The sequence below is a fragment of the Benincasa hispida genome, chromosome 5, assembly GCF_009727055.1.
Source record: "Benincasa hispida cultivar B227 chromosome 5, ASM972705v1, whole genome shotgun sequence".
In the NCBI taxonomy this organism is placed as follows: Eukaryota; Viridiplantae; Streptophyta; class Magnoliopsida; order Cucurbitales; family Cucurbitaceae; genus Benincasa; species Benincasa hispida.
This window is the reverse complement of record NC_052353.1, coordinates 61,434,228-61,494,730: the sequence shown is the minus strand read 5'-3', so window position 1 is coordinate 61,494,730 and position 60,503 is coordinate 61,434,228. Positions and strand designations below refer to the sequence as shown.

Here is a 60,503-nt window from a genome sequence, read left to right as displayed (position 1 = left end):
AGTTATCATTTATATTTATAATAATATTAATTATTGGATAATTATCTCTTTTTCTTTAATAACCAATTGAGTGGGAGGTTATAGGTGGTTTCATGGTAACCTTGAGATAAAAAGGAAAAATGTTTTTCGAATTTTGGTAATCAAGAAATTTGTGGTTTTGAGATTTCCAATCTCGGAAAATACTCACAAGAAGTTATCAAATAAATAAGATTTACTAAGTGACAGATTTGAGTTAACCAAATCATCGTGGAGTGTTCTTAAGCGATAGACACTCAACGAAGCGATGAGCTAAACGATCGCATAGTTTTTGCTAGACGATCACATAGCTTTTCCTAAACGATTGGGCATCGACCTATACGATAGTATCACACCCTGCCTCGAGCCCGCACTCCGAAGCCCGAGGTGAGGCATGAAGTTAACTGATGCTACTTTGGTTAACCTAGTAGTTTCCTTTTAATAACCTTTCTTATAACAATAGCGGAAAAATATTACATGCTTTAATTAGAAACTAGTTTACAAACTCAAGTTACATTTACATGAAAGACCTTATCCCGACAACTAGTCTCATTTAATACTATTTCTAGACTTGTGGCAGACCTTAACCAACCGTAACCTGGACTTGTTAGCTATCTGCAAAAGAAACACAGAGACAAACCATGAGTTTTAGAAAGCTCAATGAGTGGTAAAACAAATACAAGTCTTTTACAAGCATTATCACTAGGTTCCCACGCAAACCTCCACCATACCATGAAGCTTTCACAAACCCACCTATACACACGGTAGATGGTTAACATTTCATAATTAAAATATCAATCTATGTGCACATAGTTCTCCCTTTCATGGGCTTAGAAGCTAGGCCTGTCGGTCCTCTGACCATCCCATTTCAAGGTTTTTCCATCCCACAGGCTCAGGCACTAAACTCCTCGGTCCCCTGACCATCCTGTAAGGATTTATTTTGAGTTCAGGTTCTAGGTCCTTAGACCATCTGACCATCCCAACGTCATACACATCTCATAGCATAAACTACAGCATATTAATTCACAATATGCTTAAAAGAGCAAAGGAAGAAACCACTCACAGTGATTTATTGATAACTTTCTTCGCAGTTCACCCGGTTTCCCTCGTTCCTCTGCTGGACCCTTAAAGTTTCGCCTTGAAATTCCTTGGCGAAAGTTCTGAGTCTCAAGTTTATTTCTCCTGGCCTGACTGTCTCCTCACTGGTGAGCACCTCTCGGTTTTCCTTGAATTTGATAGTCATAGAGTTAGAATTGCATTAAGGCAGCCCTCACACTAAAAATACACTTAATTAAAAAAAAATTGGTCCAAAAATCACCTGATTTGCACGAGTAGTTTGGAAAAGCTTCTTGTTTGAAGTTAGCCTATGCGTCTGTCCGTACAACCCTGCTCCTTTTGACACCTTTGCTTGCACTTCCGACCGAGCACTGCTTTCCCTTCTTTGAGTATTTCTTATTCTTTCCTTTCTTTGTGGTTTTTAAGTAAATAACTGATGTGTGGGTTGAAGTGAGACATTCTCCCTCTTTTATAGGCGTTCAAACCCTCTTCTTTGCCCGAAACCTCTTCCCTTGGTCACATCCAAGTGTTTTCCTTAGCTTCTACCAACTCCCAGCCTCTTCCACCTCCTGCTTTATGTGTCTTCACCTCGCACTATCAACACAACCCTTACATCAACGCGATCTTAGGTGTCCTCCTCCTCCATGGCCAACACTTGAGGCTTAACTTTGCATGTCTGCTCGTGTATCCACCTCATTTTCTTAAGGCCTAAGACTCCTTCCTAGCAAGCCACATGTCTGGATGACGTCCTTAGATGCGTCCATCCTTCATATGTGTCCATCCTTCATATGCGTTCAACTATGATGATGACCAACATCCTTTCAACGCATACTACTAGCCTTGTCCTATGCATCCACATGCCCTCGGATATCCAACGCATAGCACATCACCAACGCATAGCAACCTTTGGGGTCAACTTGGTTCTCAACTCAACACCTCAAGGCATAGCTCACCATCACCTAGGTTCTTGTTAACGACGCAACTAACCTCATAAACCTCATTATCGTAAGCCTTAGCAACGCAAGGATAAATCACCATGCGTCCAACTTAGCTCGTTCCATCGCCTAGCTCATACTTTAGCAAGGCCGCCGCATCCATCGCATCCATCGCATCCATCACCGTATGCCATCGCATACTACCAACGCATTCCTTCGGCCGCACACACGCATACCATCGGCCGCATCACCACATGCCCTCGGCCGCACACTCTCGTGTAGCAAGGCTGCCGCATGCCACCAATGCATAACGCCGCCGCATGATATTAACACATAGCACCGCCGCATGTCATCAATGCATAGCACCGTCACATGTCATCAACGTATAGCACTACCGCATGACATCAACACATAGCATTGTCGCATGTCATCAACGCATAGCACCGCCGCATAATGCCAATGTATAGTGCTGTTGTATACCATCGACGCATACCTTCATCGCTTGCATGCCATCCCTCGCCGCATGCTATCAACGCAATTCTTCGGCCACAACCCATTGGCCGCATACTCTCGCATAGCAACACCGCATGTCCTCGGCCGCATCCACCACCGCAACCATTACCTCCATCGCAGCCATCTCACTGCATGCGTTGTTCTAACCTCTCAAGACAGTGGCTGCCACATGCGTTGTTCTTGGCCATATTTCAGCCTCTCTCCATACCCAAATAACCTCTCAATACTTCATGGCCAACACATGGCACCACATCAATGCATAGTCCAACATTTAGTCATTTCCTCCTTAGCTTGCACCGCATGGTTATACTTAGCCAAATCTTTACTAGTTATGGCTTATTTTCAAAGTTATTAACAAATCCTTTTTATCACTTAGAAATTTTCCTACTCTTTGTCTTAGGATCTAACTCATTCTTAGTTAATATCTTTTATTTCCTGCTATGAAAGGGAAAATGGAATTCCGGGTTTCACAGATAGGTTCTTCCATCTCCCAATTACTCAATCGTTTACATGATTGTGGTTTCTCCAGTTTTCTGCCTTGTCCACACAGAGCCCACCCTCTGGATTCTTACATTGAGAATACCAAGGTAACCTTCTTGGTGGTGTCATACTCAACTCGACACTATCGAGGTTTTATGGAGGCCGTTCGTGGTGTTCGGGGTGTTTATGACCTTGGCGATTGCTAAGTTCGAGTGTGCGATGTTCTCGTAGTGTAGCAGTCGTGTTGGACGAACGTTCATGTGTTGCCGTGTTGTTGTAATCGAGCGTTCGTGATCAAGGAATTAAAAGTTGAGTCTACAAAAGTGTGTTGCTCTTGTCCTTGATCCTTTGTATAACATGCTGTAATTTATGTATTTCGTATAACCGTATGTTTCCGTTTGTGATTGTAATTGTAAAGTTCATATACGACTGTAATTTGAAATCATTTTTCCACTGCTCATGGAAATCCTTGTGTTTGATTTCCTTCAAAAGAAATATATGTATATATTTAACTGAAATCCCCGCCCTCCGCTGGTCGTTTTTTTCGTTCTTCTCGGGTAACCCTAGCGCTGCCATTAACCACCTTCTGCATCACCACTGCCGTCTCTCTTTCGCATCGATGCCCGGAGCCTTGCCGTCTTCCCTCTTCATCAAGATGCACCATCGTCCGTCTCAGACTCACAACCATCGCCCATATTTTTCGAGACTCGCCACCATACCCGTGTTCAGATGTTGCGGCTCATGTTCTGGCCATCACGACCGCACCATCACACGCCTCCAACATTTTCGTAGCTGGCAGCACTAATTTTTTCTAAAATCTTGAAGATTAGCTAAGGATTAGTTTGTCTTAGATACGACAATGAGTATTTATGTGAGATTTCTTGAAGATCTTTGTTACCCAATAATTTTGGCCTTAGTTTGTTGTTACCCATCACGATTTGGGGTTAGATTGAAGGTTAGAAGCATGGTTGGTTGCTGTCCAGCGTATTTGGAAGTAGTTCGAAAAGATTTTTTATAAGTATCAAAGTTTGGAATCCTTTTGGATTAGTTTTTTATGTTGTAATTTTGAGTTTTTAATTCTAAATTTTGGTGATTGATCTAGAATCATAATATTGGAAAGATTGGAAGCGGTTTGGATTAAACCACACTTTAGATAAAGTTATTTGGAATTGTTTGGACGTACTTTGTTTAATTCTATGATTGGATTTAGTGTTGGCGTTGATGCACTAAATCTTGTGGGTCTTGTAGTTTGTAATTGTTTTGTACAAACACTTTATTTATCTAATAAAATAAGAGATATTTTATTTGACATTTGATTGCATTAACCCACAAACCAATAAACTAAGATCCAGAGTTATCTTCTGAAACTTAAATATGCATGTATAGACATAAAAATGTATCATGTTTAATGATAACTTAAACGGTCTGTAGTAGATGGATAAGGCTAGGTACCTTATCCTGGTGACACTATGAATAGGATCCGTTTTTTAGTTGTTTCAGTTATTGTAAAGTACTACAAATGATTTGATCCTGATCATTCATGTGAAGTCATGTGAGCAAGGGTATTCTACACAAAGAATTTGTATAAGATCGGGCCATGAAATGAATAGTCTCTATATAACACCGTTATTTGAAGAGACTTATATTTCACCAGGATGATCATAGGTGACTTGACCTGAATCCCGAGTGAGTTGTGGACTGCCTATGAACGATCATTTGATTTGCATCCGTGAGAGTGGCCGATTTCGCCGACTCAATATACTTATACCATTTTAGGCATTTGTCTGATTGGGGAGCTGGGAACACAACTACACAAGAAGGGATTCACTTATTCTCTGTAGTTAGAGAAATTAAAGAAATTGCTCCCTTAAGGGCGAGTTCCGAGGTTTGAACAATGTAATGCCACACCCTCTCTTGGCCCGAGAAAGGTTAGATTATAGTTGGACTATAACTTGTTCATTAGAGGGGCCAGTGATACTTACAGAGTTAGATGTAACTACAGGTGCAAAATGGTAATTTTGGCTTAGCTGTACTTACGAGCAATATGTAAAGGGTCGATGCACTCTTGATTGGTTATATCCAATGGACACAGAATATATCTGTAGTGCGAAAAGTACAGTTGTCGAATTTTAGTGGAGTGACCGGCAGTTAATGGAAGTTGATTAATTTAATCAAAGAGTTTGATTAACTAATCGAGTACCATTGGAGGTTCAAACTATAGGTTCATAAGGTCCCCTCGTTAGTTCATTTGGGATAAATGAGAATCAAATTAATTTGGATTAATTTGAGTTGTTCAAATTAATAAAAGGAATTGATTATATAAGATATAATTATGAGATATAATATAATGTATATGATACATTATAATATAACGATTTATTCGAGAGAAAACAATTATTTGAATATAATTTTGATCCATATTAAATATTGTTGATTAAATGAGAGAATGTGTTTTGTTTATATATATATTATTTAATTATTTAATTTTTGTGTATATATATATACTAATTAATTAAAGAAAAAATAGTTTTTTGGTTAATTAAATGTTTTTTTTAATTAGAGAATTGATTTTAAATAACATTTTCTCTTTATATTCTTTCATTATTTGGCACATGGAAGATGAATGAATTTGTTACTTTATGTATATTTATTAATTAAAGAATAATTAGTTTTTTTGTTCAATTAAATGTTTTTTTTAATTAGAGAATTGATTTTAAATAACATTTTCTCTTCCTATTCTCTCATGAATTGGCATATAAAAGATGAATGAATTTGTTCTTTCATCTTCCTCTTGCCCACTTATAAATACACCTGAAGAGTGTAAATTTTGAGTGCTTGTGATATTGTCTTGTTCTCTCAAATTATTTCCTTCAAATCCTTTCTCCAAAATTAACTTGAAGCCCACAACTTTCATCAATTCTCCACCCCGAGAATAAAGAGGTTTTCTGTTGGTGATGTTCGATTGATTGTTGCGTTTTTATAATCAAAGTGTTCGTTGTGTTCGAGTTCTGCAGAGGAATTAAGAATATATTAGTCTTCAAGAGTATGTGACTTTTGAATCTCTTTTTCCTATTTAATTTCTACAAAAATATATGCTTAATAGATCTTATATATCTTGTTTCCGTCTTTTATATTTTTTGTATGTTTTGTAAATTAAAATTAGGACGCGATCGCTTCCTCAACAGGTATTCGCGTATCATTTCATTTAGGCCCTAGAGATTTAATCTAAGTTTGGATTCTGTCCTAGGTTTTAATTCAAGATTTTGGGAAATTGTTGCCATGATATTATTTTTTGGCTCAATTTGAGATAAATAATTTTACTAATGGAATCGCTTTTGAGCCTGGCGACTTAGATATTATGATTTAGTAGATTTGACTAGATGAATTGAGAAGCAAGATATGATTAGAACTATTTTGTGAGCATGTTGATTAAAGTATGTTATTGATGTAGCTATGATTAAAGTATGTGACTGATGTGATTATGATTCTAGTATGTTATTGATTTGATTATGTTTGGGACCATAAAACATATACTATGATTTATGTTGTGAAATTTACTAAAAGCATGATACGTCTATAGATAAGAGTGACGATTTACTCCCCTAATACTTCTATGTTATTGGAAACCGATGGGCTTCCTACTATGTTACTGGAAGCCTACGGATTTCGTACTATGCTACCAGAAGCCTACAGGTTTCCTACTATGCTATCAGAAGTCGGTAGGTTTCCTATTATGTTACTGGGTGTCGACGGGTGCTCTACTATGTTTGTGCCTTTGGGCTACCAGATGCATATTAGGTTGAGTTAAATTGCTCACTAGATGGCCATCCAATATTTAATTAATTATATGTATGTCCCACAAGTATGTTGCATTTGACTGGATATAAGTGCATAACCTGACCCCGGTAGTGGGGTTACTTACCGAGTATTTTTAATACTCGTTCTTTATTATATTATGTTTTTCAGGTAAGGATATTATGTTTTTCACCAATTTTTGCATTTGGTTTCTTTTAGAAATGTTGGTATTTTTGGTGTAACACCACATATGTTTATGATGGCTACTTCTTAAATTTGTTCTATTTGTAACTCTGTGGTAATGAGGCTTCAATTATGGATAGTACCAAAATATAGATATTGAGATTGAGATTGTTTATTATATTTGCTCTCTCTTCTTGCTACTTTGACTAATAAAGAGGTGAGGATTGAGAAATTGGAGGAACCGACGTTAGGATATGGGAATGCAACACACTCTAGAAAGGGGAATATCGGTTTCTCATGTAAACTGATGTTCCTAGGCACCTTTCATACACGTTCTCTTTCTCTATATTTATTGTAAGTTCTCTCTTCCTTGTTTCTTATTTTTGGCTGAAAATAATTTTTTTATATATAATTATTCTCTTCCAATCACAGTGATAAAGTGAGAAACAAGATGAAGGGAAAAATTGAGAAAATATGACAGAGAGATATGAACAAAGATAATTAAGGGAAGATGGAAATATGGAGTGAGGAGTTTGAAAGTATGTAAGGACAAATTAATTTAGTATTCTTGTTTTTCTAAGTCTTGTTGTATATCCATTACTATATTCATATAAATTTTCTTTTATTTATTGTTGACAGAATAAGTCTTAGGGTGTACGGTCAAAGGGTATGTTAATAGACCATTTTTCTGTTTTCTTAAATTAATAAAATAGAATAATTTTGTAATTTTATTCCCTTTTAATGTTCATTTGAGATTTATTTTATTTCATTCTGTGCCGGTGTTCCTTTGATATTTATGATTAGTCTTAAAAATTTATTATTGACTTTTTCACTCAAATACAATCCAAAGATTTTGTGCATGTATTGTGAAAAAGTCTTAACAACTTATTAAACAAACTATTTTTTAAAATAATAAGAATGGACATCCACTTTAAAAACTAATATATTTTTTTCATTATTAACTATAAAAGATATTCCAGACCCAAAATAAAATAGAAAAAATAGGGAAGATAATTAGGGAAAAGTTGAGATATAGAGAGAAGTTGGAAGTTATTTAGGGAGATTATTAATATTAATTTAATATCCTGGTTTCTTTTTTTTTTCTTCATAGTCTCATTCTAAATATAAAATTTCTCTTATTTGTTGTTGACAGAATAAATTTATGGTCTTAACTAATACAACATATGTTACCACTATTCCCTAATGTAAGGTATATTTTCTCTTTTTTTTTTTTTTAAAAAAAGAAATTATTTCATCTCTCTTTTTAAACGAATTTGTGAATTAGAGATTAGAGGATAAAATGTAACTTTTATAAAAGTAAATAAATAAATAATCAACAATTTTTTCTCCTTTTAAACAAGAATGTTCATTTTAAAAAATTATATAAAAAGTTGGTTTTTCTTTACTTTTTTTCCCCTCCTAAAATCACTACATTTGAAAAAAGATAAAAAGAATGACGTCACTATATGTTATTATGTCATTTTTATATTAATTTTATTTCACAAATTTTATTGGCATTAGATTTTAATTTTATTCATCCATATATATTATTTATATATTTTTCTCTTTTTATAGTTCTAAATTTCATTTCAATTATTTAAATTTTAAATTCAATTATAAGTATTCATTCAAAAAAATCATTTCCTTTTAAAAATTGTGTCTAACACATTTTTAACCACGGTAAAAAGATTTCATATCAATTGTAAATTAACTTGACACATGAAATATATAGTTTTTGACAATATTTTTTAAATTACTTCATTTCATGTCAAATATTATTAATTAAATTCAATGAAAGTTGAATAAGAATTTTATGTTAAATAACAATTAAATCACAATTTAAAATTTAATATACAAATTTATGTCAACAAAAATTTAAGTTGCATGCATCGCACGTGTCTCTCAACTAGTTTATTTAAATTTCCAAAAACACAATTTGTCAAATTGAGCTCAACTCAACAAAAATCAATATGATCTTCTTCTTTAGAGGTTGGTGGTTCAATCTCCATCATCTTTATTTGAATGAATAATGCTTAGTTACACGTAAGGCTATATATACTTTTAGTTTATTTTAAGTATAATTGGAATATGGAGATTCAAATAATAGAATTAGCACACTCATGTCAATCTATGAAATACAGATACTTCATGTGAGTCAAAAATCTGTATCGAACACGTATCAAATTTTGATACTCCCACATACTTCCCAAATATATATCTGACACTTGATTCGGTGTATCTGCTCTTACGCAGACCTTTTGTTAAAGAAAAAAAATATGAGTGCAAAAACTAAAAGAAACGTCAAAAAATATAACGAACTAAACTAAAAGAAAAAAAAAAAAAGACTAAACCCAAAACTAAGTAGCCTATTGAAAAAGTTTACTGCCCCAGTTCAAAACTAAAAGAAAAAAATAATAATAAAAGACCAAACACTAGGATCATCTATCTTCATGTTCGAGTCCTCACAAAGTCCAACTAAATATAACGAACTCGAATATCTTCAACAATTCAATGAAAAAGTTTTTCATTTACTTCATATTTCTCCCTTTAATCTCCTTTTTCTTCTCTAAGAAATATGAGCCCCTTTTTATTGCATTTTATTGACTATTGTACTTTAGCTTCTTAAATATTGCTTTATATCTTGTATTGTATTTAGTGTTATTGTCATTACTTGTATGCTAAATTTACCTATATCCTAGATTCTTTCTTAAGGAAAAAAAAAAAAACGTATATTCAACGTATTAGTATCATAATTTTTTAAAAATTGATGAATCGTCGTTTCCTAACATATCCGTATCTTGTACCTTTATATTTGTGTCTGTACTTCATAGATGCTAATTAAGCTATGTTCGGTTGGACATATCTATTTATAGTTATTTCACTTAATTATTCAATCATAATTTGTGATATGATCAATTTTTATTATTTATTTGTTAACTTTTTTTAATGTTTTATTTCATAATTAGACTGAAATGTAGCATACGATTGATCCAGACGGATAATTATAAGATGTGCAATATGTGCAATTTGATCGTTTCTAAAAATCGAACCGAAAACCAGTGAAACCAAAAAATGCGATTTGATCCGATTTGAAAAAATTTTAAAATCGAATTAATCCGATTTGGTTCAGTTTCAACTTTGAAAACCAAATTTGAAATCGAACCGAACTGTTTTGAACTAATATATATATATAGAGTAAAACCAAATTTAAAGCCGAAAATTTTCTAATTTAAAGAACAAAATTGAATTTAAAACCAAATCGAATTGAACCGTTTTTTAAATTAAAAAAATATAACGTAATTTTTTTAAAAATACCAAAATCGAATTTAAAATCGAGTCAAATCGTATATATGCAATTTGGATTCAATTTGATTCGATTCGATTTCGCATTAGAAAATTCGATTCGATTTGACAAAATCGAAGTGAATCAAACCGTTTCGACTCTAAAAATTCAAACTTTTAAGAGAGGAAAAAAAGGAAAAAGAGGCAGATGTCATGAAGCGAAAAATGTTATTTGATGGGGCCCGTAGAGAAGTCCAAATCGTGGAAGCGAGGCCCAAAAACGGCCCACATGTTGCCCACGTGGACTTCCTCATGCTTTACGTCAGACCCGGTCCACTTCACACTCCACATGTCGCATCATGGCTAGCCAACAAATCAGGGCCGTTCAGTTTGTGGGACCTAGGTTTCGAAATCTGGAGATTGAGAACGTTACCGTGGGACAGGCGCAGAGGATCCCTTAATATATATATTAATCTAGAAAAGGAAAATGAAGGGCATTTTGAAAGTGTTGTAGGACAAGTTAGAAAGGTGGAACTGGGAAGTGAGCGAGTTTTTCATTTTTTTCGCATAGAGAGGATTCCATAAGAAGTTCCGCTCAATTGGCCATTTCCTTCATTCTTATTCTTCTTTGCTTTTTCCGACTCCCAAAAGACAGTCACAGATCCTTTTTATTTTTCCTCCTTTTTTATTCTGCGTTTGGCCGTTCTACGCCTTTTCTCCTATTTCCCTTCCATCAGCTCAATGGCCGCATCTTCGCTCTTCAGATCTGCACCCGCCGCTTCTTTTGTTCAACCATCGCGTTCCTTCTCTTCTGCCGATCAGTCTACGGTCCTCTTCTCAACATTTACAATCATCACCATTATCATCGTTTCACTAATATATCATGTTCCAAAATGCTCTTTACTTGTTTCTCTAACTCATTCTCTTAATATGTTTATAATCCACTGCAAATGGCTTTCGATCATGAATAAGTTTGAGGCATAAGCTTTTCATAACTTACTTAGCGCGTTCCATACACCACAGTTCACAGCTTGTATTGATTACCTGATGATACAGTTGTTTCCTTGCTTACCGTGAACTTCATCTTATGTATGTAGGCTTCGTGCGTTAATTTGAATTCTACCAAGTTTCAATCGAGCATTTTTGGTGCCCATGTTTCAAGCGGATCATCTTCCTTGCAGCTTCGCAGAACCCAGAATATTCAGCCTATTCAAGCTACAGCCACTGAACTGCCTCCCACAGTTCAAAGTTCAGTATCAAATTTTTACATTTCATTTCTCATTTCTCAGTCTTTTTTTTCCTCCTTAAAAAGTATCATCAATAATAAAATAGACAAGAAACTCTTGATGCTAATAATTTTGATTTGTTGGCTTCTCAAGAATCAAGGAGCAGCGGAAAGACGAAGGTCGGAATCAATGGTAAGAGTTGTTACTACTCTTCTTATAATTAATATTTTTATCTATTTGTTTTCTTGTTATCAATTGCATATCGTTTCCTTTTATCTCCATGTGGTAGATTTCTGTTTGGGCCATGAGTGTTTCTGCGACAGTTACTTTTCACGCTGGAACACTGAATTGCACCAAATTTTCTTGGTCGATATGATGGAAGAAGAAATTTCAAAATAGGAAAAAGAAGTTGAGAAATTGAAAATTGATTTACTAAAAGACAAAACTGTTTGTATAACTTAATTAAAAAGCGTTGCTTCAGTTTTTGGTCTATTTCAATTGGTCAAGAGACTTAAATTTCAAATAAGAGCTGTTTTTTCCCAATTCAACTATGGATCCGCCATATTCTAAAGATGCACTTTCAAGTCCGTTATTCATTGGTCACAGGTCATGTTCATGCTACCCTACACTTGTTTCTCTAGATAAAAACTGGCCTTTGTTAGTACCCAAACCTCTGTATGGATTATTGAATTATACTCCGACAGGAAGTTGTGCTCAGTGATAGAAAGTCATGACTTATGAAATACTTCATTCATTATTCTTTTTCTGTTTTATTTTTCATTACTGAAGAAATCAGATTATGTATTTTAGTTTGCTTGCCTGAATGACGCCACTTTTTTATCAGTGATAAGCTGGATATTTAATTTAGATCGGATTACTTGAGACCTCATGCCATGATGTACTTTTAACTTGATGTAGATTTTGAAACAAAATGGTTCGATTACAAATTTGGTTACTATAGTTTGGAGAAAGTTGGAATTTAGTCCCTATACTTTTAAACTTAGAATTGAGTTGTTATGGTTTGACAAAACCTTATAAGTAGTCTTTAGGGTTTGATAAAATCTCTATAAATAGTCCCTATCATAGGGACTATTTATAGAGATTTTATCAAACCATAGGACTAAATTCTAATTATAAATCATAGGGATTAAATTCTAACCTTCTCTTAACCATAGGGACCAAATTTGCAATTTAACCAAAAATCTTGTTTGTGAAACAAGATCATTTTTGGTTGTCCTTATTTCTTGCATGTAGGCCGTTTCTTTTTATTTTATAAAGAAATGTCCTCACGAATCAAAACGTGAACCCACGTTTACTAATGCAGGTTTTGGACGTATTGGAAGGTTGGTATTGCGGATTGCAAGCTCGAGGGATGATATTGATGTAGTTGCAGTTAATGACCCTTTTGTTGATGCAAAGTACATGGTAGTGGCAATCCGGCCTCCTTTCAAATTACAAGTTTTTCAAATAAGTCCTTTTTTCCAACAATTGATGTTCTTTTACTAGTGGATAGAATTTTAATTTTTATCCTTCCCTAAAGATTTTGATTAACCAGGATCTTTTATATCACCATACTGCCTTCATTAATAATATTAGTATTAGTAGTTCCCGAGTTATATATTTATACATGGTGGCGGAGCTATTGATGCTGAGAACTTTTCTGCTCCAGTTATTAATCCTGTTACTTGAAAAAAGTTCACTATGATTATAGCCGTGAGAGGGTAGTTGAGTGGTAATTCTTTCAGTTTCAACTTTCTAGAATTGCTTAGTTGATCAAGATTTTGGATGTGAAGAAATGCTTTTAATATACTCTTCATTTTATGCAGGCATACATGTTCAAGTTTGATTCTACACACGGTAATTTTAAGGGCACGATTAACATTGTGGATGATTCAACATTGGAAATCAATGGGAAACAAATAAAGGTTTTGAGTAAAAGGTACTCCTGTGGAGGCCAGAAATGACATCTGGAAAAGTTTTGCGTGTCTTCTAATCACCTCCTGTATATTTTTGGTTGTTTCTACAGGGATCCAGCAGAAATTCCTTGGGGCGAGTTTGGGGCCGAGTTTGTTGTTGAATCATCTGGGGTCTTCACAACGACAAATAAGGCATCGGCACACTTGAAGGTCTATAGACATGTTGATTGAGCTTAGTTCTCACTCTATATACATATATACGCCCCATCATTGTACCCATCTAATATCGAGACTGAAGGCCCCAATTTCTTGACACCTCGTTGTAGGGTGGAGCCAAGAAAGTAGTCATATCAGCCCCATCAGCTGATGCACCCATGTTCGTTGTTGGAGTTAATGAGAAGACATATAAGCCAAGCATGGATATTGTTTCAAATGCAAGTTGTACCACAAATTGTCTTGCTCCTCTTGCGAAGGTGTGTAAATCCCAAATGCTTAGGCATTCTATGAAATAGAATTAATTAACATCTAAAGAAATTGAGTAATGTGGAAATATGACAAGCAGGTGGTTCATGAGGTTTTTGGTATTGCTGAAGGTTTGATGACAACCGTGCATGCGACTACAGGTCTCTCTCCCCCTCTTGTTCTCCCCAAAAAAATAAAAGGCAAAGAAAAAAAATAATCATGGAGGGTAATTTCCTATTCTTTCTCAGCTACTCAAAAAACTGTTGATGGGCCCTCAATGAAGGATTGGCGTGGGGGTCGTGGTGCTGCACAAAATATCATCCCAAGTTCTACCGGTGCTGCAAAGGTTGGTGGTCGAAATAAGAGACTTTTGATAACTACATGGAATTGGAAACTCAATAGCTATTAGAAGATTCTTATTACTTTCCAACTGCAGGCTGTGGGAAAAGTTCTTCCTGAGCTCAATGGAAAACTTACAGGGATGGCATTTCGTGTTCCAACACCTAATGTATCTGTTGTGGACTTGACTTGTAGACTAGAGAAGAGCGCTTCTTATGAAGATGTCAAAGCTGCAATCAAGTAAATGAACTATCATTGTGTTCTTACCCACATTATCTTGAGTTTAATCTTGAATTGATCCACACATTAGTCATTTTTGTTTATCACTAATCGTTGGTTGATTTGGCTACCAACTGAAAGATATGCCTCAGAAGGCCCACTCATGGGTATCCTCGGTTACACGGATGAGGATGTTGTCTCCAATGATTTTGTTGGTGACTCAAGGTACTGTTTTAACGTGAGAGAGATTGCATGTGAAATATTATCTATTTCCTATCTAGATGATTTTTCATATTCTAAACCACTTGAAATATACTTTTAATCACGCAAAATCAACTTTGATAGTTAAGAATTGCATTCGAAATGAAAACTCAAACATGTATTTAGGAGGCTATGGATCATGAATATTTAATTGGATTTTATCTCACTCCAGGTCAAGTATATTCGATGCGAAGGCCGGAATAGGTCTCAGCGACTCCTTCATGAAGCTTGTCTCCTGGTATGACAACGAGTGGGGATACAGGTACACACTAATGTGAAATTATTGGAAATAAGTGCTTGAAATATGCTTATTCTTCAGTTTTTGGTAAATATGACAATTATAATACTCGTTTAAACAGCAACCGAGTACTGGACCTTATAGAGCACATTGCATTGGTGGCAGCCAACAAGTGAAGACTATTACGAGAGATTTAGACTTCTGCCATGTTTAACAAGAATTTTGTGGAAGATCACAAATTGTCGAGTCTTTTGGTCCCTCTCTTTTCTACACCATCTTCAACAACGTAAACGTTGCATTCAAGTTTGAAAATAATGATGAAAAACATATTTCAGATTAACGTAATAAAACAAATCACCTTGCATTTTCCTTTCCAATTCCTTAGATTTTTAAATACACAATATGAAAAACATATTCAAGTTTTGTTTCTCAACTTGGGATCATGGAACATTGCATTTTCCTTAACTAAGTTGCTCTGCTCTCACAATTGTCTAGTAACTGTTCTTTTAAATTCTTCCACACTAAACCCCATCCCCTTGCCATCGTGCAGATTTTTCTTTGCATTAGTCAAACGATCTTGTTCTTCTGCTTGAACATTGAGGACTCTTGATACAGCGCCTTCAGTTTTACTTTATGTAAATTTAATCTGATGAACGGGGTGCTACGAAGCAGGGTGAAAAATAAAGACGCTTAATATTCTTAAAACGCAATTAAAAAATCTTGAAATTCTAAATAAAAAGGTAGGAAAATTAATACAAATGTTTTAGAAAATTCAAGTGTAAGCATTTAATATAGAGTCGTAAATATAAAGATTTTTTTTTTTTTTTTTAAAATGGAGCCCACAGATTTGAGTGCTTTTATTACCCCCCGAATGACGTAGGCCTGGAACAGAAACATAACTATTTAGTCATGATAGCCAAAGCATGGCTGTCCTTTCCTAACAAAACAGAGAGAACAACGTCAGATTTGGAAGGAAATATTAAAAGGGTGGCTTTTCCCAACTGTATAAAATCGGGCATCAAGGCTATGTATATTCGTCGGGGTTGAAGTGAAGTGAGGGCTAAGCCGCTAAGGTAAGGAAGAAACAACGCATGGTGGGAGACCAATTAAGAAAGCTCACAGTCCTGCTCCTCATCTTTCTTGCCCTTCTTTCTGGTACTTGATCCTGCTCGTTCATTGTTTCCTGTTTAAAGATTTTTGAGAAGGGAAAAAAAAGTTAAAATTACACGTTTGGTTCTATCAACTTTGAAATTTGTATCTATTTAGTCCCAAACTTTCAAAAGTGTTTATGAAGTATTAAGTGTCTTTAAAAGTTTGAAAGAGATGAAAAACCTCATGTTCAACTAAAATTTTAATTTACCAACCCAAAAAATGTATATAGAGAGAGCAATTGGTCCTAAGGATTTAGGGTTTTGTTTGAATAGAATTTGTGTTCGAACAAGAGGGATGGCGGTGCAGACGTAAGGAGCAACATGGTAGCAACAGAGAGAGAGGGCAACGTTTAGGGGACTGTGTATTTCGGCTGACGCATGTACTAGAGCTCGCTATTTTGAGTTGCGGCACCACTGATTTTGTTCGGATGATTCATGCATTTGTACCCAGCCTTGTCCACACTCTGTATGGCTGGATTTGGAATTGACCACACTCCATTCCAATGAATAACTTGATGTAGTTTTATTTCAATTAACAGCTTCACAATATTACACCACAGATGAAGAGGTGTATAGCATGTTTAGAAAGACTTTTACCCACTTCAAAAAGTGTTTTTTTTTTTTTTAAGTGAAAAAAAATACATACTTTTAAGCACTTAAAAAGTTACTCCAAACAGTCTTCATTTGATTACCAGTTGAACAATGCTTAGCTTGACTTCTCTTTTTTACTCACTTTAGTATAATAAACGGATGGTGTGACTTTGGAGTCTGACAATCGAGGCAGTGAAAGTAGCAGCAAAATAGCAAATATCCAAATCATGAGTACAATCAAAGTTTTTTGGGTGGAAGAAAAAAACAAGAACAAAAATTAACATAACGAAAGGGAAAATAGATATGCTTTGTTTTGCACATTGAGTTCCATTCTACTAACCGTAAAAAAAAGAAATAGCTGGTCGCACACTAAGATATTCCAAGTTACAGAAATCTGGCTCGAAGAACACTCAGATTGTTTGGATGCTACAACCTGTTCTGTAATCGTTTTTCGCTGTTTTGTTTTATATACTGATGCTGAAGAAAAATAGATACGTTTTTTTCCTTACACTGGCAAACTTTAATAGTTGAGACCATATGTCCCCAGACTCTAAATACATGTATCATTTATTAATGAGTCCAAATTTTGCCTGCCAAAATATATATCAACGTAATTCAATTGTCCTGTCTAAAAATGTATCCAAAACTTCATTTTCATACCTTTTATGCAGATTATGAAAAATAATTAACAGGGAATTTATAACACTTGTATTTAGATAGAAACAGTTACTCTTACAATAATCAATTAAATACTTTTTTACCTTCGTTGAGCTTGTTGATTTCCCTTATGGTTAGAAATGATCTTCTAACCTCCATGCAATGGTGCAACAAGAGAAGCTGAGGTTTTTTTTTTTTTTTTTTTTTTTTTTTTTTTTTTTTTTTTCACCTTTGTTCTTAGTTGTTTAATTGCTGTCTCTTATACACATCTAGATGTGTATAAGAGACAGGGGGAACCGACATCCAAGTATTCAAGTGTAGTGAAAGTGAAGAGATAAAGGAATGGCGGGAGAAGGATTGAGAAAGCTCACAGCTGTGGTGTTCATCTTCCTAGCCCTTGCTTCTGGTAATTCCATCCTCCTGCTTGTCCATGGTTTATGCCTTAGGACACTGGAGAGCTAATTTAGATTGATAAGTATTACTAATCAAAGAATCGAACTGTATTGTTTTTTGTTTATTTTATAGATCATTCAGCAAAACTTTTTTTTGCTTTGATCTTTTTTTCTGTCAGGAAAAAGAAAAAAGGATTCGGATTATAAGTTTTTAAGTAGATACATGATACTCAAATGGGAATTTTCAACAACTACGTATGAATTATAAAACTTATGGAGAATCTGATTGGAGTATGCACATGAACTTGTATTTATTAATTCCCTCTCCCTCTATAGTGACATTGGTATCATACTGTTGCAGGCTGGATGGTGGTGCAGACGGAGGGGCTGACTTGTTATAAACCGAGCACGGCGTTTCAGGGAACGTGCAATTCAGCTGAGGAATGCGGTAGGGTTTGTTTTTATGAAGAGGGGTGGGATGATGGGTTTTGCGCGGGTGATAAATGCATTTGTACACAGAAATGCTGTTGCTAAGTTCATGTATCAATAGGTTTGGAATTTACCACAGTTCTTACTCCCTCATGGATAAAATAAGCTCCTCCTATTCTAATGAAACGCACAAGTTTACTCGTGGTTCCATTTTCCATCTTCTAGTTTCATCTCATACGTTGAGTTAAAAATTGGCACTGTCAAAATTTTCTTGGTTGTGTAAAGGGAAGTAATGCCAATCTTTAACCGCTGGATTGGATGGGCAAGACTAGACTTAATAGAAACTAAACAGAGGCGAACTAAACACCATCGTCAATTGTCAACTAAATTTATTCCAACCCGATTGGTTTCAAATAAATGCAGCATATCCTCCAAAGATGGCCCATTTTGTACGGATGGTCTATTTTGGGGCCCAATTGAAAAATGATCCACATTGGAGAAATTATTGAAATTTGGTTTTTTGCTTACATCATTCGCTCGTGAAATTACCCATTGCCCCCGAAGATGCATTTGATTGGCCCCAGCGTCCTAGCCTCAATTCTCGATCTCGTTCTCCGTTCTCTTTTATCGATCCCCAATCCCAATCAGCAGTCCAACTCCACGCTTCCCATTCCTCAATCTTGATCCACGTCAAACTACACACTTCCTGATCTCGTTCCAATTCCTTGTTCCCGATTCCCGTTCTTGATACTCCTTTTCGTCCTCGATTCTCGCCAGCAAACCTAATCGTTTTAAATGAATTTGAAAAGTGAAGGTATATATACCGAAAGTCGTGTCTCTGAAGCTTCTCACTCTTGTTCTATCACACCCCCTCCTAAGCCTTGTCTCCTAGACCCGAAAGAAGATGTGAAGACAGCTGATACCACCCTTGTGATACCAACTGCCCAACTTATACCAATTCACAAATGGCTAATATGTACGAAACTTAATTAATTTTTATGAACAGTTACAAAGATTTATACTATTATACAATATTAGCTTAGTAATCCTAATGATTTTCAAAGATAACCCAATTCGAGTCCCATACTGTGAGAGAGCAGCAGTTCCAGATCTTGCATTATCATCACACAATAATAATGCAATCCTTCCAGCCTGGTAACTGGATATCTCTGGCATGATCAGCTTGAAATCTCGCTTGAACTCGATTCAAAATCTTTCTTGAACTTGAAATCTCGCCCGAAATTCCATCAGAATCTCGCTCGAAATGAAATCTCGCTTGAAACTTGGTCAAATCTCACTGCTCGATCACCAAATCTTGCTGGAATTATGAGTAGGGTTGCAATGCTCAAGGGCAGCGTTGCAACGATACCTGGGCAGAAGCTCACGATCTGAAATCTACAGCTCAAACTTCTTCACTTCTTTCTTCAATTATAACTTAATTTCAACGCTATTGACTCCAAATAAATTACAGACTCTTGAGCACACATATAAGCTCATCATACAAGAGCCAATTACAAATTTAATAAGGAATCAAAGAGAACTTAAATGCCAAATCTCAGAAAACCATATCAGTGCACCATTTTCATATATATCATGAAAAAACACCCACCATACCAAAATTAAACCAAATTGAATGCTTAGATCATGTTCTGATACCAATTGTAGGAGTATATCAGCATGCAACGGAAGCAACAAAGATCAATAATCATTCTAATTCATTTATTTTGGCTAAAAATAAAGCATGCTCATACAATAATAAGAGAGTTTCAAAACATACCTTTGTAGAACCTCTTGAAACTCGAATTCAGCTGCAAATCTTCTCCAAATCTTCTTGTGAACCGTCTCAAGGTCTTCCCTACTATTCTCTTGGAGCCTTTGAGTTGTGGGACTCAAAATAAACTTGAATGAAGGGAATTTGGAGAAGAAGCTCACTGATGCAACTCGAAGAACACTTCCTCAACCTTACAAGTTTTCAACAAAACTTCAGCAAGTTCATCAACTTTTGCATACCCGATTTTCACTTCCATCTTCTCTATTTATTGCAGGACAATCATGCATAGAAGAAGGCTGCATGAGGTGCAACTCATGCTTAGAAGATTGAAGCAAAATCAAGTGGATTTTGAGTGAGCTACTTGATGAAGGTGAGTGGAGAAATTCAACTTTTCCATTTTGCGTTTTCCAAACTTTTCCAATTTCAAATTGATTTCCAAAATCAATTTTAATTTCAAAATTAAAAACTTTATTAATTTTAGAAAATTAATTTTAATAAAATTAATAATAAATAATTAATTAAATAATTTAATTAATTCTAATTAATTTAATATCAAATATTAAATAATTTTACACAAATTCCGCCTTCATGAATCCTTATTCATGAATTTAATATCTAAATCATATTTAAATATTGATTCTTCAATTCCATTTAATTGCAAAATTAAACGCGTAATTATATTTCATATAATTACTAATTCCCTTATTTCTAATTTGAACGTTTCAAATTAACTTATCACGCTACTCTAATGCTAATCCATTTACGAGCTAGTAGGGGGACCTTGTGGACCTATAGATCATGGGCTTCAATGATCTGAGATTAATTGGCTAAACTCTATACACCGAATTAACCTCGTTAACAAATGGGTCACTCCACTAAAGCCCATAATTGCACTCCCCTTACTGTAGATATATTATGTCCACTTGATATAATCATGATTAGTAAGTTAACCCTTCACAAGTTGTTCGTAATAATGACTGGGTCAAATGTCTGTTTTACCCCCAAGATTGCCTCTTGTTTCTTAAGTCCACTGATCCTCTAATGAACAATTGGTTTGTGATCCGATCAGCAATCCGAGTCCCTCTCGGGCCAATGAGAGGGTGAGGCCTCTTGTTCAAGACCCAGAGTTAGCACTTAAGGGAACAACCTCTCTACTATCCTTGAAAGGGGGTAAGAATGAATTCCATCTTGCACCCTATGTCCCCAGTTATCTACCCAGTCTTACCCCTGAAATGGAGGTTTATTGAGTCGGCGCTGTTGAGCCAACCCTCACCTATGAAAATCTAAGGATAATCCCGAATAAACAGGAGTTCATAGTTAGCTTAGGAATAAGGTCAAGTTACCTAGGTCATCGCTTTGAAATAGTCAGTCTTAAACAGTAAACAACGTTATAAAGTAAGAGTGACTGATTTCGTGGTTCGATCTTGTACAAACCCATTGCACATGACGCCTTCATTCTTCATGTCATAACATATACGAATTAGGATCACATCGTTTGTAGCACTTTACAACTACAGAGTGGGATGCATCCAATAGTGTTACCAAAATAAGGCACCTAACCTCATTCATATATATAGATCATTTTGACTATTTACTCGAACCTGATCCATTTTTATATCTTTACATAAAGTTCAAGTACTCATTTAATAGTCATGGATCTTTTTAGTTTATTGGATTTATTTTTAAAACGAAATAAGAAATTCATATATTCAATAACAATTTATTGAATTTTCAGAATAAGTTTTATTGTTTACAAACCACGAGTTTAGGACATAAAACCCAACAATATTTTACTGAAAAGAAGGCTAAAAAGGCAAACCAAGATAAATTTGATTTACTTGTAATTGAAATATGTTTAGTGGAAAGTTCTCATTTGGCCTGGATACTATATTCAGGCGCCGCTAACCATATTTGAACTTTCATTCAGGAAACTAGTTTCTAGAGGCAATGACGGAGAACGAGATGACTTCCAAGTTGGGAATATGTGAAGTTATTTCGGCTCGTGCAGTGGGAGATCTAAAATTATTTTTTGTAGATTCTTACATTTTGTTGGAAAATATATATTATGTATGATAACTAGTAGAAATACAAGTTATTAAAGCTCAAATTATTAAAACAATGGAAGAAAGCGATGGTAAAATAGGCAATATTACAATTGAATGCGACAAACTAAAAGAAAATTGCGATAGTTGATGCTCATCGCATAAAAACAGTTAAATTGCGTTATTATGTGCAATGTGATAGCGCACTTGAGTTTGCGATCCAAGGGCACAATGCGATGGCGCGTTTGAGTTTGCGATCCAAGGGTACCTCAAAGATGATCGGGTAAAGATCTCAAATAAAGGCGATAACATAATGAAACATGATGGGACATAAAACTGATAACGGTCAATTTGAAAATACAGTTGATGACCGTTGAAAGACCATACCGTTGCAAATACATTAAACTTCTGGTGATTATCAGACGACACAATAGGGTATGGAAATTAATGCTGCCCATCCACGCAATCATTAGTGAGAAGAACTGCTTTGCCTAAGAAGTCTATAAATACCCAATGCTACAAAACCAAAAGAAGAGCGCGCGAGGAGGCAATGCGAAGCCGAGGGAAGGGAATTCTTGAGAAGAAATTAATTTTCGGAAAGGTCGAGAGGATGCCGGAACTAGCACGAAGGAGAGGCACCCAACCCTTGCGAGAGCAAGATTCTACCATTTGGGAAAGAGTTGAAGTGATAAGAGTAGTGTAAAAGCCAGAGAAAGCAAGACATTGCTTACCTGGCTCGATACTTCTTACACCATTTATTGTTTTGTACTCAACACTCTATTTGCAAAAATGCAAACTTCATTTCAATTTATGATCAGTCCCTCTCCACCATGCATGAATAACTACATTTGTGAATGGGTTGAGAAGTACTTAGCTGGCATGACTTAAGCTAACTTTATGTGATCATCTTGTCTTATGTATGCTTCAATCATCATTTGGAGTACTTGAGAGAGTAGTCTGAAGACAGAATCTAGGCTTGAGAGAGTCGGATTAGATCGCATAAGCAAGAGTAGACTTAGAAATAAGTTTTATCTGCTACATTCCATACACATTGCATGCATCCTAGAAATAGGAAATGTGGCATTATGCATTGAGAAATGTAGTGCTTAATATTTGTGTATAGCATGATCGCATGACTTATACAAAATCTTAAGAAATGCTAGCTAAATATCTTCTCAACCCCTTTATTGCATACTTGTTACAACACCACCCTTTCATCGCTCCGCATCTAATTCTATTGCATTAGAAAATCTAAGTTAAATCACCATCTACTTCTTTATCACCATCGCAATAGGATAAGAGAGCCCATCGCATATCTATTTTGTAATCCCTGTGTTCGACCCTAGACTTACCAGGACCCTAAGAAGCTTATACTTGGGCTTTGTTAGGAAAACTTGCATGATCATTGCATCCACACATCCTTACATCACATGATAAATCAAGCATCAAGTTTTTGGCGTTGTTGTCGGGGATTACGGTATAGATTGTGCTAACATCAAACCTCTTTGATCTTTGTAGCTTTTGACCTTTGTTGTATTGCCATTCCACCTATGAAGGAAGAAGCAAACGTTGTATGAGCGAAGGAAATACTCCTAAACTCAAGTATGACCTAGAGATCGAAAGAACTTTTCGCAAAAGGCAGAGAAACAGATGTAAACGACAAAGAAAAGTTCACAGAATAGCTGAACAACCTGAGGAACGAGTAGCAAATGAAAACAACATGATGGCAAATTCTATCCTATTGGCAAATGATCGCAATAGACCCATCCGGGACTATGCGTCACCAAACTTGTATGATTTCTTCCTAGGAATCATGAGACCAGCATTTGATGGATCAAGGTTTGAGATGAAGCTAGTAATGTTACAAATGATACAAACAGCATGATAATTTAGAGGACGGCGTGGTGAAGATCCGCACGCCCATCTACGAAGCTTCTTTTTAAATTTGCAACATTTTTGTGTTCCCTAATATTTCCCAAGAGAGGTTCGATTCACATTATTTCCATTTTCACTATGCGATAAAGCAAGAAAATGGGCTTACTCTTTCAAACTAGGAGAGATAACGTCATGGGAGCTAGTTGTGGAGAAGTTTATGAAGAAGTATTTCCCTCCCACAGAAAATGCCAGAAGGAGGAAATTGATCACCAATTTTGAACAAAAAGAAGATGAATCACTCAGTGACGCATGGGCGAGATTCAAGAAACTAGTACGCGACTGTCCATACAATGGATTACTGGATTGCCTCCAAATGGAGATTTTTTTATCATGGACTCAATTGTGCATCGCAGACAGTTGCCAATGCGGCAGCTGCAGAAGGTCTGCTGGACAAAACATATGATGTAGCAAAGAATATTCTTGATTGCATCTCGAAAAACCACGAAGATTAGCAAGAAAGCGATCAAAGAACGAAACCCAGAGAAGGTAATGCGAGTAATGGTGCCATCACATCATTACATAATCAGATGAATGTGATGATAAACTTGTTGCAAGGCATCAATAAACAATTCAGGAACTCAAAATGGGCAAGTCAATGCGATAGAGCAAACAAGTGATAACGGGCAGAAATGCACGTTATTACAACACAAAGATATAAAACAATGTGGGAATGCGACAGTAAAAAAAATTCAAAATCGTGTCCAAAAACATTAAGTTGAGAACATTGTGATCGCATGCACCCATCACATTATAGCAGCTAAATTACGTATTTTGTGCAGGAAAATGCGTTGGCGTAAAGCAAATTGTGATCCAAGGAATTTGGCGCCCGAGCGCATTAGAAGATTGCGATCGCAAAGCTATGCAATCGTATGCGCTCGCAAAGATCTGCTCAAGAAGGTGGCCGCATAATGACGGCGCATCAAGGTGAAAGCTTAATAAATCATGATGGGACAGAAAGCTGATGACGGTCGAATCCGAATTTAGTTGACAAGCCGTTAATGACATACTGTAGCAAGTACATTCAACTTTTTGGTGACCATTAATCGGCGCATCAGATAAAGATTTAATGACCTCCCATCATTGCAATCATTTGAGAGAAAATCTCTTCACCCTGAAGCTCTATAAATACCAAAGGCCACCTTCGTTAAAGGAGTTCGGGAGTTCAAAATTTTGGAGTTTGTAATATATATAGTTCGCCATATACATAGAGATAGATCATAGATAGCCGTTAGTCTATAATTCTTATACTTAGAAGGCGGAGGCGAGTGAAGAGAGAAGACACCGAAAGATCATTCCTAGTTAGCTCGAGAGATTGCCAGAAAGTGCTGAGAACGGAGAGAGGGCTGACTCTTGCGAAAGCAAGAACATTCTTTTGGGCAGAGTAGAGTAAAACACAGTGTAAAAGCCTCGGGAAGCAAGACATTGCTACCTGGCTCCCTATCCCTACTTTCCATTGTTGTTCTGTATTCTGATTTTATTTATAAAATGGAATTTGCACCTCTACATCTGTTCAATCTCTTCACAATACACATGAGTAACTAAAATTTCGAATGGGTTGAGAAGCACTTAGCTAGCATGACCTAAGATCTTCATTTTATGCGATCATCTTGTCTTATGTATGCGTCTATCATCCTTTAGAGATACTTGAGAGAGTAGTCTAAAGAAAGAATCTAGACTTGAGAGAGTTAAGTTAGAATCTAGGCTTGAGAAAGTCAGATTAGAACCGCATAAGCAAGAGATAGAAGCTTAGAGATAAGTTCTGTTTGCTATCATGCATCACATGCACCCTAGAAATAGGATATGATAGTATGCGGTTGCCTTGTATATGTGTGTATCATTCATCATCGCATAGACAAGAATAGAGGCTTAGACATAAGTCCTATAGACATTAGTGTATACATCGCATACGTCCTAAAATTAGGAACTACGACATTTGCATTGAGAGATGACATGCTGTTGTGTGCGTGTAGCATGAACGCATGACTTGAATGCAATCTTAGGAAATGTTAGCTAAATCTCTTCTCAACCCGTTCCCCACATACTCATTGTAACTTTCGCTGTTATTAACTCTTTACTCAGTTTCGCCGCATAGGATTTATATTTTAAACAACATACCAACCAACTTATTGTTTTTGTCACCGTAAAGGAATAAAAAATTCACCAACGTATAATATCTCAGTAGTCCTTGTGTTCGACCATGGACTTGCCAGGAAACCTAGTAGGATTTATACTTGGATTTTACTAGGAAAACTTACATGTGCAACGCATACACCACCAGTGCAATATACACCATTATTTCATCATATTCACAATGCATCAATTTTTTGGCGCTGTTGCCGGGGACTACGACAGTACATATTGTGCTAACGGTTACTTTTTGATTTTCTTTGCAGCTTTCTATCTCTGTGAACTGCCTCTCCTTTGGTAAGGGAAGAAATGGGCGTCGTATGAGCGAAGGACAAGTTCTTGAGCCCAACTACGACCCAGAGATTGAGAGAACTTTTTGAAGAAGAAGAAGAAACAGCCGCCGACAACAGCAAGAAAGAAATCCCAACATGGTGGAGCAACCGGAAGATAGAGCAACAAATGCAAATAATATCATGTTGAACCCCATTCCCTTGGCAAACGATCGCAATAGGCCCATTCGGGACTTGCGTCGCCCAACCTCTATGATTTCTCCCCAGGAATCATGAGACTAACCTTGGACGGATCGAGGTTCGTGATGAAACCGATTATGCTGCAGATGATTTAAACTACCAGACAGTTTGACGGTAAGTGTGGCGAGGATCCGTACGCCCATCTCTGGAGTTTTATTGAAATCTGCAATACTTTTGTTTCCCAAACATCTCAGCTGAGGAGGTTCGACTAACGCTGTTCCATTTTCGCTGTGTGACCAAGCAAGAAAATGGGCCTATTCTCTCGAACCAGGGGAGATTACGTCTTGGGAACAAGTAGTTGAAAAGTTAATGAAGAAGTACTTCCCCCTGACAGAGAACGCAAGAAGGAGGAAACCAATTACTAATTTTGAACAAGATATTTACGAATCGCTTAGTGACGTATGGGCGAGGTTTAAAAGACTGGTGCGAGATTGTCTGCATAATGGCTTACCTGATTGTCTCTAAATGGAAATCTTTTATCATGGTTTGAACCCTGCATCGCAGACGGCTTCCAATGCGGTAGCAGCTGGAGGTCTACTCGACAAGATATTTGAGAGGCTAAAAACATTCTTGATCGCATTTTGAAGAATCATGAAGACTAGAGGGAAAACGATCAAAGACTGAGAATTAAAGATAGTGACGCAAGTAATGGGGCCATCGCATTCTGACAAAACCAAATGAATGCGATGATGAATCTAATAGTAGGAATCACAATAAACAACCCAGGAACGCATAGGGGCCAGGTCAACGCAATCGATCAAACAAACGCAAGTTGTGCCATTTTCGGAGAAGCCTATCTAATTGAAGAGTGTCCAAGGAATCCACAATCTGTTTACCTGTCTCTTATACACATCTAGATGTGTATAAGAGACAGCAACCCAGGGAGTACGGGAAAGGAGCAATGTCAAGTTGTGACTTTGCAAAGCGGAAAGATAGTTGCAGAAGAAAAGAAGGAGCCAAGCCGGACTATCCTAGGGTTGATGGAATCCCAGACCCCGTTGACTCAAGAGGAACCAAAAGAACAGAAGCTGTCTCTTATACACATCTAGATGTGTATAAGAGACAGCTATGGAACAGGGAACCGTGAAAATACAGCTGACACCATTTCCTCAGAGACTTAAAAAGAAGAAAAATGATGAAATGCAGTATCATCGCTTCATGGACATGCTGAAATAGTTACATATCAACATCCCTTTCACTGAAGCGATTGAACAAATGCCAAAATATGCGAAGTTTCTGAAGGATATGGTGACGAAGAAAAGAAGCACAAGTAAGTTCACTACGGTGGCGTCAACGCAAAGGGAAAAAACCATTATTCCATCGAAAATGCACGACCTCAGAAGTTTCACAATACCGTGCTCAATTGGAGGGTTATATATTGGTCAAGTGCTTTGCGATCTCAGAGCCAATATTAACTTAATGCCCCTTTCAATTTTTAAACAGTTGAATGTAGGACAGCTGGCGACCACGACGGTGACTCTCCAGCTAGCTGATAGGTCCCTTGTTCATCCAGAAGGGAAGGTGAAGGATGTTCTGGTCTCGATTGACAAATTTATCTTACCGGCAGACTTCATCATCCTCGATTATGAAGCGGACAAGGATGTACCCATCATTTTGGGATGGCCATTTTTATCCACTGGTCATGCTCAGATTGATGTGTACAAGGGAGAGATCACATTGAGTGTGAATGGAAGGAAGCTTAGGTTTGACATTATTAGAGCCATGAAGTATTCGGAAGAAGAAGACCTAACAGATTCCGACAATGAACCCAACTGTTATGAAGAAGAAAAGTCTGAAGATGAGGAAGAAAGAGAGGATGCGATCGCATTCGTAGTAACCTACAACTTCTCGTGTACGGGCAAACATATGAAGTCTGTCTAAACAATTGTGAGAAGATACTGAGAAGATGTGAAGAGACGAACCTTGTGCTGAATTGGGAGAAGTGCCACTTAATGATGAAGGAAGGTATTGTGCTCAGGCACAAAGTCTCCAAGGACGAGCTTGAGGTGGATAAGGTGAAGATTGAGGCCATTGAAAAGCTTCCACCTCCAGCAAATGTAAAGGTTGTCAGGAGCTTCCTAGGGCATGCAAGATTTTATTGACGTTTTGTGAAGAACTTTTCGAAGATTGCGCGACCATTGAGTGGCAATTGCTGGAGGCCAAGAGAACATTTGACTTTGATGAACAATGCCTCAACACATTCAAGATACTGAAGAACGCATTAATAACCGCACCTGTGTTGATCGCACCGGACTAAACACAACCCTTTGAACTGATGTGCGATGCTAGCAGTTATGCGATGGGGGCGGTGCTAGTGCAAAAAAAGAAAACAATGCTACACCCCATCGCATATGCGAGTAGAACCTTGAACCCTGCCCAAACAAATTATACTACCACTGAAAAAGAACTTCTTATAGTGATCTTTGTGCTGGAAAAATTCAGAACTTACTTGCTGGGATCTAAAGTGATCGTTCATACCGACCACTCGACAATCAAATATTTAATGATAAAGAAAGATATAAAGCCAAGGTTGATTTGATGGGTTCTCCTCCTTCAAGAATTCAACATGGAAATCACTGATCACAAGGGGACGGACAACCAAGTTTCAGACCATTTATCAAGATTAGAAAATCCGGAAGTCGACCGCAACCAGTTGTAGGTGAACGCAACTTTCCCAGATGAGCAACTGTTATAAATTAAAGAGCTACCATGGTATGCGGACGTGGTCAATTTTCTAGTTTGTGAACAATTTCCTGAGAACTACACAGCCCATCAAAAGAGGCAGCTCAGACATGAATGTAAATCATATTATTGGGACGAGCCAAATCTTTACAAAAGAGGGTCAGACCAGATTTTTCGCCTATGTGTACCAGAAGCTGCTCACTAGGGCATATTATCCCAATGCCATGACTCACCATATGGTGGACATTTTGGAGGCCAACACACTGCAGTAAAGGTGTTACAAAGTGGATATTTTTGGCCAACTTTATTTAAGGACGCAAGAGACTATTCAATGAAATGCGATCGGTACCAACGCACAGGCAACATTTCATGGAAGAATGCGATGCCGATGAATATTATCTTAGAATTGGAGCTATTAGACATATGGGGCATAGACTTTATGGGGTCACTTTCGCCTTAAAATCAAAGTTAAGTTTCTTAACTGCCCACATTGCCTTATATTTCAGTTCCAATGGCAGATGACTAGCCTTTCCAAACACCAACGCATATGTCCTATGGGTGTTTTATAAGCAGTCCGATATGCCTACAAGGCATCATCCAGTGTCATGGCCCAATCTTTCCGCGATGGGTTCACCAACTTCTCTAAGATTGACTTGATTTCTCTGTTAGAAACCTTTGCTTGTCCGTTTGTTTGGGGGTTATATGTGGTGGTGATCTTATGGTGGACATTATGCCGATGAATATTATCTTAGAATTGGCCGTCGATTATGTTTTCAAATGGCTTGAAGCGGTATCATGCGCACATGCGATGCGGCGGTAGTCTCCAAGTTCTTGCGGAAAAATATCTTCACTCGTTTTGGCACCCCATGTGGCATAATAAGTGATGAAGGCTCCCACTTTGTTAATGACATCATTAAAAAATTGCTGCTCAAGTATAATATCCACCATAAGGTCGCCACCGCATACCATCCACAGACAAACGGCCAAGCTGAAGTATCCAATAGGGAAATCAAGCCGATCTTAGGGAAGGTTGTGAAGCCTTCACACAAAGATTGGGCAATGAAGCTGGACGATGCCTTGTGGGCATACCGAACTGCCTATAAAACACCTATAGGCATGTCTCTATATGCGCTGGTGTTTGGAAATGCATGCCACTTATCGCTTGAATTGGAGCATAAAGCAATTTGGGCAGTGAAAAAGCTCAATTTTGATTTGAAGGCTGCAGGGGAGGCACAAAAACTTCAGTTGGTCGAGCTTGACGAATGGAGAACTCAAGCATATGAGAATGCCAAAATCTACAAGGAACGCGCAAAACATTGGCATGACAAACAACTATGCGAGAAGAATCTCCAAGTTGGATAAAAAGTCTTGTTATACAATTATCGGCTACGACTTTTTCCCGGAAAATTAAAATCACGATGGTCTGGTCCATTTATAATCAAAGAGGTATTCCCGCATGGAGCGGTTGAGTTATCTAGTGAGGACGGGACCAACGCATTCAATGGGAAAAGAGTCAAAATATATATCAGGGACACAATCTTTTTGAAGTATCCTTTTACAACTTCATTTCATGAACTCTATCTACCTTTTTATATCCTTTTTACACCATCACTCTAAAAAAAAAAAAGAGTGAGAGATTTTTTTTTGTTAACTCTGTCTTTTATATTTTTTACTCTCTCGATGTTTTTAGCAACGATTGTTGTAAACGATTGCGGTGGAGCTACGCGTAACTGAAAAACGCGACTAGTTCATTCCGCCATCGCAATCGACGAAATAAGTTCACCACAAAGAAAGATGCGATCACAGAAGATGTGGGCGACAGAGCAAATTTGGGGGTTGTATCTTTCCTTGACTTTGTTTATTCGAAATTTTGTACTCTCGCATCTCATTTTTAACTTTGATAATTTTATCATCGCATCCTCTTTAGCTGGCGCATTCATCAAATAGATGTGCACAAGGGAGAAATCACAATGAGCATCAATGGAAGGAAGCTCAAGTTAGATATTATCAATGCAATGAAGTTCCTAGATGAGAAAGGCTTATCAGATTCCGATGATGAACACATTTGCGCTGAAAATTGGGAGTCTAAGGAAGAGAATGAAGAAAGAGAGAATGCGATAGCATCTATAGAGACTTGCCATGCGATAATAGAGATATTGAAGAATGAGGAAATGCTGAATTTGGATGAAGAAAGAAAAGCACATAAGCCCTCTTTAGAGCAACCACCTACACTAGAATTAAAAACTTTACCAACCTACTTGAAGTACGTATTTCTCGGCCAGAATGGAACCTTACCAGTCATCATATCCTCTGCGTTACCTGAAGAAAAAGAAACTGCGTTGCCCAATGTTCTAAAGAAATATCTTAGAGCAATTGGATGGACGCTCGCAGGCATCAGAGGTATTAGCCCGACATATTGCATGCATTGAATTCGGCTTGAAGAAAAATCAGAAGGGGTCAATAGAACCTCAGCGTAGACTAAATCCTGTGATGAAGGAGGTTGTCAAAAAAGAAATCATCAAATGGTTAGATGCTGGAATTATCTACCCTATCGCAGATAGCACGTGGGTCAGCCCCGTGCAGTGTGTTCACAAAAAGAGTGGGATGATAGTAGTTCTTAATGCAAACAACAAATTGATCCCCATGAGGACCGTCACGGGTTGGCAGATTTATATGGACTACAAGAAACTCAATGCGGCGACAAAGAAAGATCATTTCCCTTTGCCTTTCATTGATCAAATGCTCGACGGATTAGCGGGGAATGATTATTTCTGCTTCCTTGATGGGTATGCAGGCTATAACCAAATTATGATCGCACTAAAGGATCAAGAAGATACCACGTTCACATGTCCATATGGAATGTTCGCCTTTCGTTGCATGCCTTTTGGATTATGCAATGCTCCCAGTATATTTCAAAGGTGTATGATGGCGATCTTCTCTGAGTACCTTGAAGACTCAGTTGAAATCTTTAGGGATGACTTCTCAGTCTATGGAAAACATATGAAATTTGTCTGCAAAACCTGGAGGGAATACTAAAAAGATGTGATGAAATTAATCTGGTGTTTAATTGGGAAAAGTGTCATTTTATGGTTAAAGAAGGAATTGTGCTCGGGCACAATGTTTCAAGGAATGGGTTAGAGGTGGACAAGGCAAAAATTGAAGCTAAGAAAAACTTCCACCTCCAGCGAATGTGAAAGCTTTGAGGAGTTTCCTAGGACACGCGGGGTTTTACAGAAGGTTTGTGAGGGACTTTTCCAAAATCGCTCGACCTTTGAATGCGTTGTTGGAAACTGATAGACCCTTTGATTTTGATTCACACTGCCTCACTGTATTTAAAACACTACGGACATTTTGACTACAGCGCCAATTCTGATCACACTCGATTGGGTAAACCATTCGAACTGATGTGCGATGCCAGTGGATATGCGATGGGGAAATTTTTGCGATGGAAAAGAAAATGTTACACCTCATCGCATATGCTAGCAGAACATTAAAATCCACGTAGGCGAATTACACCACGACTGAGAAGGAACTTTTAGCGATAATTTTTGCGATTGAAAAATTGAGACCTTACTTGTTGGGGTCAAAAGTGATAGTCCACACAGACCACTCTGCGATATGATATTTGATGACCAAAAAAGATGTGAAGCCTAGACTAATCCGATGGGTTCTCTTACTCCAAGAATTTAATATGAAAATAATCTCGATTGAAAGGGAACAGAGAACCAGGTCGCTGACCATTTATCGCGATTAGAGAATCCAGAAGTGGATCACATATAGTCAGAGGTGAACGCCTCATTTCCTAATGAGCAGTTGCTTAAGATTGAAGAACTACCCTGGTATGCAAATATTGTCAACTTCTTGGTCTGCAAACAATTCCCTGAAAACTACACATCCTATGAAAAGAAAAGGCTCATTCATGAATGCAAATTTTACTATTGGGACGATTCGAATCTTTACAAAAGGGGACCAGACTAGATATTGAGACTCTGTGTTCTAGAATCTGCTTTCCATCGCATATTGTTTCAATGTTATGAATCACCCTATGGAGGGCATTTTGAGGGACAGTACACAACAACAAAAGTTTTGCAATGCGAGTATTACTGGCCCACTCTGTTTAAGGACGCACGAGAGTACTCCATGAAATGCGATAAGTGCCAATGCACTGGAAGCATTTTAGAAAAAAATGCAATGCCAATGAACATCATTTTGGAGGTGGAGTTATTCGACGTATGGAGAATAGATTTCATGGGACCATTTCCACCGTCAAATGGTCATAAATACATTCTATTGGTTGTCGACTATGTTTCCAAATGGATTGAAGTTGTTTCATGCATTGCAAATGATGCGACAACAGTCTCTAAGTTCTTGCAGAAAAATATCTTCACTCATTTTGGCACCCCACGTGCCATAATAAGTGACGGAGGGACCCACTTTGTGAATCGCATTGTTAATAAGCTGTTGATCAAATATAATGTCCACCATAAGATCACCACCACATATAACCCCCAAACAAACGGACAAGCAAAGGTTTCTAACAGAGAAATCAAGTCAATCTTAGAGAAGTTGGTGAACCCATCGCGGAAAGATTGGGCCATGACACTGGATGATGCCTGTAGGCATATCGGACTGCTTATAAAACACCCATAGGACATATGCGTTGGTGTTTGGAAAGGCTAGTCATCTGCCATTGGAACTGGAATATAAGGCGATGTGGGCAGTTAAGAAACTTAACTTTGATTTTAAGGCTGCAGGAGAAGAGAGAAAACTTAAGCTACTAGAGTTGGACGAGTGGAGATTATAGGCGTATGAGAATTCCAAAATTTACAAAGAACGCACCAAGCGATGGCATGATAAGTGTGAGAAAAACATTAAGGCTGGTCAAAGGGTATTACTGTTCAACTCCAGGCCGCGTCTCTTTCCTGGAAAACTAAAGTCATGTTGGTCCGGGCCTTTCATAATCAAGGAAGTATTCCCGCATGGAGTAGTGGAATTGACCAACGAAGATGGGACCAACGCATTTAAAGTGAATGGACAAAAAGTAAAGATGTATCATGGAGGAGATTTCCAACGCGAGAAAACTTCCATTGACTTGGGTAAGCCAAAATAAAGAAGAAACACTCAGTCCCTGCGATGATAAGCGACATACATTCATCTGAGATGAAGTATATCCTTTTAAGTATCCTTTTTGTTTTTCTTTCAAGAATCTATTTTACTTTCTGCATATTTACTACTTTTTATGATTGTCAACTCTTTTTTTCGTACTTCTATTTTTTTTGATTTCATCATTTTATTGCAATAAACGAATGCGACGAAGTAATGCGATGGGCTTAAAACATGCACTCGGTGGAGTTTTCAATTTTAAAAAAAAAAAAATTCAGCCCATCGCAATCACAATATCAGCCCATCACAGGAAAGGATGCGATCACAATGACGCGGGCGAAAAATTAAATTTGGGGATTGTGTCCTTCCTTGCCTCATCTTATTTAAATTTTTATACTTCTCACTTTCAATTTAATATTACTGAATTCTACTATCGCATTCTCTCTTGTTTGGCTCAATTATGAATTTTTTATTGCTTAATTTGGTCGGGCATTCATCCTTTGCCCATTATGACTTCAATGATGAAATATATGCTTCTTTTCTTATCACATGAACTAGCGTTAGATTAATTTCAGGACAATCGATTAATAAAACATTTCTAAAATTTAGTGGTCTACCAACTTTACTTCAAAACTATTTTTACAAAATTTTCTGAGTCCATCACATGAATTATTTCGTCTTCAGCAATGAGGACATTGTTGCGTGTTAAATTTGAGGGGTGTTATTTTTATCCTCGTTATTTTCAGAACTTCATTTCAATTTTAAATTTTTTTTTTTTTTAATGTTGAGATCGGATCCCACTCGTAGTTGGATGTCCACATGACACCTGTGGGGGCAAGCCAAAACAAAGGTGGGAATTGTGATCAATGCAGAAGCTAAGTGATCGCAACTTTGCTGTCAAATAAAGAGATGGGCATGATTTTTGATTGAAAAGAGTGCCTCGCTCTTAGTTGGATATCTGCATGACACCCATGGAGATAAGTCAAAACGAAGGGTGGGCACTCGGATCAGCGCAAGATCACAAAACGAATATCTGAATCATGCAAAGGCCGAAATCGCTTGAACACCTCAGTTTGATAAAATTTGAAATAAATCATGCGATATCCTAGGAAATGAGTAAAGATTTTTTTTGAAGATTAAGCTCGCGGTCCCTAAAGGTTAGAAATATTATAGAAAGAGATTAGGATAGAAATTAATAAGCCATTGGTTCAGTGATTTGATTAATGCACCATGAGAAGCCTAGGCAGGGTGAAGACGATTGAATTTTTGAGAAATCTTTAGTTTATGCTTGAGAGCAAGCATTGTTTTAAATTTGGGGGTGTGATAACTGGTAGAAATACAAGTTATCAAAGCTCAAATTATTAGAACAATGGGAGAAAGCAATGGTAAAATAGGCAATATTACAAAGAAAATTGTGATCGCTGATGCTCATCGCATAAAAACAGTTAAATTGTGTTATTCTGTACAGGTACAATGAGATGGCGTGCTTGAGTTTGCAGTCCAAGGGCACAATGCGATGGTGCATTGAGTTTGCGATCCAAGGGTGCCTCAAAGCTGATCGTGTCAAGACCTCACATAAAGGCAACAACATAATGAAACATGATGGGTCGTAAAGCTGATAACGGTCAATTTGAAAATACAGTTGACGACCGTTGAAAGACCATACCATTGCATATACATTGAACTTCTGGTGATTATCAGACGGCGCAACAGGGTATGGAAATTAATGTTGCCCATCCATGCAATCATTAGTGAGAAGAACTGCTTTGCCTAAGAAGTCTAGAAATACCCAATGCTACAAAAACAAAAGAAGAGCGCGCGAGGAGGCAACGCAAAGCCGAGGGAAGGGAATTCTTGAGAAGAAATTAATTTTCGAAGAGGTCGAGAGGTTGCCGAAAATAGCACGAAGGAGAGACACCCAACCCTTGCAAGAGCAAGATTCTACCATTCGGAAAAGAGTTGAAGTGATAAGAGAAGTGTAAAAGCCAGAGGAAGCAAGACATTGCTTACCTGGCTCGATACTTCTTACACCATTTATTGTTTTGTACTCAACACTTTATTTGCAAAAGTGAAAACTTCATTTCAATTTATGATCAATCTCTCCCTACCATGCATGAGTAACTAAATTTGTGAATGGGTTGAGAAGTATTTAGCTGGCATGACTTAAGCTATGCACTTTATGCGATCATCTTGTCTTATGTATGCTTCATTCATCATTTGGAGTACTTGAGAGAGTAGTCTGAAGACAGAATCTAAGCTTGAGATAGTCGGATTAGATCACATAAGCAAGAGTAGAGACTTAAAAATAAGTTCTATTTGCTACATTCCATACACATTGCATGCATCCTAGAAATAGGAAATATGGCATTATGCATTGAGAATTGTAGTGTTTAATATTTGTGTATAGCATGATCGCATGACTTGTATAAAATCTTAAGAAATGCTAGCTAAATCTCTTCTCTACCCCTTTATCACATACTTGTTACAATACCACCCTTTCATCGCTCCGCATCTAATTCCATCACATTAGAAAATCTAAGTTAAATCACCATCGCAATAGGATAAGAGAGTTCGTCACATATCTATTTAGTAATCCCTACGTTCGACCCTAGACTTACCAGGACCCTAAGAAGGATTATACTTGAGCTTTGTTAGGAAAATTTTCATGATCATCGCATCCACACATCCTTACATCGCATGATAAATCAACGCATCAATGTACCATACATGAAAAGGAACTTAATTTCAATCTCCTGTTTAATAGAACATATGTATAAAGTTAGTTTTGATATCAGTGAAGTGTTCATTAGTTAAAAAGGTGTTCAAATATGTTCTGCTAAACTTCAAAATAACTTATATGTGTTAAAACCAACTGAAACAAAAACTATTTTAAATATAGAGATGTTTAAAACAACTGAAACGAAAAATTTCTCCTAGCGCCTATCTTTGACACTTAAAATTTGGACACATAAATCTTAATAGGATTGGGAGATTAGTAAAAAATGGACTTCTAAATCAGTTAGAAGACAATTCTACCTCCGTGTGATTCATGTCTTGAGGGTAAAATGACTAAGAGATTTTTTATAGGAAAAGGTCTAAGAGCCAAAGAACCTCTAGAGCTTGTACATTCAGATCTTTGTGGTCTAATGAATGTTAAGGCTCGAGGAGGATTTGAGTACTTTATCAGTTTTATTGATGACTATTCAAGATATGGCTATGTTTACCCGATGCATCATAAGTCCAAAACTCTTGGAAAGTTCATAGAGTACAAGGTAGAGGTCGAGAATAGGTAAAAAGATCAGAGCGCTTCGATCAAATCGAGGTGGTGAGTATATGGATTTAAAATTCCAAAAGTATTTGATAGAACATGGAATTCAATCCCAACTTACTGCACCTGATACACAACAACAAAATGGTGTAGCAAAAATGAGAAATAGACCTCTGTTAGACATGGTTTATTCGTTGATGAGTTACGCCCAGTTACCTTAGTCGTTTTGGGGATATGCAGTATAGACTGTAGTATATATTTTGAACATAGTTCCCTAAAAAATTGTTTAAAAAAATACCATACGAATTATGAAGAGGATGTAAAGGAAGTTTACATTACTTCAGGATTTAGGGATGCCCAGCACATTTGTTGATGCAAAACCCGAAGAAATTGGAACAACGTTCTAAAGTATGTTTTATTATAGTATACATCAAAGAAACAAAAGGTGGTCTATTTTATGATCCTCAAGATGATAAAATGTTTGTATCGATAAATGCTACATTCTTAGAGAAAGACCATATAAGAAATCATCAACCTCGCAGTAAACTAGTATTAAATAAGATGTCTAGAGAAACTACAGATAGATCAACAAAAGTTGTTGATCAGGCTGGTCCTTCAACAAGAGTTGTTGATGTAACTGATCCATCACATCCTTCTCAAGAATCGAGAATACCTCAACGTAGTCAGAGGGTTGTTCAACAGCCTGACTGTTGCATGGGTTTGATAGAAACTCAGGTCGTCATACCTGATGATGGCTTAGAGGATCCATTGACCTTTAATCAGGCAATGGAAGATGTAGATAGAGACCAATGGATAAAAGCCATGGACCTTGAAATGGAGTCTATGTACTTTAATTCAGTCTGGAAACTTGTAGATCAGCCAGATATTGTAAAACCTATTGGCTGTAAGTGGATCTACAAGAGAAATTGAGACCAAGCTTGTAAGGTACAAACCTACAAAGCTAGACTCGTGGCAAAAAGATTTACTCGAAAAGAGAGCGTAGACTATGAAGAAACATTCTCTCATGTTGCCATGATCAAGTCTATTAGAAAACTTTTATCCATTGCCACCTTTTATAATTATGAAATATGAAAAATGGATATCCAGACAACCTTTTTGAATAGCTATCTTGAAAAAAGTATCTACATGTCTCAACAAGAAGGGTTCATTGAATAAGGTCAAGAGCAAAAAGTTTGCAAGCTTAAAAGATCCATTTATGGGTTAAAACAAGTATCTCGATCCTTGAATATTAGATTTGACACTTCGATCAAATCTTATAGCTTTGAACAGAATGTTGACGAACCTTGTGTTTACAAGAAAATAGTCAACAAGACTGTAGCTTTTCTTGAACTATATGTTGATTATATCTTACTCATTGGGAATGAGGTAGGATTCCTTGCTGACGTCAAGAGATGGCTAGCATCAAATTTCAAAAGAAAGATTTAGGAGATGCACAGTATGTTCTTGGAATCCAAATAGTTTGGAATTGCAAGAACAAAAAGCTAGCACTATCTTGAGCATCTTATATAGACAAGAAGTTGTCTAGATATAAAATGCAAAATTCCAAAAGAGGTTTATTACTTTTTAGACATGGAATTCATCTGTCTAAGGAACAATGTCCTAAGACACCTCAAGAAGTTAAGGATATGAAAAGAATTCCTTATGCATCAGTAGTCAGGAGTTTGATGTATGCTATGTTGTGTACACGTCCAAACATATGCTTTGCAGTTGAAATAGTCAGCAGGTTTCAATCCAGTTCTAGATATAGTCATTGGACTGCCGTTAAAAACATCCTCAAGTATCTTTCATAGAATGAGGGACTATATGCTTATGTATGGCACTAAGGATTTGATTTTTACTGGATACACTTATTCTGATTTTCAGACCGATGTGGATTATAGGAAATCTACTTTGGGATTTGTATTCACTTTGAACAGAGGAGCTATAGTATGGAGAAGTATAAAGCAAAATTGTATTGTTGACTCTACCATGGAAGCAGAATATGTAGTTGCATGTGAAGTAGCCATAGAAGCAGTATGGCTTAGAAAGTTCTTAACCGATTTGGAAGTGGTTCCAAATATGAATCTGCCAATCACCCTCTATTGTGATAATAGTGGAACAGTTGTCAACTCAAAAGAACTAAGAAGCCATAAGCGTGAAAAGCACATTGAATGCAAGTACCATCTCATCAGGGAGATAGTACACCGAGGAGATGTGACCGTCATGCAAATAGCCTCAGAAGACAATTTAGCTGATCCATTTACAAAGGCCTTCGCGGCTAAGGTGTTTGAGGGTCACTTAGTCAGACTAGGACTACGAGCTTCGTAAATCTAGGGCAAGTGGGAGAATTCATAGGTATATAGATGCCCTGCTTTATTGTATTTATTCTCTCATACTCAACATTGTATATTTAAACCCACTGGAGTTTTAGTCTAAATAGGAGTTTGTTGGAAAATGTCCTAAAACTCATATTTTGCAAACATTAAACATATTCTATTCACAATAAAGATGTTATTGAGATTTTTTCAATAAAGTTGTTATTGATTTTGTAAATTGCATTTATAAATCCAATAAACTAATGAACCTTTGGATATAATATGAGTACTTAAACTTTATGTAGAGACATAAAAGTGGATCAAGTTTTTGTATATAGCCAAAACAGTCTATAAGTATATAGATAGGGTTGGATACCTTATCCTGGGGACACTATAGATGCAACCCGCTTTATATATTGATTCAAACGATGTGATCCCACAGTCGCTCATGTAGAGACTTGCAAGTGAGGGCATCTGGTGAGTTATATTTGGTAACGCAATTATGTGATGCATGTCTTAAGTTATGCATTTATTCTCATGCGTTAATGGTCATGCTTTAGAATGGAAAGTATGCATTGATCTCATATGCAATGACCATGCGTTCCTGTCACAGGTTTTCTTACGCTCTCACCAAGTATAACGAGATTGCAAGTTTATTGGGTGATCCGAAGTCGAACTCAGGGACTTGTAGCTAAATGTTATGCGGTAGTGTGTTTGCGGCAAAGAAATAAAAGAATGTTGAAGGTTATGAGCTATGCACTACTCCTACTCCTAACTAACAGATAAAGCAGTGGAAGTATGACTGAGAGGTAGAGACGTGACAACTGTTAACGCATAGTAAAATGCATGGAACAATAGATGAAAAGGTAAGGATGTCTTCATTGCAACACTAAGCTTGACCGCAAGGGCAATCCCAGCCAACATAAGCTATGCGATCATGCTATACACACTTAACGTAGATGCATGCGTTGTATATGCGATAGTGTCGAGAAGCCTATTTCTAAGCCTCTACATTCCTGCTCACGTGCTCTCACACATAACAAGATGACCGCATACCACCATATCCTATTTAAAGGGTGCATACACTGTGTAGTAGCAAACGGAGCTTATTCCTAAGTTCCTCATTCTTGCTTATGCGATCCAATCCGCTTTCTTGATTCTTAGATTTGGTTTTTAGACTACTGTCCCAAGTATGCCTAAATGATGAATGATGCGCTCATAAGACAAGGTAATCACATAAACCTAGCTGATGTAAGATTATTCCTATCTCTTGTGAACACTTGCTTACATTGCTTAATGCGACCAACTTCTTACCCTCATGGGCAGTTAGTTGCTGTTGATTCTACTCATAGAAAAGCATTGTGTCCGCTTATAGACAAGCATTGCTACAGCTTCACACGAAGCAACTAAGGTTTTCTCACAACACTCACGCAACGCACACCTCCCGATGATTTGCTACATGCTTCATATCTCTATGACGCATGATTAAGTATGCAATACTCTAGCAGTCTTACTTAGTGATGCAATGAAAGTAAAGGATGTTAAGTAAATGAAGATGGAGATGGAATCGAAGGAAAATATAGAAATGCATTGATCACAAAATGTATTAATTCCTTAAGCCAAAATGTAATACAATACAAAGATAGAAGAGATATGGAGGGCCAGATGGAAGCAATGTCTTGCTTCCTTCAGATGTGTGTCAAGGCTGCCAGTGGTGCCATGGATGGCCGGTGGAGTAGACTCTTCTGAGCTCTAACTTTGGCGAAGGCTTCAGTCGTCACTCGAAATGGTTGAGGGGATGAAGAACTCTCAAGAATATCTTCTCACGCTTTGGTCTGGATCACAAGGATCTGCCCTCAGGCAGAAAATCCCGGATAATTTGAAGTTCTGCTCAACGGCTTCTATTTATAGAGTTTGATCGCCGACAACATTAATGGTCCTTTTCTGAAATTCTACAGCTAACGGCGTGATGGACGTGATGGACCTTCTCTGAATCTCTGCTGCTAACAACGTGGTAGGTGAAATGTCAACATCATCTTTTGATACTCCTGAGGTATGCGTTCATGCTTGGTTTCTAGAGTATCAACGCATTCCACCACCCTTGCGGTCATTTCTTTATTATGGTTATTATTCTATAGCCGCAATCTCTCTACGATGACCACATTCACTTGACAGCCGTAACTTCTTTGTGATGGACGCATGCGGTTGATGGCCGCAACATCCATGCATCGAACGTATGCGTTTGCCTCTGCGATGGATAGGTTCCCCGTATGCGGTCGTCTTTGCCATAGCCTGGCTTCCGCGTATGTGACCACTTCCTACGTTAGCTACAAAGATAGACAATTGAACGCATAAAAACGCATAAAATTGGGTTAGTTGAGATTCTTAATACTTATCGATGCAAGCTCATTTTCTCATGAATTCTTAATATAATCGCCGCATTTTCTACTTAACAGCCCTCTTAATTCTAAATAAAAGGCCTGTAATGACGTGCATTTCTGCCCGTCATTAGCATCCTATGCAAAAGATGTTTGCATAAGACCAGACCACGAGTCACTTTTCTTTATAACGATCGTTTACTGTCAAAACTGACTATTTCAATTTGATGACCTAAGGTAACTCGATCTCAATCGTGAGCTAACTATGAACGCCTATTTATTCGGGATTATCCTTTAATCTGCATAAGTGAGAGTCGCTTAATATCGCCACTCAATAAGCGTCCCATTTTAAGGGTAAGATCAGATAGATAGCTGAAGACATAGTCCTGTAAGACGGAATTCACTCCTACACATCTTAGGGTTAACAAATAGGTTGTTCCCTTAAGTATTGACTCTTAGTTTTGAAAAAACGGGCCCCGCCTTCTCATGGCTGAGAGGGACTCGGTTTATTTGTAGGACCATAAACCAATTGTTCGTTAGAGGATCAGTGGAGACTTAAGTAACAAGATATTTTACAGGATAAAACGGTAATTTGACCTAGCTGTAAATACGAAATGACCTGTGAAGGATAACTTATTGATTATGGTTAAATCAAGTGGACAAAAAAATATATCTACAGTGAGGAGAGCACAACTACTAAGCTATATTGGAGTGTCTCGGTAGTTAACAAATATTGGTTAATTTGGTTTAAAGAGTTTAGCTAATTAATCTCAAATCGTTAGAGCTCATAACTCTGTAGATCCATTAGGTCCCTCTACTAACTCGTAAAAGATCAAACCTTAGAATAGTATGTTGAGATGATTTAAGAGGTTCAAATTTGGGTTTAGGTTTGGATGATTGTATTCAATATAATTAAACATTTGATTTACGAACTAAACAGATTTGAGAGTTGGAAATATTTAAATTTGATTTAAATATCAAATGCACATGAATAGTGATTCATGTTTTTGAATTAGGTGTTTTATTAATTTAATATTTGATATTAAATTTATTATTAATTAATTAACAATTTTATTTATTTAGAATTTAGAATTTATGAAACTCAAAACATAAAAATTAATTTAATCAAATTAAATTAATTTAATCATAAATATAAATAAAATAAAATAAAATAAAATTTTATTTATTATTTATGAAATTTTATAAAAAAAATCATTTAATATTGATATAAATGATATTAGTGGAAAATTTTGGATTTTCCCACTATTTCATTCCATCTAATCCACTAAATTAGTGCAAATTCGGTGGTACTTACTGATCGATCATTTTATTTCGCATGATCATGTTGTATAAAAGAGAAAATTTTATTTGGTTAAAGTTGGATGCAATATGATTTTCAAGAGGAAAATTCTGAAAACTTTCCTTTCACTCCAACTCATAAACCCACATTAAATCTCTCTCAATTTGGGTTCCACCACCCAATCTAAGGCCTAAGATTAGTAGAGAAGACTCTTGTGGTGGTCTACTTCAAAGATTGAAGAAGAAACTCAAGGAGATTTAAAGCAATTCAGAGGAATCTTTGAAGGTGTACTCTTGAAACCCTAAAATTCTGGAAAAATCATTGAACATGCATGCTAATCTTCTAAAATTGATGTAGTTAGAGTGCTTAGGATTCTAATTGTTTCTGTATATTGAATGTAAATCCTATACCTCACTTTCTCCTTTTTCATGATGTTTATTGTTTAAGTAAGCAAAATGTTGGTTTAAATGTTTAAGTTAGATTGGATTTGTGCGTTTGAGGAAAATGATAAGTTTGAAGGGGGGAAAACGTTTAAGTATGGGAACTTAACTCTCGGTTACTTACTGATCTAGCCTTAAAAGAGAATTTTTGGCTAAGTATTGGTCGTGCTGAAGGGTGTTGAGCATCGAGTGAGTGCCAGGTGAGCATCTAGTAAATGCTGCCGAGCGTCGAGTATGAGTAATCGAGAAGGGTCAAACATCAAGTAAAGGCTACCGAGTGTCGAGTATAAGTGAGCGAGGAAGAAGGCGAGCGTCAAGGTAAGTAAGGAAGGATCACGTGTCGAGTTCGAGCGTTGAGTGAGGATCGAGTTCCCAGCACCGAGTTTCTCCATCGAGTAGTGAGTCCTCCCATCGAGTATTTAATAGAGAGCCTTGAGACTTTCCATCGAGTAAGGGCCTCTCTGCATTGAGTTTTCCCAGCGAGGATCGAGTTGCTCAAAACGCTCAAATTTAAACGCTCAGTTTTAAACTTCTCTTTTAGTCACCTGGAAAGATGGCTTAATCTCGGCCCTTGATCTCCACTAGTGGGTGAGGTGGCTTAAGGAGATTTTATGTAAAGGGCTAGACAATAGTATAAAAAGGAAGAAAAATTCAAGGGCTTATTTTGGATGATTTGCTAGAACAAACCAGACGAAATGTTACCATTGGAAAGCTTTACGAGTCAAGTTTCTGAAATCGAGCCTTTGGACGGGATATCTCATCGGAAAGAGGGCTAGAGAAAGAAGGAAGTGTCAAAGGTTCATTTTTCGGGCATTTTCGAACACTCGACGAATAAACATAGATCTAGACCGAACCAAATGGAATTTCAAGTTGGAAATTTAAGGTGACATTGTTATCACCCTTATGAGTAATTTTATAGAAGGAACTTTTGCAAGATAAGGCCTGGGGTTTGAGTTACATATTTTAGAAGCTAAACCTAGAAAGTGTTAAACAAGCAGACAACTTTGCGGTCTAGGGCCACTGAAGAAGATTTAAAACTCCATATCAAACCATGAAAATTTTTATGCTGAAATTTTGAGGTAACATTGTTAACATGATTCCAAGCATGTTTGAAGAAGGAATTTTATTAAAATGAGTTATGGATTTCGAGTTATTGACATTAGAACCTAAATCTGAAATTTGTTGGGCGAACAGGCAACTACTTGCTAAACTTGGGCTTGGCACCCCAAAAACCCTACTAAGTATTGGGTGTGGGCGTCAGCAAGGAGGCGACCCACTAAAGTTTAAGCCCTTTTTAATTCGACTAGGTACCTGACGCCGTAAGGTAAGTTAAGAATATTTGAAAGCGAATTGTATAAATATGAGATTAATTTTGAAAGCGAGTCTAAAAAGGGAAACCATGACTAGTAACTAAAGTAATTTGATGTGTTCATAGGGTTGACATTAGTAGGAGAAGCTCATCAATCTTAAAAGGATTTTCCCAAAGGTTGTGTTTGACTCTAATGCTTACAAACATTTATGAATGATTTAACAAGTCATGCTTCTTTGAAAGGTCACTTAGTGATAGCCAGCCTCAAAGTTTACCTAGTTATTTACCTTACTAATGTTTACGAATGCTTGGTAGGTTAATAATTTATAGAGTATGGATAGTTATGGTCCGAGCATGATGTACTTAAGTAATTAATGTCTAGTGCTTATGAGGTATGTTGCCCTAGACAGAATCTGAATGGTTAGCGTATGCTACTAGGGAAAGCTGGGTCTATAAGACAAGCTAAATGTGAGGTTTAGGTGAAGGACTCCTTGTAACACATGTTTAGCTCAATACCTCGAAGTGTAATTGAGTTTAAGGACGGTTGATGATGGGATCCTCACTACGTACACGTAGGGTCAGTATGACTAGGAAGGTGATGGACAGAGGATCCACATCCCAAGAGATAAATTCAAGTTTTAGTAAAACTTGTTAATGAAGAATGCTATGCGTTGAGTTGGCTCTGTATTGGCAAGGACTATGAAGAGGGATAAACTATGCCATTCAATGATAATTGATGATAAGTTTATAGGTTTCAATGATAACATTTTCCTCAAGTATGTACTTGGTTGATCGCATGCCAAGATAATATGATAGTCGTATTTCATATAAAGTATCCTATGTTGAAGAATGGTTCTAAGGATTGTAGCTAAGTTTCCACAAATGCTAAGCGTAAAGCTACGTTCTGAAAGATTTATAATATATACGAGATAAACATGATATGTCTTTAGTATGTCAGATACCTAAAGCATGGAAGGTGTCCAAGAAGTACCTAAGGTGTTGACGGTACTTAATAACTCCACGTGCACATAGAAGGTTTGGAAGAAGAGGCTGAAGTATGGGTCTCTTGGGCCATATTTGAGAGGTCGATTTGTGGGTCTCCTAGGCCATATTTTAGTAATCGAGGCCAAAGTATGGGTCTCTTGACGTGATGCACACGTTGGGAGCTTGAGCGATGAATGCTCGTTCTCAACTAAGATTTAGGAAGTATCCACAGAACACTATTATGTTTTATGCTTCAAGTGTTATGAAGATGCTCGATGAGTTATAGTTAAAGACATAAGTAGTAATGGTGCAAAGTGACACACCTCGACTAAGGTGATAGTGGAAGTTGGGCTGGAGGGTTCCTCCCCTAACCAAGCCAAGGTTCAGTAATGTTACGCTCAAAAGCAGACTAGAGGAGTCGCTCTCTTGTAAAGATATTTAATGTGGAAGCTGAGGCCTAAGGGCCTCCTAGAGCTGATGCCTATGTTACGGTTAAATTCTAGTAAGAGGGGTTTTATGTAATTACTTGCTTGGCTAAGATCAGTTTTCAACTACGTCTTTTTTTCAGTTCATGATCTCTTTGTTAAGCATAATTGATATATATGTCTTTTACGTTTCAAAGGTTAGCCACTCACTGGGCTTTTAGCTCACTCTGTTTAAATGTCTTCTCCACAGGTAGCGGTCACTCCCCAGAAGACGGCTTTGCTGTTGCTTTGCCACTAAAGACCAAAGTGTTAGAAAGTGAGGGTTTTGTATAAAGTATTACGCATGTATTATGTCTTATAGGGACTAGTTGAATATATTGGGCTGACTGCTTATATAAAGTGTATAAGTTATACTAATGAAGAGTAAGGTAGAACTCTGTTAATGTTTGTCATTTGTCTTAAGTCGATGTTTTAAGTATATATATACATATGCATATCAAGGTTCTAAGTCAGGTTAAGTAGGATAGTAGGTAGTAAGTACCAGCAAGAGGGTTGGTAACTGCTGCTATCACATCTTGCAAGTCTAAAGGGTAATCTGGGAAGGGGTGTGACATTGAATGTCAACTCCATCACTAATAAGGCCAATGCATGGCCTTTTGCTAGCCACGGCCGACACTAACGCTTGGTAGCCTAACTAACGTCTAACATAGGGTCTTCAATACACGCCTCTTGCTATACTTAGCTTTCCACTAGAGTCCCTAAACGGATGGCATGGCTTTAACTCCACAAGCCTTCCAAATTTACTAATTGTTAAGAATTCTCTATTTCATTCAAGAGCTTCTAGTTCTAATACTTAGAAAATTTCTTCACCAATAAGCCAAACTCCTTTCCTCTCGATACCCCAACATTTGGGAAATTTCCTTACCTTAGTCTACTCCATGTTCGGTCTCTGGGACTAACGTGTTGTATTCGCTCCCAACCCGAGCAAAGATAATTTATTTTCACCGGTCCAAGACTTATACTACAAACGTAGCAAAGTGGTAAAATCGGGGTCGAATCCAAATAAATGAGGTTTTAATGATTCTTGATTTTTGTTTACTAAAATAATTTAGAAACCAAACAAGGAAAAATAAATAAGAGCTAGCACAGAAAAGGGGATTGAATCAAATTGATGGAAAATATTAGGATTAGTTTCTCTGCTTTTTATTTTCTATCATTAGATATTAGTTAATTTCTTCAATTATGTGAACCAGTTTAATTTCTTTAATTTCTTCAATTATGTGAAATTCTAATAGCCCAATTAGCCAATTTTTGATAAAAGTCTAAATTAGCCCTAATTCAGTTTAAAACTTTTCCTTCTCAGCATCATACAAGTTAAAGTTGAAAAGCATTAAGTAAGGGTTCAATTTTCGAGACACACTACAAGCCAGACAACCACATCTTATAGCATGATTTATTTGGGAAGGATTATATTAGGGCATACATGAATTTGGCCAGAAAAAGTCTAAATTCTAAACATGCGATCCTAATACGTGCAACTTAATCAATCAATTATGCACAGGCTAGAATGATTTTGCGTATAAGAAATTCAATAAATTAGTCTGTCAGAAAAATTTATCGAAATTATATTATTAACAAATCAAATCCACCCAAAGGGTTCACAACAATTGAATAAATTAAATAGTAAACTTCAAGAATTAAGACATACAAACTATCCCAAGAAAATTACCTAGCCTCTAAAAAGCATATTAGAGTTACAATGATCAAAGAAAGGGTCGAGGCTAACTTTGACGATGATCGGTCGGCAACTTGGCTTCAATGGCTTCAAAAACTGAACTAGACTCTCAGAATTAACTCTATTCAAGAGTATTTAGCAATAGGAATGCATTAGAAGACTGCTTGAACTCTTCTCCCTCCGTCTGACTCGAATGCTGAATACCAATGCAATATTTATAAGTTGCGCGCAGCATCGCGACGTTGAGAAATAGCATTAAAACACTGCGGCACGCATTGGAGAGCGTTGGGCAAGTGTTGCAACGATGCATCCAACACTTGCTTGCACCGCGCGTTCAACAAATTTTCGTCAATTGTCATAGCGTTGCAACGCTTGGAAGGGGCGTTGCAACGCTGAGTGTTCTGCCTTACAGTGTTAAGGCTCGAGTGTTGAGATGCGTTGCAACGCTGATGATGATTCAATTCTGGAGCGTCATGACGCTTGGGGCATCGTTGACGCTACCCTGCACTTGATTCTACTGCCTTCCAGCGTCGAATGAGCATTGGACTAAGGCTTGTGAAGAGCGTTGCGAAGTGGAGTGTTATGTCAGAAACTTGTTACTCATTGCTTGCTTACTCGATACTTGTTGCTCGCTTCCTCGGTGCTCAATGCTTGTTTCCTTGGTGGATTTGACTCGATGGTGCTCGATAGCTGATCGTACTCGATGGCAATTTAGCAATCTCAACTCCCTTGAAGCCTGGATACTTAAATCTGTTGGAGTTGATGCCCTAAAGTCTCGTGTTCTATAGTTTGTAAACAGTTTGTACGAATGCTTGTGTTGTATAATATATGATATTTACTTCACATCTTGTATTTTGCTCAGTTGCTTGTTTTATTTTCTTTACCACAAACCAATAAACATAAAATCCCTGATTGTCTGTATGTGACTCAAGCATGTATGTGGTGACATACAAGTGGATCATGTCTTGAGTGATAACCAAAATGGTCTGTAGTATATGGATATTGGAGAGAAACCTTATCCTGGTAACGATACGGAGGTGGCCCGCTTTATGGAATGGTCACAAGTGTTGTGACTGGTCACAGATAGTCTGATCTTGATCATTCGTGTTGGGGACATGCGAGTGGGAGCGTCCTATACAAAGAGTTTATATAAGACCTGACCACGAAGTGTTAACGTCTCGTTATATAACACCGTTCATGATAGAGACTTCACTTCACTAGGATGACCATAGGTAACATGACCTCAATCCTAAGTGAGTTGGGAACTCTTGCCATTGAGGACTGTCTTTTGATTTGTATGGGTATGAGTGGTCAGGTCACCGACTCAAACCTACCATTTTGGGGATTCGTATGATTTGGGAGCTGGGAACTCAGCTACACAAGATGGAATTCACTTCTTTCTCGAGGTAGGGGTAAGTAGATAGATAGCTTCCTTAAGGGCTGATTCTGGGGCTTGAACGATGTGGTGCCACACACATTCTCTTGGCCCGAGAGGTGTACACACATAGTTGGACTATGTTGTATTGTTCATTAGAGGAATTAGTGGTACTTAAGGAGTGAGATGTAACTACAGGGGCAAAATGGTAATTTGGCCCAACTGTACTTACGAGCATCTGTGAAGGGTCATCGTACTCATGATTGGTTATATCCGATGGACACAGAAATATATCTGTGGTAAGAAGAGTCAGCTGTTGGTCTTTAATGGAATGCCTGACAGCTAACGAATGGTGGATCTCATGGCTAAAGAGTTTAGTCAACTATTCACAGATCGTTGAACTTCGAGCCACAGGTCCATTATGTCCCTTGGGTAGCTTGGATAAAGTCGAGAATCAGTGTTTGGGTTAATTTGAAATGTTCAAATTGACAAGAGGAAGTTCAATTATATATGGTATAATTGGACTGGTTAATTATACATGATATAGTTGGCTAAATGTATGAGATACATTATTTTGGAAGAAATTAGATATAAATATGATTTATATCAAGTAGAGGAGAAAATAATATAGTAGATATGTGATATCAAACTATACGGTAAACATATAATATGATTATATTTATTATTATTTTAATTGGATAATTATATGATAATTAAACCAAAAATCACGTTCGGACTTGAGTTATTGGGAATGCGTCGGTTATCGTAATCGATGAATTATAATGAAATTGGTTTTCATTTTGAATCAATCGTTCAGAAAAAGGTAGATGCACGCGTTGGCGAAATCGTAAACGGTCGCTTAAAAGAATCGAGAGCCTTTACGATAGTCGCTATGCATCTAAACATCGTTTACCTCGAGCTTAAACGATCGCACACTAGTTCTGATGCGTTATTTTATTAAGTGGTAATATGGATGCTATGCATTGATGGATTGCGTTGTGTACTCAAGTTTCCCCAGCGGAATTCAAGTGTGAATTCCTCTGAGTTTCCTGGTAAGTCTAGGGTCGAACACAGGGACTTGTGAAAATAGATTGCGTTGATAATTTTTGATGAAAACTTTGCGGTAATGGGGAAAATAAATAAAGTGTTTGGTTTTTGATTGCATTGATTAAAAAGAAATATATAAATGCGGCGGAGTTGAGAACCGAAAGTTGCATTGATAGATGCGATGAGTATGCGATGAACGGGTTGAGAAGATCTTTAGCTAGCGTTACTTGGGAATGCATCAGACCATGCGATCATTTACTACCATGCACAACAAGTCATTTTCTAATGTAAATGCAATGCTCCTAAGTCTAGGACGCATGTGTTGAATGCAAAATGTCCATAGAGCTTATCCTTAAGTCTCTACTCTTGTCCTATGCGTTGATGCAAAATGCATGAAAGCAAGGTGACCACATACAATCATATCTTATCGCTAAGATGCATGCGATGCGCTGTCTCTTATACACATCTAGATGTGTATAAGAGACAGTGTTACTACCATGCACAACAAGTCATTTTCTAATGTAAATGCGATGCTCCTAAGTCTAGGACGCATGTGTTGAATGCAAAATGTCCATAGAGCTTATCCTTAAGTCTCTACTCTTGTCCTATGCGTTGATGCAAAATGCATGAAAGCAAGGTGACCACATACAATCATATCTTATCGCTAAGATGCATGCGATGCGTTAATAACAAATAGTGCTCATTCCTAAGCGCCTATCTCTCGTTTATGTATTCTAATCTGGTTCTTCCAAACCTAGATTCTAACTTGACCTTCCCAAGTCTAGATCTTATCCTTAGACTACCCTCCCGAGTATCCCTAAGAGATAAATGAAGCATACATAAACAGGATAATCACAAAGAATGAAGATTCCCTAGTTGTGCTAGCTAAATGCTTCTCAACCCTTCAACTAATTTAGCTACTCATGCATGAATAACAGAGAGTGAACAGAACAAAATGCCAATGGACTGTCTCTTATACACATCTAGATGTGTATAAGAGACAGCGCTTATTCTACACAAAAATACAAAAATCAATAGTTTTAATGCGCTGAATGCATGCGACCGCAATATTATAGAATTTATGTTTAATAGACGCAATTTAACATATTTCATCAATGCAGTCCAACATTTTTTAAGAACTTAGCACTATGATAATGTGCATTTCTGCCCGTTATCAAGTTCCTACACGATTGGATAGCTTACCTAAATGCCCGTTATCACACCCCCAAATTTAAACAATGCTTGTCCTCAAGCATAAGCTAAAGATTCCTTTAGCAAGTCAACCGCAAAGTTCCTTTCCTAGATTTCTCAAGAATACTTCGTTCAAATCCTATATGCTAGAATTTCCTTAAGTCTTATTCAAGTCTCTTCCTAAAATATTTCTAAGACTTAGGGATTGCAAACTTAACTTTCACAAGAACTTTACCAAATTCCGGAACATCGCATGATTTATTTCAAAAAGAAAATTTTCCACCAGGGTGTCAAATGATTTATCCTTGCACAAATTTTTTTTATTGCTATTTTTTTTGACCTTGCGCTGATCCGAGTGTCTTGCCTTTGTTTTGGCTTGCCCCCACATGTGTCATGCGGACATCCAACTACGAGAAATGCACTCTTTCTCAGATTAAACTCATACCGATTTGGCATTGGAGTTGCGGTCATTGATTTATGCGTTGATCTTTGTGACATACTTTCGTTTTGGCTTGCCCCCACGTGTGTCATGCGGATATCCAACTACGGGTAAGTGCCTTTCACAACTTAACTCTTATCAACATGGGTTTCCCATTGCGTTGACAGTGGAGTTGTTATTCTTAAAAATGTTTTTTTTTTAAAATAGCAAGGTCGAAAATAAATACCTCACCCCTAAATTTAAAATGCGGCAATATCCTCATTGCCAAAAAATTAAAATAAGTCATGCGATGGTCATATAATGCGTTGTAAAGAAAGTTTGAAAGAAAGCTAGAAAACCCCTAACTTCGAGAATTATTTCATGAGGTGACTATTTTAAGACTAAGTTGACTCTAGTGTATACGAAAGAAATAGAAGCATATTTTTCATCACTGAAATCATACTTGGATAAGGAACAGAATGCGGTAAACTACTAAATTTATCTACTTGTTAAATGATTACAGTAATCAAGGAGAATACGATGATAAAACTTTGAAAAGTGAAATGCAATGTGATAGCGCAAAATTTGAAATAAGGATAAGGAAGAGTACACCCCAAAATTTTGCACTGTCGCCCGCAATGTGTATTGATGCATCCATCCTTGCGGCGATCTTTGCTTTTGTGGATTGCGGTGATGGAGTGAGATCATTTGCTTCTTCTGGTAATATCTCCGCAATCTTGTGCCTTAATCATTGTAAACAGACAAAGAGAGGGTCAAATGATTTTAAAACAAAACAACAAGGTTTTTTTTTTTTTTTTAAGAAATAAGGAAATTATAAGAATGAGTAGGATGCAGATAGTTTGAATAAAAGTAAAGTGACAAAAGAAATAGAGTTCAAAAGTCATGTAATAAGGTAGTCCGGAGTTTTCAACTTTGCAGAGGCTGTTTCTGGCTGGAAATCTCCTCCGCAATATGCCTTGATCCGTTGTCCATTAACCTTGAATGTTCGAGTGCCATCCTTGGTGATCAGTTCCACCACACTATGTGGAAATATTTCTTTGATGATGAAGGGACCGGACCAACGCGATTTTAATTTTCCCGGGAAGAGCCGTAATCTTGAATTGAAAAGTAAGACCTTTTGCCCGACTTGGAGGTTTCTAGCGCATATGCGTCTATCATGCCAGCGCTTGGTGCGCTCTTTATAAATATTCACATTCTCATATGCGTTGATCCTCTATTCTTCTAGCTCGACCAACTGCATTTTTCGCGCTTCCCCTGCTTTCTTTAAATCAAAATTCAACTTCTTGACCGCCCACAATGCTTTATACTCCAGCTCCAAAGGCAAATGACACGCCTTGCCAAATACCAACGCATAGGGGGACATATCTATTGGTGTTTTAAATGCGGTTCGGTATGCCCACAACGCATCATCAAGCTTCGTTGCCCAATCTTTCCGTGGTTTTACTACCTCTCAAGTATCAATTTAATTTCACGATTGGATACTTCAGCCTGGCCATTCATTTGCAGATGGTATGCGGTGGCCACTTTGTGAAGGATATTGTACTTGTGCAACAACTCCTTGATATTGCGATTGACAAAGTGTGATCCTTCATCAGTTATGATGGCACGGGGAGTGCCAAAACGCGTGAAAATATTTCTCTTGAGGAACTGGGAGACTACCGCTGCATCACTTACTGCGCATGCTATTGCCTCTACCCACTTGGAGACATAATCGATGGCCAATAAAATATAGTGCTTGCCATGCAAAGGAGGGAATGGCCCCATGAAATCAATCCCCTATACGTAGAATAATTCTAGCTCCAAGATAGTGTTCATTGGCATTGCGTTGTTCCATGAAATGTTGCCGATGCGTTGACATTGATCACATTTCATTGCGTAGTCAGCAGCATCCTTAAATAATGAAGGCCAAAAGAATCCACTTTGTGAAACTTTAGCTGCAGTGTGTTGCCCTCCAAAGTGCCCATCATATGGCGAGTCGTGGCATTGCGACAATATGCGTTGTTGAGCAGCATTTGGTACGCATAATCGAATGATTTGGTCTGCACCTCTTTTATACAGATTCGACTCATCCCAATAATAATGTTTGCATTCATGCTTGAGCTTCTTCTGTTGATGGTAGGTGTAATCTTCAAGAAATTGTTCACAAACCAAATAATTAACGATGTCCGCATACCAGGGTAATTCTTCTATGTGGAATAGCTGCTCGTCCAGAAACACGACACTCATTTCAAATTCATTGTGGTCAACCTCGGGATTTTTCAGTCTGGACAAGTGATCCACAACTTGATTCTCTGTCCCCTTCCGATCAATTATCTCGATATCAAATTCTTGAAAGAGGAGAACCCATTTGATCAACCTCGACTTTGTGTCTTTTTTTGTCATTAACTATTTGATCTCCGAGTGATCAATGTGAACGAATACCTTGGTTCCCAACAGATATGCCCTGAATTTCTCCAACGCAAAAATCACAGCCAGGAGTTCTTTCTAAGTGGTGGTGTAATTTATTTGGACATGGTTTAGAGTTTTACTCGCATATGCGATGGGGTGCAAAATAGTTTTCTTCTTTTGCGCTAATGCAGCCCTCATCGCATACCCGTTTGCATCGCACATGATTTCAAATGGCATTGTCCAATCCGATGCAATTAGTACGGGCGCGGTAATCAGTGCATCTTTTAATACTTTGAATGCGTTGAGGCAATTGTTGTCGAACTCAAATTTCTTGTCCGCCTCTAACAACGCACTCAGTGGTTGTGTAATTTTAGAAAAGTCCTTGACGAATCGACTGTAAAATCTAGCGTGCCCCAAGAAGCTTCGCACAGTCTTCACACTGGTTGGAGGTGGGAGTTTTTCAGTTGCTTCAATCTTTGCTTTGTCTACCTCTAACCCTTCCTGGGAGATTTTGTATCCCAACACTATACCCTTCTTAACCATGAAATGACACTTTTCCCAATTGAGCACCAGATTTGTCTCTTCACATCTTTTCAGAATCTTCTCCAAGTTGGCTAAGTAGACTTCATAAGTGTTCCCATAAATGGAGAAGTCATCCATAAATCTTTCCACAGAGTCCTCGAGATAATCTGAAAAGATTGCCATCATGCACCTTTGGAACATGCTTGGCGCATTGTAGAGGCTAAACGACATATGGCGAAAAGCAAACGTCCTATATGGGCAGGTGAATGTGATATTGTCTTGATCTTCAGGAGCTATCATGATTTGATTATATCTGGCATTCCCATCCAAGAAGCAGTAAAAATCATTCCCTGCTAGTCGGTCCAACATTTGATCGATGAATGGCAGAGGGAAGTGATCTTTCTTTGTGGCTGCATTCAACTTACGGTAGTCCATACATATGCGCCATCCAGTAATGGTCCTTTGCGGTATTAATTCATTATTCTCATTTGAGACTACCATCATTCCGCCCTTCTTCGGCACACATTGCACGGGGCTGACCCACGTGCTATCTGCTATGGGATAGATAATGTCCGCATCCAGCCACTTGATAATCTTTTTTTTGATGACCTCCTTCATCGCAGGGTTAAGTCTGTGTTGATTTTCAATTGTTGCTTTGTGGTCGTCCTCAAGACAAATGTGGTGCATGCAATACGCGGGGCTAATTTCTCTGATGTCAGTGAGCATCCAGCCAATTGCTCGCCCATGTTTCTTGAGAATACTCATCAACGCATTCTCTTGCTCTTCGTTGAGTGCAGAGGAAATTGTCAATGGCAGCTTCTCATTCTGCCCCAGAAATGTGTACTTCAAATGGGTTGGTAGGGTCTTTAGTTCAAGTGTTGGTGGTTCCACGAGGGAAGGTTGCGTTGTTTTTCTTTCTTCTTTTGGCTCTTCTTCTTGCGTTGCGATCGTTTCTTCTTCCTTGTTTGTTTTTGCTACAATTGCATTGCAGGCAGCTACGGATGCGTTGGCATCCTCTTCTTCACACTCTTCATCAGACTTTTCTTTTTCAATCAAATTCAGGTCATCATCAGAATCTTGCAGGTTTTTTTCATCCGAAAATTTCATGGCACGAATTATATTAAATTTAAGCTTCTGTCCATTTATACTTAAGGTGATTTCTCCCTTGTGCACATCAATTTGAGCATGACCTGTTGATAGGAAAGGTCGCCCCAAAATACATCTTTGTCGGCCTCATAGTTTAGAATGATGAAGTCAGCTGGCTGAATAAATTTATCAATCTTGATCAGCACATCCTTCACCTTACCTTCTAGATGAATTAGGGATCTGTCAGCCAATTGGAGAGCCACTGATGTGGGCACAAGTTGCCTCACATTTAATTGTCTAAAAATTGACAGCGGCATCTAATTTATGCTGGCCTCCAAGTCACACAAGGCTTGCCCAATATAGAGTCCTCCTATGGAGTAAGGAATAGCGAAGCTCCCAGGATTGCTCATCTTCGGTGGGATAATGGATTTGGAACTTTGCATTAATTCCACCGTGGCAAATTTTCCAGTGCCTCTTTTCTTAGTTATCATATCCTTCAGAAACTTGGCATAGGCAGGCATTTTCTCAATCGCTTCACTGAAAGGAATGTTAACATATAATTGCTTTAACATAGATAAGAAGCGTTGGTACTGTACCTCTTCGTTTTTCTTCTTCCTTAGTCTCCGAGGGAAAGGTGGTAACTGGACTTTCATGGTTCTCGTTTCATTAAGCTTCGATGTCGATGCAACCTCAGGTTCCACTGCTTCATTTTCTCTTTCTTCTTCTTGCGTTACCGCAATCTCAGTCTCAGTTGTGATGGAAGTTGTTCTATTATGCTCCTTCTTTTCTCCCTCTACAGTCTTTCCACTGCGCAATGTCACAACCTGACATTGCTCCTTACCTGATCCCCATGGGTTGCATGGAAATTCGGTAGAACTTGGCAGCGCCACTTGCGGTCTACTTTTCAGCTCATTCGCAATTTGGCCCATTTGCAATTCGAGGTTACGGATGGATGTAGCCTGACTTTGAAGCACTGTCTCATTTTCTCTATATATTGCTTCAATAGGCTCTCTAGAGAAGAGGATTTCGGTGGTTGTTGTGAGCTACTTGCTTGATGCTCTGTTGACCATTGTTGCGTTGGAAGAATCCTAGTGACCCTTCTTTTTGCGCCATAGGTTGAAAATTTTGTTGTTGATTCTTCCAAACAAAATTGGGGTGGTTTCTCCACCCGGGGTTATAAGTGTTTGAAAAGGGGTTATTCTTTACAAAATATATAGAATGTGGATTTTGCGGGCAATCTTCCATCGCATGCCCATCACCGCAAGTCATACACCTTGTGGTGTTTTGACTATTGCGTTAATTTTCCCACTTTGCGGTGTTGTGCTGCTGATCGCCATTCCTTGAAACAAATTCATCATTGCGGTCATTTGGTTTTGTAATGAAACAATGACACCGTTATTTGCGTCAGAATCTTTAAGTTTCAATCTCTGGTCACTTTTCCTTCAGTCTTCATGGTTCTTAGAGATGCAGTCCAGGATATTCTTCACCAAATCGTAAGTTTTGTCAAGCAGACCACCAGCGGCTGCCGCATTGGCAGCAGTCTGCGAAGCGGGATTCAAACCGTGATAGAAAATTTCCATTTGAAGGCAGTCTGTTAGCCCATTATGCAGACAATCCCAGACCAACCTTTTAAACCTTGCCCAAGCATCGTTGAGCGATTCGTCCATATCTTGTTCAAAATTTGTAATAAGCTTCCTTCATCTTGCGTTCTCGGTAGGTGGAAAATACTTTTTCATGAATTTCTCCACTACCTGCTCCCAAGAAGTAATCTCTCATGGTTCGAGCGAATAAGCCCATTTCCTAGCCTGATCACAGAGAGAAAATGGGAACAACGTTAGTCGAACTTCCTCAGCAGAGATGTTTGGGAACACAAAAGTATTGCAGATTTCAATAAAACTTCGGAGGTGGGCGTGCGGATCCTCGCCACGCCTTCCTCCGAATTGACCTACAGTCTGGATCATCTGTAGCATCACTGATTTCATCTTGAATCTACTTCCATCGAGGGCAGGCCTCATGATTCCCAGAGAGAAATCATAGAGGTTTGGCGATGCATAGTCCCTAATGGGCCTATTGCGATCGTTTGCCAACAGAATTGGATTCGCCATGACGTTGTTATCATTTGGTGCTCCACCTCCAGGCTGCTCCACCATCTCTTCTTTATCGGATTGTGGTTGCTGTTGGCGGTCTCTCAATCTTCGTCTAAAATTCCTCTCAATCTCTGGGACGTAATTCGCCAGAGATTGAGAGTCCTGCAAATAAATAAAAAAAATTACCGTTAACAAACTATTTTGCCGAAGTCCCTGACAATGACGCCAAAAACTTGATGCGTTATTTTATTAAGTGAAAATACGGATGATATACGTTGATGGATTGCGTTGTGCACTCAAGTTTCCCCAGCGAAATTCAAGTGTAAATTCCTCTGAGTTTCTTGGTAAGTCCAAGGTCGAACACAGGGACTTGTGAAAATAGATTGCATTGATAATTTTTTGATGAAAACTTTGTGGTAATGGGGAAAATAAATGTTTGGTTGTTGATTGCGTTGATTAAAAAGAAATAAATAAATGCGGCGGATTTGAGAAACGAAATTTACGTTGATAGATGCAATGAGTATGCGATGAACGGGTTGAGAAGATCTTTAGCTAGCGTTACTTGGGAATGCGTTAGACCATGCGATCATGTTACTACCATGCACAACAAGTCATTTTCCAATGTAAATGCGATGCTCCTAAATCTAGGGCGCATGTGCTGAACGCAAAATGTCCATAGAGCTTATCCCTAAGTCTCTACTCTTGTCCTATGCGTTGATGCAAAATGCATGAAAGCAAGGTGACCACATACAATCATATCTTATCGCTAAGATGCATGCGATGCGTTAATCACAAATAGTGCTTATTCCTAACTCTCGTTTATGCGTTCTAATCGGGTTCTTCCAAACCTAGATTTTGACCTGACCTTCCCAAGTCTAGATCCTATCCTTAGACTACCCTCCCGAGTATCCCTAAGGGACGAATGAAGCATACATAAACAAGATAATCGCAAAGAATGAAGATTCCCTAATTGTGCTAGTTAAATGCTTCTCAACCCATTCAACTAATTTAGCTACTCATGTGTGAATCACAGAGAGAGAACAGATATAGAGAAAGAAATTCCATTCTTATGAATAAGTTAAGTACAAAATGCCAATGAAAGTTTAAGGTAGAGAGTCTGGTAGCAATTCCTTGCTGACCAAGGCCTTTTACACTAGAATCTCTATTCTGATCTAAAGATATTCTCGTTTCTGCAGGCGTCGGCCCTCTCCCTGTCTTTGAAGCTTCCGGCGCTCTCCCAAGCTTACCGGAATGATCTACCGGCACACTTTCTTCCTCACGTCTGCCTTAAAATGAAAGAAACTATGAACAGAGGCGTGAACTTGTAAAGTGGTGAATTAATCGACTGCTTAACCCTATCTCTGAAGAATGCACTTGGTATTTATAGAGCTTCCATGGTGAAAGGCGGCTTTTCTCTCTCGGTTGTACAGATGGGACAGCTTTAATTCCTGATTGACGCGTCAAATAATTATCACCGATAAAGCTGAATGTACTTCGTGACCGTTATCGGCTGTCAACTTAATTTGGATCCGACTGTCATCAGCTTTCTGTCCCATCGCTCTTAATTATCCTTTCATCTGGATGCGCTCACCATTTTGCGCTGACCAAGTTGCGGAGATCCTTCTCAGGCGAATGTTTGCGAGCACGATCAACGCAAAGTCTTGCGGTGAAGTTGCCCTCGACTGATAATTTCCTATGATCGCAATCTTGCATTGCATTAATGCATATTCTGCACAAAAATAAAAAAATCAATAGTTCTAATGCGTTGAACGCATGCGACCACAATATTATAGAATTTATGCTTAATGGATGCAATTTAACATATTTCATCAATGCAATCCAACATTGTTTAAGAACTTAGCACTATGATAACGTGCATTTCTG

At 37.7% G+C, this 60,503-nt stretch overlaps 1 protein-coding gene, 1 long non-coding RNA gene and 1 other non-coding gene across 3 annotated transcripts; 1 reads left to right on the top strand and 2 right to left on the bottom strand.

Annotated features, from left to right (window-relative positions):
- The first annotated feature begins 10,757 nt into the window (after positions 1-10,757).
- Positions 10,758-15,353, top strand: LOC120077175 (glyceraldehyde-3-phosphate dehydrogenase GAPCP2, chloroplastic). The gene is made up of 13 exons (XM_039031080.1): positions 10,758-11,087; positions 11,357-11,507; positions 11,639-11,677; positions 12,810-12,910; positions 13,312-13,424; positions 13,512-13,611; positions 13,728-13,874; positions 13,964-14,024; positions 14,112-14,209; positions 14,300-14,442; positions 14,563-14,646; positions 14,855-14,944; positions 15,042-15,353. The coding sequence occupies exons 1-13, from the start codon at positions 11,001-11,003 to the stop codon at positions 15,094-15,096; spliced, it is 1,269 nt and encodes a 422-aa protein (XP_038887008.1). The 5' UTR covers positions 10,758-11,000; the 3' UTR covers positions 15,097-15,353.
- A 379-nt stretch (positions 15,354-15,732) lies between these two features.
- On the bottom strand, positions 15,733-17,316 carry LOC120077176. The gene is made up of 2 exons (XR_005481741.1): positions 17,003-17,316; positions 15,733-16,103 (listed from the first exon to the last, which is right to left on the bottom strand). It is a non-coding gene; the product is annotated as an uncharacterized LOC120077176 (long non-coding RNA).
- Positions 17,317-24,078: 6,762 nt separating this feature from the next.
- LOC120078834 lies at positions 24,079-24,185 on the bottom strand. The gene has a single exon (XR_005482115.1). It is a non-coding gene; the product is annotated as a small nucleolar RNA R71 (small nucleolar RNA).
- Positions 24,186-60,503: the final 36,318 nt, after the last annotated feature.

What these genes read in the sequence shown, in the direction of transcription:
- LOC120077175 (XM_039031080.1), top strand. Translation starts at nt 11,001, where the DNA reads ATGGCCGCATCTTCGCTCTTCAGATCTGCACCCGCCGCTTCTTTTGTT. An exon ending in ATAAAGGTTTTGAGTAAAAG is followed by an intron (nt 13,425 to 13,511) that starts GTACTCCTGTGG and finishes TTGTTTCTACAG; the next exon opens with GGATCCAGCAGAAATTCCTT. An exon ending in AGGCATCGGCACACTTGAAG is followed by an intron (nt 13,612 to 13,727) that starts GTCTATAGACAT and finishes ACCTCGTTGTAG; the next exon opens with GGTGGAGCCAAGAAAGTAGT.